The 70,170-nt window shown below is 37.4% G+C and overlaps 8 protein-coding genes across 9 annotated transcripts; 5 read left to right on the forward strand and 3 right to left on the reverse strand.

The window, feature by feature from the left end:
* Positions 1-5,429: 5,429 nt before the first annotated feature.
* LOC130711995 (protein ROH1) lies at positions 5,430-6,965 on the forward strand. The gene has a single exon (XM_057561812.1). The coding sequence runs from the start codon at positions 5,552-5,554 to the stop codon at positions 6,746-6,748; it is 1,197 nt and encodes a 398-aa protein (XP_057417795.1). The 5' UTR covers positions 5,430-5,551; the 3' UTR covers positions 6,749-6,965.
* Positions 6,966-8,807: 1,842 nt separating this feature from the next.
* On the forward strand, positions 8,808-14,011 carry LOC130711994 (monodehydroascorbate reductase, chloroplastic/mitochondrial). The gene is made up of 17 exons (XM_057561811.1): positions 8,808-9,032; positions 9,123-9,297; positions 9,382-9,481; positions 9,587-9,664; positions 9,778-9,849; positions 10,109-10,227; positions 10,309-10,393; positions 10,762-10,851; positions 11,390-11,491; positions 11,622-11,711; positions 11,894-11,974; positions 12,275-12,346; positions 12,427-12,521; positions 12,608-12,696; positions 12,806-12,868; positions 13,050-13,090; positions 13,628-14,011. The coding sequence occupies exons 1-17, from the start codon at positions 8,993-8,995 to the stop codon at positions 13,748-13,750; spliced, it is 1,515 nt and encodes a 504-aa protein (XP_057417794.1). The 5' UTR covers positions 8,808-8,992; the 3' UTR covers positions 13,751-14,011.
* Positions 14,012-16,246: 2,235 nt separating this feature from the next.
* Positions 16,247-18,831, forward strand: LOC130711996 (heavy metal-associated isoprenylated plant protein 39-like). Its single transcript, XM_057561813.1, has 3 exons — positions 16,247-16,452; positions 16,882-16,957; positions 18,197-18,831. Exons 1-3 carry the CDS (start codon positions 16,447-16,449, stop codon positions 18,535-18,537), a joined length of 423 nt encoding a protein of 140 aa, XP_057417796.1. The 5' UTR covers positions 16,247-16,446; the 3' UTR covers positions 18,538-18,831.
* A 3,633-nt stretch (positions 18,832-22,464) lies between these two features.
* Positions 22,465-25,990, reverse strand: LOC130711445 (1-aminocyclopropane-1-carboxylate synthase). The gene is made up of 4 exons (XM_057561066.1): positions 25,587-25,990; positions 25,351-25,482; positions 25,052-25,212; positions 22,465-23,845 (listed from the first exon to the last, which is right to left on the reverse strand). Exons 1-4 carry the CDS (start codon positions 25,758-25,760, stop codon positions 22,855-22,857), a joined length of 1,458 nt encoding a protein of 485 aa, XP_057417049.1. The 5' UTR covers positions 25,761-25,990; the 3' UTR covers positions 22,465-22,854.
* Positions 25,991-39,260: 13,270 nt separating this feature from the next.
* On the forward strand, positions 39,261-43,393 carry LOC130715094 (G-patch domain-containing protein 1). Its single transcript, XM_057565134.1, has 11 exons — positions 39,261-39,446; positions 39,534-39,618; positions 39,767-39,843; positions 39,943-39,967; positions 40,073-40,187; positions 40,277-40,343; positions 41,137-41,230; positions 41,888-42,072; positions 42,269-42,493; positions 42,569-42,685; positions 43,071-43,393. The coding sequence occupies exons 1-11, from the start codon at positions 39,369-39,371 to the stop codon at positions 43,134-43,136; spliced, it is 1,134 nt and encodes a 377-aa protein (XP_057421117.1). The 5' UTR covers positions 39,261-39,368; the 3' UTR covers positions 43,137-43,393.
* A 1,742-nt stretch (positions 43,394-45,135) lies between these two features.
* Positions 45,136-47,127, forward strand: LOC130715321 (probable WRKY transcription factor 29). The gene is made up of 2 exons (XM_057565403.1): positions 45,136-45,649; positions 46,232-47,127. Exons 1-2 carry the CDS (start codon positions 45,273-45,275, stop codon positions 46,818-46,820), a joined length of 966 nt encoding a protein of 321 aa, XP_057421386.1. The 5' UTR covers positions 45,136-45,272; the 3' UTR covers positions 46,821-47,127.
* Positions 47,128-49,618: 2,491 nt separating this feature from the next.
* LOC130710036 (uncharacterized) lies at positions 49,619-57,551 on the reverse strand. Of its 2 annotated transcripts, XM_057559190.1 has the most exons (9): positions 57,235-57,548; positions 54,562-57,138; positions 54,376-54,479; positions 53,905-53,974; positions 52,708-53,493; positions 52,218-52,420; positions 51,700-51,826; positions 50,690-50,896; positions 49,619-50,465 (listed from the first exon to the last, which is right to left on the reverse strand). In XM_057559190.1, the coding sequence occupies exons 1-9, from the start codon at positions 57,400-57,402 to the stop codon at positions 50,322-50,324; spliced, it is 4,386 nt and encodes a 1,461-aa protein (XP_057415173.1). In that variant the 5' UTR covers positions 57,403-57,548; the 3' UTR covers positions 49,619-50,321. The 2 variants fall into 2 exon arrangements, with proteins under 2 accessions (XP_057415173.1, XP_057415174.1); XM_057559191.1 differs by lacking the exons at positions 49,619-50,465; positions 50,690-50,896; positions 51,700-51,826 and having other exon boundaries at positions 52,234-52,436; positions 57,235-57,551.
* A 4,452-nt stretch (positions 57,552-62,003) lies between these two features.
* On the reverse strand, positions 62,004-66,130 carry LOC130711955 (serine/threonine-protein phosphatase PP1). The gene is made up of 4 exons (XM_057561759.1): positions 65,733-66,130; positions 63,918-64,477; positions 63,114-63,326; positions 62,004-62,334 (listed from the first exon to the last, which is right to left on the reverse strand). The coding sequence occupies exons 1-4, from the start codon at positions 65,908-65,910 to the stop codon at positions 62,320-62,322; spliced, it is 966 nt and encodes a 321-aa protein (XP_057417742.1). The 5' UTR covers positions 65,911-66,130; the 3' UTR covers positions 62,004-62,319.
* Positions 66,131-70,170: the final 4,040 nt, after the last annotated feature.

Here is a 70,170-nt window from a genome sequence, read left to right on the forward strand (position 1 = left end):
AAAATACTAAATAGTAACAATTCACTCCTAACACTTCATTTTATGACAGTTTTTTAGGGTACAATGTCAAAATTACAATATAAAAAAATAACTTATCGTAAAAAACCGCCACAGAGAAATCGGGGTTTGGAGCTGAAGCTACTGTACTCTAGTGAATCTTGTTTTGATATGATAATATCACCCTCAAGATGTTATATAAATTAGTGAAGTTGAAGATGGGTTTCTTAGTCTGAGAATGATTGAATAAGATGGTAAATCGCAATATATGCCTAATACTATATAAAATATATACGTACAACATTACTAGTAGCAGCTATGCAATTGTTTAATATAGCATTTCAAACGTTTTGTATCAGTGTATACAAAAGAGGGAGTAGTGAAAGGGAGAGGGGAGGAGGAAGAAGAAGAGGTGATTGATGCTAATGAATGAACTACCACAATTGATGGGAAAGAGGAGAAAGTGACATTTGCTTGTATGAATCGCAAGCTAAAACTTTGAGACTAATGTTTAAATGATTTATAAAAGAGACCTTTCGATGGGAAGGATTAATGAAAAAATGATTATACTTAACTTTAAGGAGGAGCAATGGAGTGGTGTTTGGCCCTACCACTTCAATTCTATTTCTAATTAACAAGTGATTATTGCGTTCAGAAGCATTGTTGGTTAAGTCTTTGATGAAATGTCTCTACCATTGCCTGTTCGTATGTACACAGATGTGATCCACTTGTTAATTTCTGTCTCCAATTCTTAGCTAAAATAATTTATAAAATGATTAAACATGATTTTTATGTATAAAATAAATCATGTTTAACCATTCTGATTGTTCAAATATATATGGCAATTGTGTGACTATAGTAATCCCAGTGCAGATTCCAACTATAAATGAGGAGAACTTGGATCCTTAGTCTAACAAAAAAACTCATCTTCATTGAACGCCACCGGAATTTAACCACCAAACGTCTCAAAACTTATAGGAAGTGCTCAGATAGCATATTCGAATCATGTGATTCCCATAATGCGACATTGAGACTCAAGAAATGTTTGATGTCCTCCACAACTTTAAAATTTCTAATGATCTCATTCATATTCATATTATGACAAGATAAAATTTTAATAATTTATAATTTATAAGTTGTTAATTAGGTGTGTGCACACTTTAACATGTACGTCCTCCTACATCGGGTGATCCACATATAAGAGATTTCCAACAAACTATTTGATGACTCTACTATCATCTTAAAAGTCGGATTATATATAATTCTAACAAAAAAAGTAACTCAAACTTTTTTGATGATTCTACTATCATTTTATAAACACTTATTTGATAATAACAGCTTAAAATATTTGCATAATTAAAGCAACACAAGTTATGAAAGAACATATATTTAATAAGCATCATATGATCAAAATTCTTGCATCTTCTTTTGAAAAGCATGATTTTGGACTCGCCTTTCTTTGGGCCAGTTGTGCAACAATTATGTAGTGGACTTTAGCTTAATTTTTGGTCAACTTCTTGAAGCTAAGTGGGTTTGTTCTTTTTTTGGGGTCAGTAGGTTTGTTCACATTGTTGTTCCAAGTACCAAATGGGCGTGTTTAATAGACTGTGGCTTTTAACCCATTATAGTTTCTTACTAATGTGTTCTTCGTTTTTGTCCAACACTCCAACTCATACTAAACTGTGTTGGTATGTGTTAGTGTGTGTTTGGATTTCAGTTTGCAAAACATAGTTTGAGTCAATGTGGGTTTGCAAAACAGAGTTTGGATGAATATGAGTTTGTTGTAATGTGATTTATGTTTGGATACTTTTATTTTAAAAGTAAGTTTGATAAATTAATTTTGTTTGGATAATATTAACCAAAAGCACTTTCATAGTGTATAATTACTATAAAAGTTCAATATCAATGTACCAACCAACTTTTATCCAAAGTAGAAGTGAGGATTGAGTGGAGTTGAGTGAAAGTGGGTTTTGGACACAAAGTCGATTAAGGTGAATGTAGGTTGGAGCCATCCAAACATAGTGGCACATTGTTCAATACAACCCAAACCCACATTGAGGTGTCCAAACTGAAAAACAAACATAGCCTTAGTCTTTTAGTGAACCTTTACCTATCCATTTACTTTGGCGCCAATATTCACGTAGTGAGCTTGAGTGAGCTTTAGGTACACATACTCAGCCTTAGAATACAAATAATTAACATGTCATTGTAACGATTGAGGACTCATTATATAATGGTGCTTGCTAGGATACCACAACACTTAGTTGAGGTATGATACAAGACGTGATGTGAACCAATAACATTTAAGTGAGTTTTTCTTTTTTTTCCCCATATATGTTTTAAAATGAAACAAAAATTCAAATACAGTGTCAAATGTCGGTTTCTTATTGGTACACGTCAAATCACGTCAGTAGTGTATTATACAATAAGGGTACGGTAGAATTCACCTTATATAATTGTCTGATCTTGCTACATATTACATTATGCTCATAATTGTTCTTTGCTTAAATAATTCATAATGACATTTATATACTTTTTTTTTTAAAAGATAGACCACCCAATGAAGAGGGAATCACTCCGAGTAAATCTCTGTTTTTATAGCTCTTAAACAACTAACATCATGCTCGATATTTTAAAGGCTTGTTCCCCAAATTGGGCATTTGTATTGCCATGACCTCATAGGCCCAAACCGATGTAAGAGGCCTGATCAGTCCAAAGAGCTCATCCAACTCAATACTGGAACTCATGCCTCCGAGCCACCAAGCTGAATATGCAAGACATGTCTTAATTAGAAACATTCAATTCACATCATCATCTTCGTAGCTCGACGGACCTAATATCATAACATTTCCAATTTGACTTTTTACTTGTCTCGTATGAAGCAACTTAGGGCTCGTTACTGGTCACGTGGTAATCGAATATTTTGATATTTGGTCATTTGCTACTTACAACTTTATAGCTAGGGAAGACAACGACATCTGAAATGGTTTGGACGTATTCTCATAACCCAAACAGGGTGTATTGTCAGTTTGTCCTTTCCAACCTAGCTAACTTAATACATACGAATTAAGCTAGCTATAATTAACCAATCAAATCTATCCAATATTCAACATTATATTATTTGTCAGATCGATGAACACATATATCATAACGAATCTGATCATAATCATAATACAATACTTAGTCCTTTCTTTTTCTCCTCATTCATGTAACTACTTTTTCCTCAAAACCGCGTCAATTTAGTCCTGACTTGGTCCCCTTTTTGTGACACCAATCGTTTTCTTCTATCATCTATTTCATTTAATTTTATTTGAATAGTTAATTAGTTATGTTAACAAATTGTTCAATAGACTACTTTATGATTATGGAGGATTGGTTGTGAGTGCAAAGTATTTGCTCCATTTTCAGATTATTATTTTCCTCATTTAGCCGATCAATATACTCATACTACGGGTGACACATGGCAAATTATTAGCCAAGTTCCTTCCAAGAGCTGTATCTTTTTATTTTATATATTAAGTTTATTTATGAATTTGAATATTCAAATTTGTCAAAATTTTCCTTCTTCATTTCTTGTTAGTGGCCTGTGAGCTTGATGGTATACCACCAATTATTTCATTGCAAACACTAACGTAGCGCGTACAGAGTAAAAACTCAACCCTCTGGTTGGGATAATGAGAAAAGGACAATCTACCTAACTTTATATAAGTAATAAATCTAGGATTTTATTTAAATAATCTGATTTCGTCATAAATATTGTTTTTTCAATTGTAACATTTGCTTTTAAAGTTTTCATGTAAAATTGGAAATATCTTTAATGAAATTTTTCATTAATTTATATTGATTGTGATGCAAAATTTTACTTAACAATCAGTATGATACAAAAGAGAAACAATTAATTTCATTTTAAATTTGAATTAAAAATATATATTTTTTAATTTGACAAAAATTCAGTTGGATATATGTATAAATAATTAAATTTACATTAGTAATGGACAGACCTTTTTTTTGGTACAAGTGAACAGGCCTTTAATTCTTTTGTAAATTGAATTCATTTTCAAATTTTCAAAATTAATTAACTTGTTAAAAAAAACATATTTTAGTATTAAGTTATTTGTTGACAAAAATATTATTATGGAAATAGAGATCTGATTGTATTCTATTGGGAAAATAGATATAAACATATATTATTTTATTTGGGATCTGATTGTATTATACTAGGAAAAAAATTCCCAATTTATTCTGATTATCAAGGACTTATATATCATCCTCATTGCAATTGTTTTTCTATCAATCAATAAATTAAATATTGCTGTGTTTTGTTTCACAATTCATTTAAATATATCTAGATTCACATTTTTTATATTTAAAAATACTCAACTACTATTTTGCAAGTATTTGCTATTGTATTGTAATTAAAAGCCGCGTATGAGTGTGATTTGATGATGTCCATTGGACATAAAAGGCTTACGTGAGAGCATGAGACCCCCTCCACTCAACCAAATGGCTGCTTCACAATCTCAATAATTTAGGATAATCCTCCAGATATTATTTTTGTGTGGAATGTCAAAAGTAGGATTTTCATTTTTAGATTTTTTCCCCATTCGTGGGAAGAGGAAAACTCATGTTAATATTTTCTTATTAACACTCTTTAATTTGATTGATTGATTGAAATTCATATGGATTCCAATTAGTAAAAAGTGAGACGCATATTTTTAGTAGGTATCACGTGAATTTTAAACGATTAATGAGTGAGTTTTCATAAAATAGTATTTTACTGTAATGGGAATAACACTCCAAATCTTTCAAAAAAAATAGAAATTCAAGGATTTATGACCTTTACATTATAAGTTCAGGCTGAACGCTCTAGTAGTAATAATGTCTGCGACAATGCTTGGCGTAGTATGACGGGGTTTAGGTGAAAAAAACACTCTAACCCTAGTACTACCATAATGACCAACTATTGTTGAATTATATTTGGATGTTAAAATTTCTGAAATTCTTTCATATTTTAAATTTGGTAAATCCGAGTAATTAAAATCCTAAAAGATTCTAAGATTTTATTACTAGTTCAGTTTGAAACATGGGATAGTTAACCTATTCAAACATAGAAGTAAAAGATCGAGTAGTACCTTTATTCATTTCAAAGACAAATCTAATGTTTCTAGATTTTAATATTTTTTGTGATTTCTATCAATTTGTTTATTTGTTATGTACTATTTTTTGAGTAATATTCCAAGATGAATACTATTTTTGAGTAATTGTGAGACAAGGAGGGACATGATTGGAAAATGGGGAGAAAATACCGAATCAACACCAAAAATGGAAAACGAATAAAATAAGAAAAAAGAGAGAAACGGTCTGGTCCTAGACATAGACAGACAACCCCTGACTGACCTTAAAACTCGCTCATATATATAAAACTTCCAAAACTGACGCTTATCTTTTATTACACCTTCCATTCCTCAATCTTCTCCTTTTTCTCTTCTCCTTTCTCTCTGTTTTCCCTTTTTCTTTTCTCTTCTCTTCTCTGAGAAAACAATAATTCAAAAACATGCCTGCAACAACAGAGAATAATCAAGGCTCATTCCTGGGCCGAATAAGCATTCGAAGAAACCAAGTCATGTCCATGGACGGAAGCCACGACCAGGAGCAAGAAGACCTTGAGCTTTTCCAAAAGCACGTCAGCGACCGCTTCGCTGATCTCCTCTCCTCCACCACCGACGACCCTTCTGGCGCCGGTTATTCCCTTCTATCCATCGGCTGGCTCCGCAAGCTCCTGGACGAGCTCCTCTGCTGCGAGGCTGAATTCAAAGCCGTTGTCATGATGGGCCGCGACCCTTCCCAGATCTCTAAGCCACCGCTCGACCGCCTCCTCCCGGAGTTTCTCGACCGTGTCGTCAAGTCCCTTGACGTCTGCAATGCCGTCGCCCTCGGTATCGACTCGCTTCGCAACCTCCAGCGTCTTGCGGAGATTGCCGTGGCCGCGCTTGAGCCGAGGCCTATGGGCGACGGCCAGGTCCGCCGCGCTAAGAAGGCGCTCAACGCCCTCATCGCCGCGATGATGCACGAGGACAAGGACAGCGGCAACACAAAAGGAACCGAGAGGACCAGGTCCTTCGGAAGAAGAGGCGGCGGTGGAGGAGGGAACAAGGACCAGCGCGCCGGCGGGCCATTCCGGTCACTTTCATGGAGCATGGCGAGGAATTGGTCCTCAGCGAAACAAATCCATGCCATGACCTCTAACCTGGTCGCGCCACGTGGTGCGGAATCAACCGGGCTGGCCGCACCGGTCTACATCATGAGCACTATTCTGGTGTTCGTGATGTGGACTTTGGTTGCGGCCATTCCGTGTCAAGAGAGGAATGGGCTCGGGACCCATTTTCCTCTCCCGAGGCAATTGGGCTGGGCCCAGCCCATGATTGGGTTGCAGGAGAAGATTGCGGAGGAGTGGAAGAAGAAGGAGAAGAAAGGATTTGTTGGGTTGCTTGAGGAGATGCAGAGGATGGAGAAGCTGGGGCAGTTGCTGATTGAATTTGCTGACTCGTTTCAGTTCCCAGCTGAAACGGAGCGTTTGGAGGAGGTGAAGGGACACGTGGAGGAGCTAGGGGACATTTGCAGGAAGATGGAGGAAGGGTTGGAACCATTGCAGCAGCAGATTAGAGAGGTGTTTCACAGGCTTGTCAGGAGCAGAACTGAGTTTCTTCTTGTGTTGGATCAAGGAGGGAAATCTTCAGCACCCACTGTGTAAAATTGCAGAAACACCCCTCTTCTTTTTCTTTTTACTATTTCTTACCCCATTTTGGTTTAGGCCTGTTTGGGGCTTGTTTTATATTTTTTCTTTTTTTGAGGTATGGAAAGCCTAGTGACCTGTGCTTAATTTGATTATGGTTTTTTACATTTTACTAAATATACTACTGCATGGCTACTCTGCCTTAGCCTACAATGTACATCAGGTTTTGTTTTCATTTTTTATTTACTTATTTACTTATGGGGGATGGAGGATTGCTGCACTCACTATTTTGTTGTGGTGACGGGCCAAGTAATGGTTCTGTTTAATATATGAACTCCAGATTTCTGCATTTCTATTTCTTCCCTCTCAGTTTTAACCAGCTATTTCTGTGTGATTTCTACAATCCATCCAATACAATAGTGAAGTGATATATATCCAACACTGATTTTAACTATATAAGAGACTTCTTAGTTCTTATTACCTCCATAAGACATGTACACTTAGGATTTCAGAGGCAGAATAAGATGACCACCAACCAAGCTCTGCCTTTGAGATTATTTGTGAACAAACAAGATTCAATATTCTATAAATGTCTTGCTTACAAAAAGTACACAATCTACATTACTATCTTGGCCCAATTTACACTTAAAACATTACAAGGCATGGATGTTTGGCTTTGATATTTTTATGGTTAAGGAAATTAAATAATGCTTTATACTCACATTATTGTTGATGTCATGTTTCACATATCTATAGGCTATAGCTCTATCAAATCATTATTATTTTACTCTAATGGCTGGCCATGTCATTATCCTTACGTAAGTTGTGGGATAAGAGTGGACTTAATTTTAAAAAAATTATTTACAGATTCGCAGGGATTTAGCTCTACGAAGATTTGACCATAGAGGTCTATATAGGAGCCATATTGAATTGATAGAATGAATTAAGATTTGTTTGCTAGCTCTAGTTACTGGTTTCCCATTCCAACAACTCTTACAAGGATACCATGTTTCTGAAGTTGGATGTTTTATTTATATCAGTAAGGCTAGACGTGCAAGTCATTACATTACATGTCGATTTTTTATTTTAATTTTGCTTCTGGAAATCCGATGATGAGACTGTTGGAGCATTTTCTGCGTCCTCTTTTGGTTTGCACCTTCATTCTCCTTGTTCGAATCACAAGTTTGTTCTTAGTTTTTCCCCAAGTCTAATCCGGAGGTGTTAGAGGGTTTTAGAAACTTATTTATGTTTTGTGAGAAGCTCGTAACATGGTCGTTTTTTGCGATGGTATACTTTCTCTGTGAAGTACATTCTAATGCGGGCTACGCCCCTTCATTCATTGTCGCATATTGATTCACCATCTTTGCACTCCTTTGGTGTTGGCATGGCATAGCTTGCGATTAGGATGGAGAGGTCTTGGCTTCAGTGGCATCTTTTCTCTTTCAGATTCAGTCTTAGGGAGGCTTTTGGCCTCAAATGGGCGATGTTAGTAGTGACTTACATTGACTTTTGATCTGTATGTTTTGAGATAAACTCTTTGGAGCTCTTTCAGTGGTGGATATCTGTGTCGTTCTACATGCTCTTTTTTAGATTTAATGAATGAGAATTGCCGTTTTTTTATTATTATTTTTTTTGATCGAGTTTAACTTATTTTTGAACATAAAACTATGTTGCTGACTTTTTGGCCAAGAATGTCTCTCTACCTACGCCAATTCAGTGTCGGTGGAAGAGTGTCCCCGAGTTTGCTTCCTTTTGTTCGCTCCAATGTTATGGCCTCCTTGCCATCTTAATATTTGAATGAAAAGAAGAAAAAGAATAAACTTTGTTATCCACAAGGAACCAAGAATAGTGAATACCAATGAAGGCCTCAGTATTTTTTTTGTCAAAGTAGGTTGGTAGGCCTCAGTATCTATGAGTAGTGAATACTAATGGATGACATATTTGGGTTGTGTCTTTTAAGCAAACTGAAAAGCTTCATAAATGGCCCAGCCCAGTCCAAGGCCCATAGGTAAACGTGAAAAACTTTGCAACCACCAACAGTAGTCTATAACGACGTCGTAGTACAACTCTTGTTGGGAAAAGAAAGGAACATGGCGTTGATCTGCATCTCCAATGGGGAGATTGCAACATGAATTGAAACTGCATTTGAGACTCAATGCCCCTTCAACCACCTCCAAGAGCCACCCTTACAGTGTCTCTTCAACAATTAAACTAGTATTATCATTTTGATTATAATAAAGTATTTAATCTATAAACTCATCCATGCCTTCTTCTTCTTCTTCTTCTTCTTCTTCTTCTTCAGGTTCGTTCAACTACGACTAGAGTAGTAGTCTCTGATTGCAGTGTCGTCATTTTCAAATTCAATAACCGTTTTCTGTTTCGTAACTGTCAGTTCGCAGATTCACAATGGCAGCGATATCCAACTCCTTATCACTCAAGCACACCCTCTCTCTCGGGTTTCCCCAAACAACCTCTCTCAGCCGAGCTCGTCCTTCTTCTTCTTCCACTTCCGTCGCTTTCAGACACTTCCGGCGATGTTACGCTTCTTTCGCCAACGAGAATCGCGAGTACTGCTTCACCTCCTCCATCAACACTGTTAATTTTTCTTTCTCAGCTTTACTTGTTAACTAATTTTCCATTCGCTTTCGCAGGTATGTGATTGTCGGTGGTGGAAACTCCGCCGGTTATGCAGCTCGCACTTTCGTCGAGCACGGCTTGGCTGATGGCCGCCTCTGTATCGTCACCAAAGAGGTGCTGCTTTTTATTTAGCTTGCTAGTTAGAGTATGAATCGTGATCTATATCTGCAGCTAGCATTTCTCTGTTCATAATTGTTCAATTGAATTCATTTGAAACAGGCATATGCACCTTACGAGCGTCCCGCTCTCACAAAAGCCTATTTGTTCCCGCCGGAAAAGAAACCCGCGCGTCTTCCTGTAAGAATGTACTCATTTCTCTGGTGCTGATAAATTGTTACTCAACCATATGAATCTACTGAACTCTTATGTGATCAATGATGTTGTTGTTCTGTATTATACATTGGCTTTAGGGATTTCACACTTGTGTTGGATCCGGTGGAGAAAGGCAGACTCCGGAGTGGTATAAACAGAATGGGGTAGAGGTATTCTCTTTTATGCTCTTCGAATCCGTTTTGTATCATATTTCATTTACATTTTGATACAATGCACATTGGATTGGATTGCTTGAAATAGATAGTAAAAACTAATGTTCATTTTCGAACGAATGCTCACTCATTTAGATCAAAAAGCTCATTCATATTCCTATCTAATATGAAAACAGCGACATCCTAGCTAGAAAGAGTTTTAGCACTTTTGGCATTATTGAGAATTTAAGATGTTACATTTGGTTTTCCTGTGCAGATGTTGTATGAAGATCCAGTAGAAAATATTGATATTGAAAAGCAAACTTTGGCAACAAATTCTGGGAAAATTCTCAAGTATGGGTCGCTTATTATTGCTACAGGATGTACAGCCTCAAGGTATCATCTGTCTATTTCACCTTTTTTTGTTTTAATAAAACTGATGCAGAAAATCTGATTTATCAACTATCTTGGCATTAGGTTTCCGGAGAAAATTGGAGGAAATCTACAGGGTGTTCACTATATCCGGGATGTTGCAGATGCTGACGTGTTGGTTTCATCGTTGGTAATGTCTTATTGTCTTACGCCCTTTAACACGGCTTATTGTTCTATGATTTGATTGAATTCTACATTTAAGATGGAGAATCTCATGCAGTCCTTACAATCATTTTATATGTGGCAATGCCATTTATAAAAAAAAAAATCAGTATTCAATGTGCAATGTGCAATGTTTTCCTTTCAAGTACATTATTATGTCATGATTTTACCCAAGCATACTTTCATGCAAATGGTTAAAAGTTGCAAATTATGTGTACCTGCTAAGGATACTCCCGAGAAGCATATTGCTGTATATGCTTACTTCCATTAACTTAATCAGACATGCTTTTTGTTCCTCATTATGTATATGATTTTCTGTTTTGATTTAATTTCCAGAAAAATGCAAAAAAGGTTGTAGTTGTGGGAGGTGGTTATATAGGAATGGAGATTGCTGCTGCAGCTGTTGGTTGGAATCTTGACACAACAGTATGTGTATTTCCTACATATTTTTCTCAATATCTAATTATCTGGTTAAAAATGCAAAGTTCCTGGTCTGACCTTCATTTTTACTGGCTATTATGTTCACTATTCAGCTATGATAAAAGAAGTTTTTCAATTTGGTCCTCTCGTAAAGCTTTGAAATGTATTGCATTAAAATAAAATTGTCGTCTGCTGAATAGTGAAATAATAAACACAAAGTCTTCCTAATCACTAATTTTGTTGAATTGCCTACACTACATCAGGGCATGACTGAATGACTCACTTTTATTGTTTATGCCCGTGCATGTCACTCTACCTAGGACCATGATTATATCATACTCTTAGCCTCATTTCCTCTAATTTATGGTTCAAAGTTCAAACCTAGATAAGCAAGTGATGTGGGAGTTGAGATTTATGTGTGGCTACTTTCAGGATCTGCCCATAAGATGTCATTGAACATACATATATAACAAAAAGATTAATGATACTTTTGTGAAGTTTTTATTACACTGACTCAGAAATATTGTGTTCCCGTAAAAAGTAGATCATATTTCCAGAAGATCACCTGTTACAAAGATTGTTCACTCCTTCTCTTGCCCGGAGATATGAAGAACTCTACCAAAAGAATGGAGTCAAAATCTTGAAGGTATTTCGTCCTTCCCTGTTCTTCTCTCTTTCTTCACTCTACTATAACCACTGCATATTGATGGGTATGCTTGATATTTTGTGCAAACATTCTATTCTCTAAAAACCTGGTCTCTATTTTTGTTCACTAGGGTGCCTCCATAAAAAATTTGGAAGCTGGTTCTGATGGACATGTAGCTTCTGTGAAACTCGGAGATGGATCTATTGTAGAAGCAGATACGGTGATTATACTTTTTTATATTCTTTGATATCTGGCTTAATCTTTCTTGTTAAAATTTCACTGTAGAAGACGTAGATGTTCAATACATGAATCATTTGATAAAGCATATAGGTATTATATCTACGTTTGAGAAGAAGTAGAAGTTCAATGATTTGAGAATTAGTTTTTTCTTCTGGTTTGCAGGTAATTATAGGCATTGGAGCAAAGCCTGCTGTTAGTCCCTTTGAGAAGGTGGGCCTGAATACAGATGTTGGTGGTATTCAGGTGAGGCCAATAGATAAGAATATTTGAACAGAATTCAAGATTAGAAAAAGCATTTGAGTCCTCCCCCCCCTAATATCACTAACTATTATGAGTTGTTTGTTAATGATTGCCCCCTCCCCTGCCCTTCACTCCTCACTCTACTTTTTTTTTATGAAGCATAGTGTTTGAACACGTTAGTTACCAATTTAAGAAACCATGTTCTCCATGTTAGATAAGCCCATATTTCCAGATGAGATTTTGAGAGGCCAAAATAATAGGTTGAATGGCTTGGTCTAAATGTATTAGTGTCATGTATTTCAGGTTGACGGTCAATTCCGAACGAGCATCCCAGGAATTTTTGCTATTGGTGACGTTGCAGCTTTCCCTTTAAAGGTATACTGATAACTTGCTTTTCAGTTGAGTTTCTCACTTTATTTTTTATCTGACATTTGTGATTCTGGAAAACTGGACAGATCTATAACCGTACTGCTCGAGTGGAACATGTAGATCATGCTCGTCGATCAGCACAGCACTGTGTGAAAGCATTACTCAGTGCTCAAACTGACACGTACATTGGATCATATGTTCCTGCAGATTAACTTCTTGGATTTATTTATTTATTTTTGTTGCTGAATTGCCTTGATTAATTTCCAGGTATGACTATCTTCCATACTTCTACTCAAGGGTTTTTGAATATGAAGGGAGCCAGAGAAAAGTATGGTGGCAGTTCTTTGGAGATAATGGTAAATTAATTCACAATAAATATCGTTGCCTCACCTTTTCTTTCTTTTCCTTTTTATTTTTATTTTATCTTCTGTTGCTCTCATTGTTTGTTAAATTTTCTTTTAACAGTTGGAGAAACAGTTGAAATTGGAAACTTTGATCCCAAAATAGCTACCTTTTGGATAGAATCTGGTAATGGATTCTTTTACTGTCTCTCCCTCCTTCGCTGTGTATAGATGTGTGCATTATCTCAGCATATGGGGGGATGCTTTACATGCATGCGTTAATGTGTAATTTAGTTCATGCACCATGCATATTCTTGTTTGAGCTTGATTTCCGGTTACTGAGCATGTGATTACTTGATGTCACACAGGTAAGCTGAAAGGAGTTCTTCTTGAAAGTGGGAGTCCTGAGGTACATGTCACTATTTTGATCTTTTAGCAGTGTAATAGATATTATAATCATACACTTGATGTTTTTCGCCGTAACATAAAGGCATATTAATGGAAAATTGGCGAAGTTCTTTTAGTTTTGAACCGTAACTTCAAAGTTCAAACACATGAAGATAGAAGTAGCACCTAAAAATGTATTTTTTCCCACACCAGTAGGGATATACACACCAAATGGTGGAGAGAAATAGAAGGAGAAATAGTGAGATGTGATGAGAAAGAAAAGAAAATAGAGATGTAAGATGACAATAAAAATTGGGGTGTAAAAAAAAGACTTGCAACACTCTTGGTCAGTATGTCAGCTGTCAATACCTGTCCACTTGGCTCTTTAAGTCCGAATTATATGGAAATACACTTACAATTACAAATCACAGTTTATAGTCATTATATATACTTTTGCTCGATAGAAAATCCTGTTCAATGAATCCGACTGTTTCTTTTCGCTCTCTTGCCTGGGTCTTCAAAACCAGATATCTGATGCTGAGCTTTTACCCTTGTTTAGGAATTTCAGCTCCTGCCTAAACTTGCCAGAAGTCAGCCTCCGGTTGACAAAGCCAAACTTCAAAACGCAACCTCAGTGGAGGAGGCCCTAGACATTGCTCAATCGGGGATCCTTGCAAGTTGAAGCCACTGTCTAGTACAGATTTTGGTGACATCATCCTGTAATGTATCTTCTTTTATGCCCAGATTACCAGTGAGTAGCGACAGACAGCATCTGAGTATGATTGCCCCTTAAAGAGAGAATAATATTAATGGTATTCTCGTCTTTGTCACACAGCATTAGGAACGGTTTTTAAGTGGAATGTCTAATTTGGACTTGAGGTACTGCCATATGGTGCCTGTGAAATTTCTTAATAATAATATACACTTTGTATTTACATCTTTACATTTTTGTCCATGCGATTTCTGTTCTTAGCTTTGGTTCAAAGGCATCTTTCGAAATTATGTTTGTGGCATAATCACTTCCTTGTCAGTTGTTTGTTGGAAGATGTTTGATTTCACCTTTCAACTCCTCTAACTGTGTGCTTTAGCCCAAGGAACTGGAATACTGGATCCTTACTTTCACTCTTTATTTCACATACTCTCTCCTTTATAATTAAGTTTAATTTCCTCCTTATCAAAATTGTGAATGGAACATAAAAGAAAATTATCATTAATTGTGAATGATATACAATAAATTTTACATCACAGTTTATATATAATAGAGAAGCTTGCTTGAGAAGTTAACTTTAAACAGAAAATAAACAAACTGACAGTATTGTTAATACTGTAACTAACCAACAATGAGTAACTAACTAGTGGAAGCAGTCCACTCGAGCAGAGTGTACATTACCTATCATGTACAACACACTAATACAACTCCACCATAGGACTTACACTGATTTGTCCCCTTACAAATTCAGGGGATACACAATTTGAAACTAAAGTAATTCTATCAAACACTCTAAGCTAGTGCCTGAGACACACAAATTTAGTTGTTGTGACTTTTTTTTTTTGAGAACAAAGTTGTTGTGACTTGTGAGAGACTTTGTAAGAATATGAGCAACCTGAGAGCTTTGAGTGATTTGTTCAGAACCTTTTCGCGGACAAAGAAGATATCAAGTTCCATGTGCTTAGTCCTTGAGTGTTAAACATGATTGTGTCAATAAAACAGTGCTGAAGTTGTCACAAAACACTTGAGGTGTTTGAAAAGAGACATTTACCTCAGTAAGAAGTGACTGAATCCACATAATTTCTGTTGTTGTGGGCGCTAAACTCAAATACTCTACTTTAGTTCTAGACCGAGCAACCAAATTCTATTTCTTAGACCCCAGAAAACTAGATTAGGTCTCAGAAAAACTCAGGATCCAGAAACTGATCTTCTATCATCCGGATCATTAGCCCAATCTGCATCACACATGGTTGTGATAGCTAAGGCCTGAAGACTAGCTTGTTTGATCAATAAACCATGACCAAATGTGCTTAGCATACCTTAGAATTCGTTTTACAGCAACCTAATGTTCCTCCAATGGTTGAGAGAGAGAAACTGACATACTCTATTCACTGAGTAGCAAACCTTTGGTCTTGTAATAATGAGGTACTTTAAAGCCCCAACAATTGATTGATAAAATGTAGGATCTGCCACATAACTAGCGCCAAACTTGGTGAGCTTGCTCTTACCAACCATATAAGTAGATAGTCTAGATGATCTAAGATCTTAACAACCCATATGGAAACTTTTGCTCTTGGGTTTCCTTCCCAACTCAAATGAGCTTCCCTTAGTTTCAAAAGGATTCAAGTCTCTCTCATAGCCCAATTACTAGCTTCATCATCAAATATTGGAGGATAATCCCCTCAAGACCAAGGCTTTAGTTATGAGGGCTATGTTTGCTACCATTTTCATACACAAATCATTCTACCAGAATATAGTTTTTTAACAGTAATTCTTTGCAAAAACAAAATCAGTTTTACCTCACTTTAAAATAAACGGATGTTACTCTCCTACAATCAAACAATAAGTTTATTTACGTCAGATAAAAACATTCACCAACAACTTTTACAACCAAATATACCATAAAGGCTATTAATAGTTAATACTAATAACATTCACCAACAAGAAAAAGATGTGAATCATTTTCTTTTTTTGGGGAAAGCGATGGGCTTCTTTTGATTTATGAAAAGTTCCCCTCATTAGAATTATAAATGCGATGCAAATTATACCTGACGTTCCTGCTATGGCTATGGCCCATGGTGAATAATGCACGTTGCATTACGCAATGGTCATCAGCAAATAGGAATGACTTTTTCTTTTCTTAAGTGAAGTATTTCTCTGCAAATACTAATTTCTCGCTTCACGACCAGCTCACAATGTGATAAAGAGTTAATTGACTAATAAATTATTTTCATTCATAAAAGTTGAGAAATAATTCCAAGATGAGAAATAATTCCAAGATGAAGTGTTGAACATTAAGTCAACCCATAAATCACTTTGTTAAGGCTTTGATTTGTTTGTTTGTTTGTTCCAATAATAATTAAAAGGAAAAGTATTTGCTTTGGCTTGGCCAATGGTAGATAGCTCTGACGTCAGGTTGATCGTTTCCTTGTTATGCACGCTCCGAAGGTACTCCTTTGACTTGTTTTGGTTGGAGTTACATTAAAAACATCCTTGTTACTCCATTCTCCACTCCACACCTTGTCCCAAGACAAACTTGCATTGCACCTTTCTCTTCTCTTTTCTACATAACAATTGCTCTTCATCTTCCTCTCTACTCTTCTCTTCATACCTCTCTCCCTCCTTAAATAAAATATATCAACACTCTTGTTGAAAGGTCACAAGTGAAAATGAAGGTGAGATTTCCTTGATTCCTTCCTCTTATTGAAAGGTCACAATTTCTTTGTAAAATACTACACCATGATGTTCTGTTTCCTCTGTTTTTATTTGCTTCTCTTTGAATTTATGCCCCTTTCTTCCTTTGAATTCTCTTTTTTCATATCACAAAAAAAAAAAAAAAACAAGCAAGACCAGTTCAAATGTTAAACATCTCTTTTCATTTCTGATCTTATAGGTTTCAATATTTATATTGAATTATTCATGACCCTACTCTGTTTTCCCCCTGTTTTATGAGTCTATGTCCCTCTCTCTGGCCCTCACTTCCTTTCTTGTTTCATACAAAATTATTCAATTAAACTATCATAGTTGGTTAGTAAAGAATTAAGATTATGTATCTCAGTTACATAATAACTTCATAACTGTCTTGTGTGGTCCTTTTGTTACAGAAAGTGGTGGTAAAGTTGGATTTGCACGATGACAAAGCAAAGCAGAAAGCCATGAAAACAGTTTCTAGTCTTTCAGGTACTCATCAAATCAGACTAGTATGGTCAAACATAAGCTTGAACATTATTACCTCTATTATCCTAACAAATAGCTAAATTTTAGTATAAGGTAGATAAAATTTGCATTGTGCTCAATTCAAGTTCAATGGACTCTTACATGAAGAAGTATGAAGAAGTGTGTTAGAAATATTAATTTACTATATGCGACACAAGCCTATTAGAAATGGGGCGGCCGCCCTTTAAAAGAAAAATAATTTTTTCTATTATAATATTGAAATGTTAAAGTTGTCATTGTATTTTTTTTTTTATATTCTTCGATAATTAGTCATTGTTTTTTTTTTTTTGAAAAGGATAATTAGTCATTGTTGATTTTACTTTAAGAGTAGCACGAAAATTTGTTGGGAGGAAAGGAAACACACAACCCACTTAATTAGCTGAAGAGTAATAGTGAGCAAAGCCAATTGGAACACATAATGCAACAAGATTAAGGGTTGTGATCTATTCATCGGCTGTCGTGCACAGCCCATCAGAGCTACTATTAATCATTGGAAAATGATTAAACATATGAAACGAAATTTCCATTTCTAATTGGTCAATAGAAGATACTTTGGTTTTTGAATGATAATTCATTCTGTCCTATAGTTAAACAAGTAATATTTCATCCACACCTCTCTTTTGAGGTGAAGATGTGGAATGGTGAGAGAGATAGGAAGAAAAGAAAAAGTAAGAGAGAGAAAATTTGAGATGTGATAGATGATAAGATGAGAGAGATAGAAATAAAAAGAGGTGGAAATTGAGTGTTTAAAAAATGAGGTGTGTATATATCATTACTCATAGTAAACAGCCATGTAAACATTCTTCTGTTTTGGGTGGCCATTGCTTCAGTCTAAATAGCACTTCTCTTAATTATTTCCTGTGTTTAATGTGTAAGAACTTCACCCTCCTTTCCATTTTTTCGGGTTCTGTCCTTGAGTATATGCTAAGTTTTGTGACCAAAGGAAGCATTGAAAAGTTAAAGGAACAAAATTGATTTGGAATGACCCTGCCTTTAAATTTTGTAAACAGAATCAAACATTTTAATGTCAAATAAACCAATTAGGCTTTCGTTTTCTTGGTTAACTATACAACCATATTAAACACAGGAATAATAGACGTTTTTGTCGCTATAGTACCTTATGGACGGCTGGTAGATATTTAAATGTTGGATGAATTCTCATCTAACTATTCTAAGAGAATAATTATTCACTAAAAAATGCAGGCATTGATTCCATCGCCATGGACATGAAAGAGAAGAAACTTACTGTAGTGGGTGACATTGACCCTGTCGATGTTGTGAGCAAATTGAGAAAGACTTGGCACACAGAAATTTTATCAGTTGGGCCGGCAAAAGAGCCAGAGAAGAAGAAAGAAGAAGCTAAAAAAGATGATGGGAAAAAAGATGACAATAAGAAGAAAGATGGTGGTGGTGATAAGAAGAAAGATGAAAGTGAACAAATTGCTGAGCTTGTCAAGCTCTACAAAGCACACAATCCCTACATGACTTCATACTATCATGTTCAGAGTGCAGAAGAGAATCCAAATGCTTGTGCTATTTGTTGACTGTGATGATTTATAAGACAATTAAGTGCATGTTTGAAAATCCTTGTAGAATTGATTCTAAGACTAAAATGAATTATGGGGAGAAGTTCAGTGAGTAGGTTCGGGGTGCCAGAGTTGATTTTAATGAAAAATAAGCTGATCAAGACGTGCTATAGTTGCTGTTGTTTGTTGGTGATGGTGAATTATACAGCACAAGAGATGAACAAATGTAAAAAAGGCTTCTTGTAAATTGATTAAGGGTGTATTAAAATTGGCTTTACCAGTTTTGAATGAAAATAATAAATTATGTGTGCAGTTAGATATCTGTTAATATCGGCCAGAAAATAGCACTCATTTTAAGATAAAATGTTCACAAAACTCTTTTATGAATTTAGATCAAAGTCTGTTCATATCTAAGTATATAAACACACTTACTCATTGTGTTATGTGCTTGCCTATGTTACCATTCAAAATTGTGTTATACCTGTTCAGCTGAGTATTTTGTAATCCATTCCTAATGAAAAACTGATGTGGATTCTGGATGACCCTATCTTATTTTCAAGGTATTCTTGGGATAGGAATGAATAATTGCGGCTAGGGTTATATCATCATGCATCAGGATATAATGACACTATGATAAGGATCTTATATATATTTAGATGATTAAAATATTAGCTGGTGGTATGAAATTTGTTTACAAAAGCCGGTGAGGGTGACCTATGAAAACCACTGGCTTAAAACTAGATTACTGTTTAATGTCAGGGTTATTGGAATCTCATTAAGTAAAGTATAATCAGGGCCGGCCCTGGGCCTGTGCAAGCAGGCACACAGCCCAGGGCCTCCAAAAAAGAAGGGCCCAAAAAAAAATTCGAATACTTTTTACAGCGCTTTTACTTTAAAAAGCGCTGTAAATAGTCAATTTTTTACAGCACTTCGTACCGCAGTATACTATTTAACAGTGGTGAGAGGTCCGAAGCGCTGTAAAAGACATTTTTTTAGCTTAGTTTTCCTATTAAACTTTCTCCAAAAAAAAATTTAGGGATCCATTTTTATTATTAACTCAGGACCTCCAAAATGTCGGGACTGGCCTGAGTATAATGTAATCCAATTCTGTCATAGTTTTTCTTGATACCACTTCCAGAGGGATATCCAAAACTAATCTTGTAGTATTAACACATTGAATATTGGACAACTTTGATTTACAACACACGGGGCCACCTCAAGGAAGGGTCACCAAACTAACAAAAAAGATTGTAATAACCAAACATGCGCTCAATACAAGGCAAAGTGTTTTTTCTTTCCTTTTAAATACAGGTAGGTTGATATCATTTTCGAGTACCTACTTAGTCGTCACTTACGTCTTGTTATTTTTTAGCACCTCAATGACTTATTGATTTCATCTTTTTATTTTCGAATCACAAAGGTTCATCGACTTTGCCCTGTTATTTTCAAGTATTCCAATTACTTGTTGACTCTGTCTGTTTTTTTTTTAACGTTAAAAAAGCTACTCATCCGAGTTTATATGGAGGTTCTTAGTGGTTTTGGTGCTTTGTCTTGGGTGCTTAGTTATTTGGTTAGAACTTGCTAGTAGGTTCGGGGGTTTTTGGCCTAGGTTTTTATTTAGGGCTTTGTTATTGTATAGGGTGGTTTTTGCCTGGGTGGACTGTTAGGGTCGTTTTCTTTATTTGTTGGGGCCTGCTTGATGATTTTCTATTTTTTCTGTAGTAGATCACCCATGTTTGGCTTTTCTATTCAAGAGACATGCTCTCTGACCGTGACTTATTAATATATATTTTTGTTTTCTAAAAAAAAATAAAAAATTTGTAAAAGTTTTTCTTCTATTTTAAAATGAAAGTTCAGCTAAAGAATGAATTACATTATTAGTCTTAGTCTGACTACCAATATGAAAGAAAAAAAAACATAAAATGAGCTATTTACATTAAGGATCGTATTTTTGTTTTCGAGTACCACAATGACTCATCGACTTCGTCTTGTTATTTTTTTAGTACTCCAAAGACTGTTTGACATTTACCTTATTATTTTCAAGTATCCCAATGACTCATTAGCTTCGCGTCTCATTACATAGAACCCTTCCAAGTTTTAACACTCAGTCGAGCGCTTCCTCATATTACACGGAACCCTTCCAAGATCTTATACTCCTATCCCTCAATCGACCTCTCCGTATATATCACATAACCCTTTGGAGGCCTCATCCCTCGGTTGAGGCCTTCCTCCGAGTTCCCTTCCTCATAATCTGTTCAGCATGAAGGTTACTCAAGCTAGTGACCCTTCCGATGCACAAGGAGCTCAGAGGATGAAGTTCCATAGCAATATTAATATTTGCATTTAGTTTGTGACCTTGAACACTCTTCATGTGTAACTTGTTAGAAATCTGGTTGTGATAATCCTGGATAAAGTCAAGAATCGTGAGCGTCCACTTTCCGAACAAATTATTTCGACCCTATAATTGCCTGGGTTCACGAAATCTTTGTTGGGATAATACTTGACAATCAGTCTGGTTCTTGGCACAAGAGAACAGATCAAGAAAGTAGAGAGTTCTGTTTTCGAATATTTGTTACTGTATTCGGTTTTCTGTTTTTCTGTGTAGATACCTTAGGCTGCAAGTCACCTTATATAGGATGCTGCACGAATGATCACAACTATTCGAAAATAAGTCACGATTTTTCAAACTAGGGTCACACCCGTTCGGGAAAATTTCTAACGGGGCGCTGCCAGGGGCTCCGCCCCTTGGACCCCGGTTCGTATTCGCGGTCAATTATGCGTTGGCTCACCGAGCGTGCACTCCGCACTAACCTGACTCGATTCCGAGCCTAACGCGTAATTGCATCAGCCTATAGTAGATCACATTACTACTAAAATACATTGATGATTCTAAAATCACCAACATAACTAAAGGTGAAAAGTTAATTACCATCTAATTTTTTGTCTGTCCTAATATACTTGATGGTGACAAACCACCGCCTCTTGGTAATATACATTAAACAAGAGTAATGATATTTGAATATATAGTTTTTACCGTACATTCAACACACATATACATTTCTTATGGTTTTTAGCTACGGTAAACATTCGGCGGTTACAAACCATTACTAAGTTGTATGTCTAAAGGATGTCCAGGAATAACATATGTCTAACAATCATTTCCGATTAAACAAATGAACCTGTTTTGGACTGAAAATATAAATATGCATGCCGATCAAATATTTAGTAAAGTACTTTCTGATCACTTTCTGTTAGAGTTTTAGGTGTGGATATGTACACAACAATGACATATTTCTGATCAACCAACACCTAACTAATATTTGGCTGTTTTAACTTTAAAAATCTGTCCTAAGTTCCAGTATCAAATCTTATCCTATGAGTTTATGTAAAAAATAAAAAAAGCTTACCAACCACCATAATGCCTCGAACATCTTTGATTTGGTAGAATCTGATTTTTGCTGTCCCAAAAGTGCAGGTATAAACAATTGTATAATTAACACATCCTTTACAAACAGATATGGCATCCCTCAGCAACAGAAACCAAACCACAACGTTTACGCTCATAAATGACTAAACAGCAATCATAAAAGTACATTTGTCTCTGAACTATTGTAATATGTCCTGTTTTTATCAGGTCCTGTGATGATCTTGATTTTATCATTTTGTTTTGGGTTACTATTTTCAATTTTCTAATGTAATACTGGATTAAGCTTTAGTGTATTTTATTCAGTGATACTTAGGCAATGTATATTGGAAGTTAGGATGTATTCTTCATTCATGCATTATAACATGTTAACTAAGCTCTCTTCTAATTTTATAGTAGTTTTTAACTATTACTCAATAAAAGATAGAGAACTCAAATGGCCTGATTTTGTGGATTAACTGTTATTAGGCACCAAATAATTCATCAGAAATGGGTGATAAATACTTTTTAAACCAATGAAATACTGGATAACAATACATGTGTTGAAGACCTTTATTAACAATTAACCATAATTGGCCTAACAATTTCAATAAACATAATACAGATATCTTCTAGACTCTTGAGGACTCTTACAAAACCAATAACCTTACAAATTCTATGAACTTCTTTCACCATGAACCCATTATTTGGCAAGTGAAAAAAGAAAAAATCCCCTAGTATTGAAGGTGCAACCATCCAGCACCACAAGTTCTTATGTGATGCTAGTTACAGAAACAATATCAGGAATTCCCTATTGTTCTCAAATGAACAAATCCAGCAGCAGCCATGTAATCTTGCCAAAATAACTAATCAAAGAACCAAAAAATCTTCCACCTTTATTTCTTCTAAATGTTGCAGAGAACTATGCCAATTCAAGTAGTGGCTTTAACTAGAGGTGACTGTGGCATAGGTGAGTGAGGTGACATCATGATATCATCAAACCTTCTAGTCTTGAAGCTCAGCCTCAAGTTACTCTGCCAGCAAGGCCTCTTCTCAGGCACCTTGACCTCCACGTTCTGAAGAACAAACGCGCGAATCCTCTGCAAAGAAACCTGCACAGCCCTGTCATCCATGTTGGCATAGCACACCCTGAACCACCCTGGCTCAGAGCAATGAAAAGAAGAGCCAGGTGAAACATTGATCTTCACTTCATGAATGATCATCCTCCAAAGCTCCATTTCCGAATCAAACGTCTTCTCCTTCAAAAGATGGCGCAAATCCATCCAAACAAACAGACCCCCACTGCTCTGCAAGCACTTAATGCCAACTTTAGACAACCCCCCAGTGAAAACTCTGTACCTTTGGCCCAACCTCTTTGCACTCTCTCCCAGAAACCTTTCCACAAAAGCCTCATCTGCAAGCATTGCTGCCAAAAGATACTGTGTCTGAGTTGAAACCAATCCAAAACTTGACATCTTACGAGCACAGTTAACAACAGCATCATTGTATGAGTATATAATTCCAACTCTGAAACCAGGGAACCCCATGTCCTTTGAAAGACTGTAAACAATGTGAACGAGGTCACGGTCACATTCAATGTCCGTGTCCTGTTCTATAATCTCAGCAATGCTTGTGAAAGTGGGGTGGCCGAAAACTGTGGCGGCGTAGATTTCGTCGCAGATGAGGTGGATGCGGTTCTCGTTGATGAAGGTTAATGCGGTTCTGAGTGTGGTTCGGTCCATGACAGTGCCTAGTGGGTTTGATGGGTTGGTGATGAGCAAGCCTTTGACTCTGATGTTGTCTTGTTTGGCTTTGTTCAATGCGGTTTCTAAGGCTTGCTTTGTGAGCTTGAAATTGTTGGAGCTTTCGCAGATAACTGGAAGAAGCTGAACTCCTGTTCTCCACCTCAAATCTCGATCGAAACTGCATTAGGAAACATAGATGATCATTAGAAAAACAATTCAGGTGTAGATGTTCATAAAGCTGTTATAATGATGCATGGATTAAATATCATTGTGTCGAGGGTAACTAACTCGCACAAACTTGCACTAAATGATAAATGACTAACTACTAAATGAGTTTGATTTTTATGATGATAACTCAACACACAACCTCAAGGTTAAAGACGATGTAAGACGATGTGAGCCGCCACCGCATCGTAACTCATGGTAATCATTAGCACTAGTTTTCTTAGACTCACATGTAAAAGGCATTGACGGCCGTTGATTTCTAAATATGACTGTTTACTACTAGTGCCAAATAAGAGATGAATGATAGAAGTTGAATACTTCAAAGTCATTCCTTTGAAAACAAGGGCCAAGGGGTAGTGGGGATTTGGGTTTGGCACCCCACCTATTGGGTTTGGCACCCCATGTATTCAATACGGAAATTTAATTTCCGTTTTCAAAACGGAATTTAAAATTCCGATTTGTTTTTTATATGCAATGAACGGTTGAAAATGTGCCACATATGCTAAAATACATAACGGTTTTTTAATTTCCGTTTTTTTCGTATTAAAATCGGAATTTAAATTCCCGTTTTTAATAAAGTGGGGTGCGAAACCCAATAGGTGGGGTGCCAAACCAAATTCCCGGGGTCAAATTTGACACCGTGGCTGTTCATGCTGACATGGCATCCACAAGAAATGGAATATTGACAAAAAGACTTACAATTATTGAAGTAGTATTTTAATAGAAAATATTTTATAGACATTGACCGAATGAGAAAGAAAAAGACAAGAAATAAATAATGAGTCAAAGTCTTTCGCATCTTGCATCAGAAATTTTGAGATACATGTAGCACTATAGTTTATGTTGATTTCTAACCATAAAAAATTGCAGATTTTAACTCTCTAGTTAATGGCGGTTAGAAACTGATAAAAATAGTTAGTGTTGCAAGTGTGGCAAAATTTATGGTGCACAAAAACTATTTTTGATAAATAATTGATGTAGTTTGTATACTATTTGATATGTGCGAGTATTATTATTGTATTTTAATTGAAGAACATCATGGCCCACTTAAGCTACCTTCATTAATTATGTGTAAAATTAATTAATTACTAATATTATAATTTTAAAAAATGGAAGTGGAAATTGAATTGAATTGATTTGAATTTGGATATATTATTACCCTGGATAATAGGGGGTGGGCACCAAAAATGCATCACCGGGATCTGCCAAACAAAAAGCAGTGACTTCGTGTGCTCCGGTTGCTCCACCACTCATGACAATACGATCAGGGTCGAATGTCACTCTGTTTCCTCTTGTTTTTCCCATGAATTTAGCCACAGCCTGCGCAAATTAACTTCAAGTTAGCTATGATAATACATGATTATTGTGTATCAAATATCACTAGTCAAATAATTGATGTGTGTGATCAAGCTAGCTAGCTAGTTTGATTCCAATTAAATATTGTATTATCACACTCACATTTCTGAACTCTGGAAGACCATGATAATCCTGGAAGTTAGATATGGCCTTGAAATCATATACTCCTTCTGGAGTACAAATGGAGGCTTCTGGGTTGCTCATTACCCAATCTTCAACCAAGTCGGAAGTAAGCTGCAACAATGAAAGATAATTGAATTAGAACTCATTAATGTGGAAAAATAATGTATGTATATATATATATGTATGTGAGCTCCATATTGTTATATGATGATTACCTGATTCTCTGCAAGACCCATTTGGATAACCCCATTGGGATTGTTGGTGGGGTGAAAGGGGTTTTCATCATAAGCCTTCCATCCATCAAAGTAAGGGGAATCTTCACCGTGTCCGTTGCCGGTGGCTATCTTAGACAACAATTGAGGTTTTTGTTGTTTGTTCATTAGTCCCATAGCGTCTATGTTGATGATATTTCAAAGCTTTTAGAGTTTGAAAATCTGGAGTTGTAAATGAATGAATTATGTATCAACAGAAGCAATAATGAAATGTTGTGTTGCTATGAAGTTGTGGTACTCACAGGAGATCTGCTTATTTATATAGAATGTGGTGGTGCACAAAGAGTTAGCTAGATTGATTTTCTTAGACAAGAATTATTGGTGGTGGTCCAAGACATAGAAAATAGGAAGGAAGGTGGGTGAGAAGGTGTTGAGGGAGTGTGATGCCCCAGGCTTCAGATATAGTATACGATGCCAGGTAAGCATTTATAGTTGAAAATTAGACAGGAGTTGGTATATACGCAGACAACACCGAAAAATATATATGTAAATTAATCGTCATCGTACAATTGGAATTGGGAGCTAGCTAGGAAGACGCCACTTGTTATTATTTGTCAACAAACTGGAGGAAAAGCATTGACTCTACTCTGTTATAAGCTTGCATAGAGTTGTGTTGTGATTAGTAGTTCAGTTGAGATTAAAGTTGCAAACTAAAGTTACGTATGCGTTTTTTTCACATAGATTACTTTGTATAAATGAGAGGGTTAATTAATTATTTTGACTATATTTTTTTTTGCTTCATCGGAAAATTACAAGACAAATAGAAAACTACGGCACCGCTTTCGGAACCCCCAAAGAGTCCTTTAGAAGAAAGGTCTCTAAATCATGGAAAGGGACATTTAACACATGGCTCCCCATACCATTATTCCTAGAAGCAAACCGAGCAATGCAGTTAGCTGCCTCATTGCATTCCCGAGGGATCCTTCTCATAATCACCTCCCAGTCGCGAGCTAACCACCACGCTATGTCTTTAGCCAAAGGAACAATACTGAAACTACTAGCCTCTCCAACCAGGTCAAGGGCAACTCTACAATCACTCTCACAGATGAGCTTCATGTATCCCTTATGCCACGCTAATTCGAGCCCCAAGCAGAGAGCTTTCAGTTCAGAATGGAGAGCGTCTCCACCATCTTCAGCCCACATGAAGCCTTGGAGCCAGCTTCCTTCACTATTCCTGAGTAGACCGCCTGCACCCATGCGTTGGCCATTCTCCAAAAAACTGTCATCCACATTCAATTTAACGTAGCCCCGTTCCGGGGGAATCCACCTCACTCTCAAGAGCCCCTCCATGTCGCCTGCCTCTCTATCTTGTTGGCCTCTCAGAAATTCATCATGGTCATGGCAGAGCCTCCTCCAGGCCTCCTGCAGGTTCCACGGCTGTTCCTCAAGACACATATTATTTCTCCATTTCCATACATTCCAAGCCCCTGCCAGGAAGGCCATAGCATGCGCACCTTTTGACAGAAATGAAACCCACTGATTCAAGTCCATACTAGTAAAGGCTTGCCATGAAAATGCTCCTAGTCGCTGCCACAACTCACGTGAATGAGGGCAATCACGTAAGCAATGGAGCGTTGTTTCTTCCAGCTCTGAACACCGGCTGCACGCCGGAGATTGAGCTAAGTGGCACCGGTACCTGGATGCATTAGTTTGGAGGGCTTCATGTAACGTAAACCAGATGAAGAAACGAATTTTCTCCGGGACCTTTAGCTTCCACACCCATTTCCAACAGTCGCTCCCTTGCTCCTGACGCCCTAACTCGTTCAACCATCGATAGGCTTCACCCACTGTATAACAACCTGCAGCACTGGGACCCCAAGTCCATACATCTGCTTGGTTCTGAATCAGGCGAGGATCCACACGGTGCAAGTGTTCCAAGATCTGGGGAGGTAACGATGTGTACAGCCGCTGCAAATTCCAAGTCCCATTAACAATGATATCCCCAAGGGTCATCTGGGTATCAGCTATGTTAACGTAGGGGAGGTGGTTGGCTACCATACCCATCCCACTCCAGTCCCCATACCAAAGTGGTGTGTGACCATTCCCAATCCTGTACTTGAAACCCATTCTCAATTGGTCCAGAGCTTTGATCAAACCCTTCCAAACTGGCGAAGCTTGTCGCTGGCTCGCTGCGTGGAGGATGGTTGAACCAGCAGCGCCTGCCAGATATTTGTTTCTCATCACTTGCACCCATAATTTCCTAGGCTTATGGATCATGCTCCAAATATTTTTCCCCAACAATGTTGTGTTTGTGTCCACCATATCCCGAATGCCCAAACCCCCATGTTCCTTGTCCTGGGTTAGCACATCCCATCTCACCTGATGCCATCCACGTTTGTTGCGCCCCTTGGACCAGATAAAACCTCGCATCGTTTGGTTTAGAATTGCCAAAAGCCGTCTAGGGAGCCAAAATACTTGCATAACATATGTGGGTATCGCCGCCATGACGGCCTTCACCAAGCATGTTTTCCCAGCCATGTTGAGCATACTGGTCTTCCAAGAAGCCAGTTTTTTCTGAATATTATCTAGCAAGTAGTTAAAAGTCCTACCTCCCATGCTTCCTCCCCGTAATGGAAATCCCAGGTATTTACCCAAATCACTCACAAAAGGTATTGGGGCAATGCTAGTGATTGCATCTCGAATCTCCGGCCTAACCCCTCTGGATGTTATGGCTTTGGACTTCACCATGTTCACCTGCAAACCAGAACTAGCACAAAAGTTTTTTAGAGCTGCAGCCACCAAGTTTACTTGCGTGGTAGATGCTTGACAGAAGAGAAGCACGTCATCTGCAAAGAAAAGGTGAGAAATAGGTGGGCCATTTGCCGACACTCTGACCGGTTTCCAGGCTCCACTGTCCACTAACCGCTGAATATGGACTGAAAGCCGCTCCATGCAAAGAACAAATAGGTAAGGGAATAATGGATCACCCTGCCTTAAGCCTCTGCCAGGTCTAAAGGGAGGGAGACGAGCTCCATTCCATAAAAGCGATATCTCCGAGGAAGTAACACAACACATGATGAGATCAATCATACCTTCAGGAAAGCCAAAGAGGGTAAGAGTTTCCCTCAGGAAGCTCCAAGAGACACTGTCATAGGCCTTCTCGAGATCAATTTTATACGCTAAGGTACCATGCCTGGTAGTGGATCGATGCATATGATGAATGACCTCCTGGGCCACCAAAGCATTATCCATAGTCCCTCTTCCCGGTAAGAAACTACTCTGCATAGGACCAATTAAGTTATCAAGAAAAGGCCGAATGCGTAGGACCAGAACCTTAGTAATCAGCTTGTAAGAGACATTACACAAACTTATCGGCCTAAACTCTTTGACCGTGGATGGTTGATCAATCTTGGGAATCAGGACAATCAAAATCTCCATTATTTTGTTGTCCACCTTTCCAGAAGCAAAGGCCTCTCTAACCACCTTCCAAAGGGAGTCTCCCACCTTCTCCCAATACTTCTTATAGAAGAATGGATGGAACCCATCAGGACCTGGGGCGGTAAAAGATTTCATGGACATTAGGGCCTGGCGTACCTCCTCTTTCCCCACATCATGAGCTAACACCTCCCGGGCAGCATCAGATAGCTTTGGAAAAATGTCGTGGTTGAAGGATATCCTTAGGGGACCATCCACCGCTGCAAATAGTGCTTTGAAGTACCTATTTACCTCCACGGCCAACCTACTCATATCCTCACACCAAGTGCCATCTGCCAAGCGAAGCCGCTGGATTTTGTTCCTCTTTCGACGAATGACACACTGAGTATGGAAGTAAGACGTGTTCCTGTCCCCCAATCTCACTCTATTGTCCCGAGCCTTTTGGTACCAAATCATTTCTTCTTGTTTGAGAACATTCATGTATTCCGCTTGGAGACTGGTTTCAAGTTGCATTAAGGACGAAGTGATTTTGCTGTCCAGTTCACGTTGAACCCCTCTTAAACGTGCCTCCGGTCTCCTCTTGCGCCTATGGATATTACCAAATACTTCTCTGTTGAATACCTGGGCATCGTTTCTCACTCTGTCCAGCTTTGTGCAAATATCTTCATCACCATCCCTCCATGCGTTCGCGACCAAGGTGGAGAACTCCGGATGATCCGCCCAGGCTGCCAAGAAGCGGAAAGGCCTATTCCGAGGTTCAGAGATTGGTCCCCCACAATGGAGTAGTAAGGGACAATGATCGGAATTAACTCTGTTCAGGGTTTCGACAAATGCATTAGGGAAAGCTATTCGCCAGTCCACGTCCCCAACTGCTCTATCCAGCCTTTTGGAAAGGATGATACGACCTTGCTGTCTCCGGACCCAAGTAAACTTTGATCCCTCAACACTCAAGTCTACAAGGCCACAGGTTTCCAAGACGCTCGCAAATCTATCAGCTCTACTACGCGTCACCATCCCTCCTCTGACTTCATTCTGCTGGATGATCTCATTAAAATCCCCCACTAGGAGCCAGGGATGAGGAATAGATGCTCTGATATTTTCCAAGTGCGTCCATAGCTGTTCCCTTTGTGCCGGGATGGGAGATGCATACACTGCACTACATGCCCAGGACATGTTCTCACGCCAAACTTCAAATGTGATAACCTAGCGGTGTTGGTTAATAAGTCTCATCGAAACGGTATTACTGGCATGTCGTAACACCCAAATTCCTCCGCTAAAACCCACTGCTTCCTCTATGAACACTGGGACGTAGTTTAGAGAATTCCAAAAGTGACTAACTCTTGCAAACTGGCACCTGGTTTCTAGTAACATGACCAAGTCTGGACGACGATGCTGAACAATTTCTTTCAGATACAGCTTGCCCTCTTTACTTAGGGCTCCTCTCACGTTCCAAGTTAAAATATTAAAATCTTCGAAACCTATCATAAAAACCATGTCAGTATGGGTTGGAGAGAGCTTCTCCAAGTTCCTAGCAATTGCTAGGTTACATACGATCCTTGGCATGGTCAACATCGACGTGCATGCTTGTGCACGAGTTCTCCAAATTCTGCTTGGAAGAGGGTGGTTTACCAATATTAGCCAGAAGAGCGTCAACTTCTGCCCTAAGCTTCTCATTACTTGTGCCAAACACAACTGAAGGTGATTGTTGACCTTGGTCGTGGGCTTTGGCTACCCCTTTCCCCATTGGATCCATTGAAGCAGACCCCAGCACAGTAAAGGGCCCCTCATCCCCACGTTTCCGCTTCTTCTTGATTTCCTCTGGATTCCTTGCACCGGTCCCACTGGGCTTGCCAATACTAAATGCCCCAACGCCCTTGGGTTCAAACACTGGCAACGGTTTTTTGTTTTCCCTATGTTGTCGCGCTCCATTTACTTTCTTATCAGCTTTTGATGCCACACTCCTAGGCGCACCTGGTTGGGTACCGGGTTTTGGTGCAACCGGTTTGACTAGCTGTTTTTTCTTTCTGCTAACAACCATCCAATCACCGTATGCCTCAATATTCTCTTGGGCCCCACCTGTCCCTTTCAATGATTGCGTATTCAACTCTACATTACTCAGCGAAACCTGATTTGCACTCCCGCCGCCAGGAGTTTCGGTGTGCACTTTAGGAATCTCCATGTCAACGCTAGGAGTCAATTGATTAGTGTCCTGATTATTCGCGGTTGCATTGATGATAGATTCCAGACCCTCCGGTTGCCCTAGGGCCGCTCCATGGTCCATTTCCGCCGCCGCCACCACCTGCGGAGTGTCCCTTCCCTCCGCCATGGGATGGTTTTCCACTGGAATTTGCCCCTGCGTTCCCTGTTCCGTCAAGGGCTCCAAGCATTCTCTGGAGCGATGGCCATAACAACCACATCGCGTGCAGATTACATGCAACCCTTCATATTCGATCTTATACCAATGGTCCTCAATCATGATTTTGCCATACACCGGTTTTGTGAGATCTAGTTCCACACATATACGTGCAAACCTTCCTCTATCTCCCCTCAGAGTATTTATATCTACCCGGATCGGCGTGCCAATGATCTGTGCCACGGACATGAGGAAACTCTCATCATAGAACCCCGGATTCAAGCCTGGGATTCGAATCCATGCCAGGGTTTTCAGGACCTTAGCCGCTGGGGCAATGAAATCTATGCTCCATGTCGACACTGCTAAGTAATGATCGAAAATCATCCATGGCCCTCCCCCGATCACCAACTCTCTGTCACTTGCAATGTCAAATTTCACCATAAAGAACCCATTGTCAATATCTAGCAGATCAAAGCCTCCAGATAGTCTCCACACACTTGCTAATTTAGTCTTCATGGTGCGGTATCCCAATTTCTTCCCCAGTAAACACACTACCAAGGCCTCTCTCCACGGTGCACACATGTCCTCTAGGACCGATTTCTCGACCCGAATCCTTGGAAGCCTTTCATTGCCATTCACATACTCGACTCTCATTTTATTCTCCTTGAATAGGTCCACACGCTGCTTAGGAGGTGGCACTCTTTGGCCACCCAGAAGTTTGTCACGAAAGGAAACTGGTATTACACCTTCGCCGTTAGGATCTGGTGGTTTTTGCCCGCTCCAGCCGTCCTCCCCATGCGAGTTCGCTCCTCCCCAATGCTTCTCCATCCTTTGTGAGAAGGCAATTAGTCGTTATTTTGACTATAGATGAGTTAGTTGTAATTTATAAGATTTGTTATGAAATAAATCATAACAAGTATCATTTTTACACTCGGAGGGTCATTTTTTTTTTTGTATACTTGATTATTCATAATTCTAATAACTTAACTAGAGCAATTAATCATTTTCTAATAATTAATTTTGTCACTAAGCTATAATTATGAGTACTTAATAAGTGGTTCACAGAGGTGGATGATGTTAGTTACTCCCCCCCCTAGTTTGAAGAAGATGTGTATCAGTATCAGCACTAAATAAATGAAACACAAGTGTCACTTTGCTTGATCCATTAATATTCTTGTGTCCCATTGAAATTTGAGAGAGCAGAGTGAGTAACCTCACCTAACAAAGTTGGCTTGAGCTATATACGCGGTCCTCCCACAAAACTAACTAATGCAGTTCACTGCCACGCATTTGCCGACGAATTAATTCAAGTACTGAAGAGTGAACAAGAGTGAGGAACAGCCCAACAATTATTATGGATTTTGTCCTTTTGATACAAAAAGGAAAAACAAGATGATCCCGGAAATAAAACACAAATAAATCAATACCCTTCTAGAAACCGAAGTAGTTGAACTGATTATTTTTTAATTTTTTCAGAATCAATTCAAAATCAATATTTTATGGTAGAAAAATAATTTATCCAATTTGAGCTATCAAAAGATTGGGAAATATAAGTTGTTAGCTCGCTTAACCCTTAGGTCAAGTAAGACGACCCTAACAATTCAAATCGTAAATTCGGCAATTCGATCCTCTAATTCAAAGAGCCAATCAGCCAAACTGCGAGTAAGTTTAACTAAAGCTAACTAGAACAATAAATGTTTAAGCTAAATGAATTTAAAGTTGTATGAAAGAAAAAAAAAACATTATTTATAAATAATCATATTAGTCGATATTAGTTAAAATGACTCATGTGAGTAATTTCAACGATCCTGGAAAATAAAAAAGCTGGGTTATAATGCGTGAAATTCAAACAACCCACCCGTAAAATATCCTATATTTATCATTTGTATTTGTTTCTTTTAATTTGTATCTGGTTTTTTCTTTATTCATTTGGTGTGCTGATCCTCTTGGTTTATTCCAAAAGTGCCATCTTCTCATTCAATAACTCTAGAATGTTCATTTGCAGCAACGTTTTTTTCTATAAAGAATATATTTTCAAAGATGCATTAGTATATAGGTTTGAATGAATATGATTCACATATAACAAATGCCCCATTTTATGTTTCATATATAAAATTAAATGAGTATTCTACGTATATTCACATAAAGTTTTATATATGTATAGTGACATAAAATTCTTTTCCAAAAAAAAAAATAGTGACATAAAATTGACACATATTAGCGATATTTTATAACGGTTGTTACAGCAGTTAAAATTTGCCGTTGATGTATGTGTCAGTTGTGAAATGTATTTATATGTAATATTTTCAATTAGCATATAATATATAGCAATAGGCACATGAGTATTTGAAACACTTACAATTCTCTCATGCTTACACACATATCCTATTTTGAAGTATTTTAAATTCAATTTTTTAAAAATTTCTTAAATTCATCCGAACAGACATTTACTTTGTGTTTAACTTTTTTTACTTTGAAAAGATTCAATAAAATTATTATTAGATACTTTATCACATCTATATATAGCATGCTTACCTATATTAAGGCCTACACAAGGATAAAACTATCCAAGTAAGGGTTTTAGGTCTCCCAAATTCTTTTTAATAAGTAAAAAAATATCCATAAAATTAAAGTTTGCTCTAGGCCTCATATTGGTGATAAGACATCACTTTAAAATTTGTTAGGCCTCATTTAGTGTTGAGTTGACCTGCCTATATTTAGAAGGTCTTGCAATCGCGCGTGGCTGATGCTGTTCAATATCCTCTCTACTAGATAAGAATGTATTTCGCTACCTTATTTTTTATTTTCTGTGGTGATCAAAAAACACAAATTGTGTTTGAGCTGAAACGACATCTATAAATTAAATCCAACAAATGTAGATTATTAAAATTTTAAAATATAGAGATAGAGAAAAATTTAAGTACATGTGAGTATCTGTACTATTTAGGTGTCACAATTCATAACTCCACGTATAATACCAGTTGATTCCGTGTAGTACACCTTACCAATTTAGTGTGCACGTGGATAGTAGATGAGGGGCCAATGACTTGGACAATTGTGAGAATTTGGTCAAGCATTCAATGTTTGTGTATTTTATTTCAATTTGGATTGCTTTTCCAAGCCAAGCAAGCTTAATTTTGCCATTTGCGAAATGACCAAGCTAATAGGGAGGCTTTCTTTAGGGTAATGATATATACACACCTCTTTTTTTATACACTTCATTTCCACCTATTTTTATTTCTATCTCTCTCCTCTTATCATCTATCACATCTTATACTTTCTCACTCTTATTTTTTCTTTTCTTCCTATCTCTCTTCTTCCACCTCATTCCACCTCATTTTGAGGTAATAAATAATTATTGCTTTCTTTAGTGTTTTGGTTTCAAATTTGGGGCTTTCTTCCTCCAGTACAAACGCATAAGAAGGATATTGGTCAAAAAGTCTGTTTTCTTGTTTATGGTCAAAAGTAAAAGTCAGATTTATTTGTCTGCCCACGTGGAGTTTATAGAGTCAAACATATTAATTTGTCTTCGAATTTGGTCTTTGAGGAAATTATTTCAGTTTGAAACATTTACGCCACCATGACTTAGATTTTTCATCGCATAAATAATTACAGTCGAATTCATCATTTTTTTTTTTAAGTTCAATTCCTGTTTCTCATTCAAGAAGCAGATGAAACTGCTGGTGTTACATCAAGTTTGATCAAATTGGAGGCCCCGGGGGGATCATCCTCAATCCAACATTGATCATGTACATTAAAAGCTAGGTGTGAGAGGTAGTCAGCAACTTTATTGCCTGACCTCTTGACATGTAAAACAGAGAAAGGGTTGAAGTTTTGAGCCAAGCTCTTACAATTTCTAATAACATCATGTAAATATGAATTGCTTTGTCTGGTGCTGTTCCATTGTTGAACCAGAATAAGGGAATCTGTCTCTAGTGTGATTTGTGTGAAACCCAAGTGCTTTGTCCATTCTAGGGCCCATTGTACACCCATTGCTTCTGCCGTTACAGGATCTTCCTGTGGTCTCCCCACACAAGTCGCTGCAGCCATTGTTTCTCCTATTTCATTTCTGATTATTGCTCCAAGTCCCACTTCCTTTGGCCTTACCACTGCATCAACATTGAGCTTGTATCTGTCTCTTCCTGGTGGGATCCAAGTAGTGGGGGATAAGTCCTTCTCTACGTGCACCTGGTTCTGGTTCTGGACTAAGCGGATTTGATCAGCCTTAGTCAAGGTTTTATCAATTTCCCACAGCTGCCCCTCAAAAACCCATGCATTGCGTCTTTTCCATATTGTCCACGCTAAATTGAAGACCTCTGCTCTTGTTTCAGGGCTCGGGTGAGCGAGAATCCCCTCCAGCCATCCTTTGAAATTTGTGGTAGGGTCTTGTGGAACTTGGATGCTCAGGTGTGAGGCGAACCAGATCCTATGCGTTCTGCTACACGACAGGATTGCGTGAGCCGTTGTTTCCTCCTCTTTTCCACAGCTTGGGCAAAGTGGGTCGAGATCAATCCCTCTCTTTTTCAGGTTGGCATAGACAGGGAGCACCTCTTTGCAAGCTCTCCAGATAAATTCTTTGCAACTTGGTAGAACCTCAGTGGCCCAGATCTTTTTCCACAAAAGTGAGCCTCTAGAGTTAGAGGGGCCAGCAGCTCCATCTCCTCCAGTGGATTTGTTGAGAATTTTGTATCCTCCTTTGACACTATATTGCCCATTGATGCTATCCTTCCATATTAATCTGTCACCCCCATGTTCCAGTGATAATGGGATCTGGAGAATCTTATCCACATCCATGGGCAGGAAGAGGGTTCGGAGTAGGTGTTCATCCCATGACCTGCCTGAGGGGGTCATCAACTGGCTTACCCATGTAGCCTCTTGTCCTTCGTTTCTGGCTGTTTGAATTTTCCCACTGTTGTAGCTAGGCACCCATTGATCAGACCAAATATTTATCTTGTTGCCAGTTCCCACCTTCCATATACAACCCCTCTGGATCATGTCTTTAGTTGCGTAGATGCTTTTCCACAGGAAACTCGAGTTTGTCCCTCTCTTTGCATCACCAATCCCACCTTTAGGGTAGCGGGCTTTGATGACCCTTGCCATTAGGGATTCTTCCCTGTTCAGCAACCGCCACCACTGTTTTCCCAGCATAGCTTTGTTGAAGTTGTGAAAAGATTTAAATCCAAGGCCTCCAAAGCTCTTAGGGGTAGCCAAATAGTCCCACTTAATCCAATTCAGTGACCTTTTATCTGAGCTCCCTCCCCAGTAGAAGCTATTTATCATCTTCTCAATTTGTGAGCATAGAGTAGAAGGGAGAAGGAAGAGCCCCATGACAAAGGATGGTATTGCTTGGGCTATGGATTTTATGAGGACACCTCTTCCCGCACGAGATAAGGCTTTTTCCTTCCAGCCTTTGAGCTTCTTCCAGATTCTTTCTCGCACAAAATTGAAGACTTGGGTCTTTGATCTACCTACAAGTGTTGGTAGTCCCAAGTACTTCTCATGACTCTCAACTGCCTTAACACCAAGGAGCTGTTCAAGCTCAATAATTCTGGGACTAGGCACGTTTCGGCTTAGAGAGAGCTCGGATTTGTCGAAATTGATTCTTTGGCCGGAAAAGGTCTCATAGTCTTTTAGGATACCTTTGATGATTGTTGCTTCCTCTAGGGTGGCTCTTGCGAGGAGAATACTATCATCCGCAAAGAGGAGATGGGACACGGTAGGAGAGGATGGTGTGATCTTGATCCCATGAAGGCAGCCCTCCGCTACCTTAGAATTGATCATAGCCGAGAGAACCTCCGAGCATAAGATGAAAAGGTACGGAGATAGGGGATCTCCTTGGCGGAGTCCTCTTTCCGGTTTGAAGCTTTTGCACGGTTGGCCATTTAGCATCACTTGGAAGGAGACAGTGGAGACACATCTCAATATCAGATCTGTCCATTTGGTGGGGAAGCCCATCTGCTCTAACGTGCTCTTGAGGAAGGCCCATTCCACTCTATCATAGGCCTTGGACATATCCGTTTTGAGTGCCATTACTCCTTTTACTCCCCTTGTTTTCCTCCTCATGTAATGGAAGCATTCATGAGCAACAATGGCATTATCCGTGATTAATCTTCCCGGTACAAAGGCACTTTGTGTCTCTTCCACAATTTCATTCAAAATTCCTTTCAAGCGGTTGGCAATTGTCTTTGTAACCAACTTGAAGACCACATTGCAAAGGCTAATGGGTCGGAAGTCTTTGGCATGTTCTGGCTTCTTGATCTTTGGAATGAGAGTGATGAGAGTTTGGTTGATGTGGCTTGGGTCAGCTCCATCATTTAGTATACTAAGGACTTGGCTGCATCAAAAATTCTGGCCCTATATACAAGATGAAGTGTGCAGTCGAATTCATCATTTCATCTCAAGTAGTAGTGTTATTATTAAAGTTTCAAAAAAGTGTTATTATTAAGCTCGAATCTATTATCGATTTATTCAAAAAAAAAAATGGTTGATAAACCAATAATTGCATTCAAAGATGGCATAAGGGGTGTCAAACCCAAATACAAACCGAAATGAAAAAGAAAAGAAAAAACTAGAAAAAACAAACAAAAAACTACCAAAACAAAACCCCAAAATATCACCCAGCCGAGAAATACAAACAGCCCACACAAACAAATACCCCTCCCCTGCCAAACACAAACCCATACCAGCTACTGTACTAATAAATACAAAATATTGAGTTAGTGTGTCATTGAGACATTGATTAAAATAGTGAGTCATTAATTGAATCACCACTATGTGTTAAATTATTATTACAAGACATTATTCACTAGGGACCTGCTTAATTGTAACTTGAGGATCAGTCTGGGTACATTAAGATGGAAATGAGTCTGCAGATTTTCTTGCCTAATATTATTAATAGGCTTGATTCTGAGCTTAAAACCTTCATATTGAGCGACTCTCTCATGATTCCTTTAGTGTTTTGGTTTATATTTGTTATTTTTCTAAAGGAAAAAAATATAGAAATTTGTTTTTCAATATTTCTTATATATATATATATTTTATTTGAAAAATTTTATTTTAGCTTTTTTTTTTTTGGTTACATGGAGGGGCAAGGCCCCGAAAAGCGAAAAAACGCTAAGAAACAGGAACACGGATACATATTTGACAATTCAACCACTTTAAACATAACTAATGCTGCACATTCATAGTTATTCTATATTTAGAAAATTCTCTCTCAATTTCTTCATTAAATTGAGTGTCGGAGTGTCTTTTGCAGATATATTTGCCACTTCGAACACTCATATTGTTGAAGTGACGTAGCAAAACGCTAGACTCTTCATAGTCTTATAGCTCATGAGGGGGTTAGGAGTTTACCATCCACATATTGAGGTAAGAGACTAAGAGCATAAGTGGTCTAAGACATCATCCACATACATTCAGCACAAAACCTTAAGGCAATGGGTGAGTGAGTCATTCCACTTTATATTCTCTTTAACTCTTGATTATTTGTCATATGTTAGACTACTTCATTCATAATTATTACTTCAACAATGGCAACACGATGCTCTTCGCCTCTTCACTCCACTCTGCCTTGCCACACGTTGTACACACCTCAGAATTGTTTCTGAAAGAACAAGTAATATCATTGTTTGGTGTGTTTAGAAGCTTTATCGGTTTTCATTCATGTTGAGTGAAGACATATATGATTGTAGAAGAAACTATTAGAAGTAGTAGGTTTTATGGAATGAAAATGATTCTTAGATTATACATCTCAATTCTCATCAATCCCCATTGTAACTTATTGGGCTGGGCTTAGCCCATTGTAACTGGACCGGGCAAATTTAACGGATTTCTTACCCGACCCGAATAAAAAGAGAAATCAAAATTCGAAAGCGAAAGCCCTAAACCCCTAACACGAGTAGGTAGAAGAAGAAGAAGAAGCAAAACACAAATCAGAACAGAAAGTAAGCTCTGGCTGTGCAGTGCATATAGGAATCAGCGGTGCAGTCGGCGGAGCCATGGCGGCGCCTGAAACCCCTCTCTGTTACGTCGGTGTCGCCAGGCGATCCGCTGCTTTTCGCCTCATGAAGCAAATGGTACTCCTCACAATCCTCTCTCTCTCTCTGTGTTCCATTTTTTCTGTAATTGCTTGCGAATTGAACTCGATTTGGTGATTGATTTAGGGTTGGGAAGAAGGAGAAGGTCTTGGCAAAGAGAAGCAGGGAATCAAAGGATATGTTCGAGTCCAGAACAAACAGGACACTATTGGTTTGATTTTCTTCCTTTACATCTATCATCACATGCTATTCTCTATTACCAGATTCATAATTCATAGTTAGTTTTCACTTTTCAGCTTGTTATGTGAGAATTGAGATAGGAAGTTAGTTTCAGTCAGTTACATTTTTCTGTTGATTAGGTATTGGCTTAGAGAAGCCTAACCAGTGGGCATTTGACACCACACAGTTTGATAGTATCCTCAAGAGATTGAAAGTTGTATGTCCCTCTTTCTCTACTTACTCACAATCTCATTTCTTTCAATTCCTGATATGTTTACTGAATTATTTCTTTTTTTTTTCCCTCTGAAATGTGTAGCAAGCGCCGGAATCCAAGGACAAAGGTATAATCATCTTACCTTCCTCTGTTTTCGCAATAGATTATCGTCATGTCTTTCATTTATGTCTTGAATGTGTTGTGAGGGTTGTGATTTTATGTGCTATGACAGACATAGATGATGATGATGATGATGATAATAGCCCTGCTAAGGTGGAAACTGAGGCGGCTAGTGTTGCTGCTGATCCAGAGGACTCTGTCTCCAAAGCTACTAGACCACAAGGAAGGTCTGTACATTGTGTATCCTTTCTATTCATTATGCTGTCTACTTTTTATTTAGCCACGGCGCATGAATTTTGCCATGCTTTGTTTTCAGATACAAGAGAAGAGAGAGGGGGAAGCTCGTCTCTGCATATTCCTTAAAGGATCTTGAAGGAATTCTTGTAAGTTTCATACACCATTCACTGAACATCTTTAGAACCTGAATAATATGTTTAATATTTCTAGTTTAAAAAAATTATAATGATGTTGACTGTAGAGTTTCATTTAGAGATGAAGAAAGTATCTAGATGCTGATACAGTTTAATGAATGGAATTCTCTTTTTTTACTTATTTTTGAAACCAGGTCCATGACATCACATGATTTGCCAAAATTTAATGGATTAATAGCTAAATTTGTGGGACTTGGTGTTGGTTTCTGATATTAGCTTTCATTTTCTGTTTTAATTTTTTCATTTTAACCATGGTTTATTAATTTATTGTGTTCAGTTCAATAAGTTTGCTGCAGTGTTTGATTTAATGAACCTGGAATACCTTTAACTTTTATGCGGTCATTATCTTCATTTTTGAAGCCTGGTTTGCACGTGACTGGATTTTTGTTATTATTTGCTTTGGTTGATCAGGACAGGACACACATGAAGATATCTGTGTTTCAAACTTGCATTTCATGTGGTTGAGATGTGTATTTTAATGCCTGAGAATGCACATCTTTGGTCGATTAGAATTGAATGGAACCTCCTCAAATTTATTTACATCAACAAATGATTGAAAATCAGCCTGCCCTTTTGTTTCTTTTATTTGAAAATAAGTAAATAAAAAGAAGATCATGTTACTTAAATGCAAGTATCTGTTTATACTATTAGGATTTCTATAAGCAAGCTTCTTAAATGTATATATTTTTATTTTATTTGATACAAGGTAGTCACTGGTTGTTTACTTCTGTGGTTTTGGTGATAGGTTAAAAAGACTGAACCATCTGAGGGTACGGACAATTCTGATGCTGAATTAAATTTGTTAGAGACATCTGAAACTCAAAATGTTGAAGATGAAGGTATAATCTAGAATTACAGAGATTTTGTGCTATCTATATGATTGTGACATTACACATGATATCTGAACTTCAGTACCATATTTTACTGTTTCTCTAGTCTCGAACCTTCTCTTTTCACCTCTTTTGTGATGTTTAGTTGTTTACTATGTGGTTGAATATGCATTGGAAATTCTGTAGCTCTTCTACTCATATAAAAGTTCACTGTGAGATGCCCCCAACCCACCGAAAGACCTTCCTATTCATATGGCCCCTCAGACCTCCTCCTGCCCCCCCATTCCTTCCCCCAAAACCAAACAAAGAGATACCCTTTCAGAGAATGATGTTTTTTGTATTTATTTATACTCGCTATACTAGTACAGCCAATTTCCCTTGGTATATCTCTATTGTGATTTCACTTGCATTGAAAATGAAAACTTTACTTCTGGGGATATTTTCCCTGATAACCAACTCATTTATGCAAGGAAAAAGCTGCCATATTTACCTCTTAGGTGCAACCAATTGTTTGTAACACATTCTTTCAATAGGGTTCTGTTTAGAAAGTAAGACACCTGAACTTTCATGTTCTGCACATAATTAATTGCTGACATTAATTATGTGTGTTTGTGTGAATTATTATAAGTCCAGTTTCCTCAATCAGTTAATATTGCACTGGTACAGGAAGCATATATCCTGTTATCCCTCCAGAGTGGTGGGGCTATAAGTTTGGTTTTATCTCTGGTGGATATCTTGGAGCAGAATTAAAGAAGAGAAAGTCACTGATATCTGAAAGTGCTAAAAAAAGTGGGACAGAGAGAACTGCATTTTTTGAAGAAGATCAAGAAAATCTCTACAAGCTAGTCCAAGTATGTGACCTCTTGCCTTGTGAAGTTGGTATATGCGATATATAATTCATCAAACATACATGTGATGTTCAATTACATGAAGGATGGTTGCTTGTAATGCTTGACTAATGATAAATGTCAGCATTATGTTTGATATTAATTTCATAGTCAAACCTTATGGCTATAATAGTTAATTGTTCTACAATTGTTATGCCAGGATAAATCCACAACAGGAAAGCAAGGGCTAGGCATCAAGGACAGGCCCAAGAAAGTAGCTGGATGCTATTTTGAGGGGAAAAAGACATCATTTGATAATAGTGATGAAGAAGATTCTGACACTGATTCCATGGAAAAACAAACACGTGATGACTTAATTAAAGTAGAAAAGGTTGTTGAATCCAAAGTGAAGCTGAAAAAGTTGTGTAAAAAGATTTTACAGCAGGTAAGACCTGTTTTTTTGTGTTGCAGTTTTCCTCCTTATTAGTTATTTCATGATTGATTATTCACTCAATTACAGGTGCCTGAAGAATCACTGAAACTAAAACAACTCAAGGTTCTTATTGAAGAGCGTTCATCAACAATCTTGTCCGACTTTTCTTCAAAAAGAGACGCTATTACTTACTTGAAGCAAAAGGTATGGCTGTCTTAATCACGTATCACTGTTAGACAATTTATTTTGAAATTTGGGTAGAATGGAACTACATTTCTTCCAGTTCTAGTTCAAATTTGAAGAGTCTTTTTCTTCAGAATACCTATTACTATGTATATTGCCTGTTTCTTTTGTAGTATTACTTAATAAATTTTGTGCATGGACTTAATAGGAATTGAGGAGAAATGGGCTAAATTCTTAAAAATATCTTTTGTTGATGGAACTACTTGAAGCCAGTATTGTTATACTTAATAGTGATACTTAATAGTGATCTGTGTTTGTCGGATTTGGGCATGTTGATTTATTTGTTATCATTTCACTTCCAAGTTTCGCCTACCAAATTGTGACATGGTTTGGTCTTTGGCTTCAGCTGTCAGGTAGTAGGAAATTTTGTATTGAAGGGAAAAGAGTACGATTGGCATCTACGAGAAGTTGAATTTTTGATACATTTTTTGCGGCTTTTCTCATTTGAAACCCTCCCGGGGGGTGTTGAGAGAACTGTGCAGATTGCACAGATTGCACAGCTTACCTTGAATGTTGTAGCAATCTGTCAAGTGTTGACAACATTTTATGAAAATTTAGTTTATATTTTTTGTTGTAAGTTTAAATTTTGTTTAAGTGAGTGTGTCCATGGATTGGATATTGATATTATCTCTTTGTAACTCATGAATAATGAAACGTGCTTAATCCAAATTCATTTTGTGTCGGTAAACAAAATATATGAAATTGAGTTAATTGATTACTATTAGAACATATGGTCTGAAGTTAAAAGCTAGCTGTAGAAAACCCTAATACTAGGTTACAATTAACTTCAATTTGGATAAAAACTGCAAATGATTTATTTTGATTTGTTCATTATATATTAAATTTCAAGTTCTTATCTTATTTTTCATTCAGACACGTCATATATTTATCATTTCAGTTAGCCTTTTTTGCAAGAAAAGAATAGCTGGATTTGCCACGACATTTCAGTCACGATTTCTGCAAACCAGCAATCTTTGAATAACCCTTTCTTCAGACATGTAACCAAACGTGGGTGCAAATGTTTCTTTTATCAACCAAACACACTACCCAATTGAACATTACTTTATCTGGAAAAGTTAAAAAGTCGAATAAAATAATAAAACGCTTCGAGTGCAAATAGTAGTGTAAGTGAATGGAATTCCTTTTATGAATGAGATTATGATACATGCACAGTCTTTTCCTACACCCTTGTGAAGAGGCACAAGTGGTGTGGTAAAAGTCATAAGATTGAGCTACGATGGTGAAATGTTAGATGGCACCGACCAAGTTGGTCCTAAAAGTCCACATTTGCATTTGCATCGCAACAGCTTCTTCCCTGCATTTACGAAACAAACAGCATATTCAACTTTAGATGCTTGTTGTTTTTTCTTTGTTTAACAGTGACTGGTCGCAAATCAAGACCATATACACGGGATAGATTAACATAAGTGCACGGAATTGAAGAGGCATATGGATAAAATCTTGCAAGTTGCAACAAATGTTTGCTTTCTAATTTGGCCTTATCATAGAAAAAATGGACATAGCATGCAACTAGGCATTTTGTAAAGTTAAGCATTTACATCCGTTAATTAATTCCGTTTAAAAAACTGTGACAGTCTCTCCTAACTAATGACTTCGTTGGTATTCAAACATATGTAATCATCTTATATATAAGAATTAAATTTATCTACCGCGCTAATGTTTTGTTGGTAAATGGTCAGACATGAGGATAAAAAGAAGTTAACTTGTGCAACATGTATCTAATATATCTCTTTCTGAACTCCCCCAGCAAAATCCCAATCCCAAAAAGTTAAAATGAATAAGCGAGTGATGATTTGGAGAAAAATCTTAACAAGCTCTCATATGCATGATGCAAGATGATCGTACTGTACGACTTTATTTTCTAGTTTCTCATCTCTATCTTCAACGTAAAAAAAACAGCTAGGCATAAATCCAATTCTGACTTACAAAAACTACTACTCATATAAACTTCTTAAAAACTACTAATATAAGCTTATATGATTTTTTTTTTTTTCTTTCGGTGACTAACTTGCGATGGTTAACTTAACTTCCATGGACGAAATTAATCATTTCCTCATATCAAATTGTCTATAAGTATTAATAATAATTGATTCCAAATTATTGGCCTCTTACGTATAAGATCCAACAACCAACCAATTGTATTGTACTGGCCCCAAAGACTGATTCAAAATGTCTTATTTTCTGTCTTGTAGTAGCCTACAATCCCCAAAAAACCGAAAAAATGGACACTATTTTCATGTATTCAGCACCGAATTGCTGAATAAATATCCGTTCCACACTTCCACTTGCACAGATTTTGACTTTTTTGTTAGTCAGCTCAATTGAAAATGCTATTGCCAGTTTGAAGCTTGAAACTTGAAGAAGCAAACAACACATATTCAAAAAAACCACCCAATAATGGTTACCATTCCATGTTATATAAATATATCCACACATAGGTTGACATTATTAATTCAAAACTCATCCTTGCAATAATATCTCACTTCCATTGTAATTTTATATAGCCATCTTTGTCTTAATTTTTCACATGATGAATGAGCTTGCTTGCTTAATGGATTGGGATTTGGAAGCAATTGTCAGAGGATGCAACAACGGTGAAGCCTCAGCAACCACCATGATGGACCATCAGGATCATAACTTTTCTCATCATTTCTTCTCTGAACAAGATGAGCTTCTTGGCTTTAATTTTCCTGAATTCTCAGAAGCAACGTGTGTCCTTGATGAATTGGAAGAGCTTTACAAACCTTTCTACCCAGTTTTGCACCCTCTGAATTCATTACAGAGTACCATAGTCACAAGTTCCCTACCTATCCCAAAAGAAGTCAAAGAACTTAAAGCATCATCATCAGAGAAAGCAGCTTCACAAGATTTGCAAGTTCCCTCAGTATCTAAATATAAAAGAGGGTAAGTTGATTGCTCATCCAATCAAATAAAAACCTTCATACTTCAACGAATTCAAGTTTTTTTTTTTACTTGGTTAAACGTGCAACAAGAATCAAACTAAACTCTCATACCATATTAAGAACAATTATTCAGAAAATTTTAGTTTTTGGATGAAAATACATTTACTATTTAATATTTGACATTATGTAATACTTATGATTTGCTGAACTGGACCTTGTGGTCTAGATTTACCCCGCAGTGTAGACATAGAAACTTCCTCGCCCTGCAACAAAGTGCTTTACCTTTTGAGGCCCGATCTCAAGATCTACAGGCTAAGTACCAAATATACCTAGTACTAACCCTTCAGGTCTTCGGATCGAGTCATGCAAGGAAAAGTATTTGCATACGTGTGGGGACGAGGAAGTTTCCTATGTGTAAACTGTAGGGAAAACCTTGATACTTGTGTGAGCTCAGTTAAAAAGGCAAATCTCAGATGTTACCTAAGTTGTTTCATATATTCCAAGTTATTTGAATTTATAAAATCTTTTCAAAGATGTGTAAGTCCTGCAAAGCTAATGATGTGTCTGTTGGTTTAATTCTCAGCAAGAAAAACCAGAACAAGAGTGTGGTGAAGAAACAAGTGAAGGGAGGTGATGGTCTTGCTGATGAGTGGGCTTGGCGTAAATATGGACAGAAACCAATAAAGGGTTCCCCTTATCCTCGAAGCTACTACAGGTGCAGCAGCACCAAAGGATGCTTGGCAAGGAAACAAGTTGAAAGGAGCCATTTGGATCCTGCAGTTTTTCTAGTTACCTACACAGCAGAACACAATCATTCCCAGCCAGCAAGGAAAAACTCATTAGCAGGAACCACAAGGAATAAGAACATTTCCCAAAACACATGTTCCTCAAATTCCTCATCATCAGCAGTAACTCACTCTCCAATAAGGACACCCAATTTGGTTGTTGTGGCCTCATCCAACATTAAAGATGAGGTTGGGACAAGAGTGCAACAAAGTGATAAGGGTTTGGAGAAAGAGGAAGATTTTCTTGAGTGGTTAGATGGTGATGCTGGAGGTGCTACATTTGGTGATGGTTGGATCCCAAGCTCAGAGCTTGAGGATCTCATAGGATTTAAGTACCAAGAACTTGTAGATGGCTGTGATTTCACTGATGGTTCTGATGATCGATGACATGTTTGAATCAACTTCTTTTTTATCCAAATCAGTTTTAAAATTAGCATAGGGGCCAGAAGCTTCTTCCCTGATTCTGACTTCAGAGTCAATTCTAAAATAATTTCCAAACATGTACTTAGTTCCTTGGCCACATGCATGTGGATTATATTTCATTTTCTTGGATTGTATAAAAGTAGAATAGAAAAACATGCATGACATGCATATAGCCATTATTGGTCCTGTGCAAACAATTGTATCAACAAAACCTGTGCTACACTGGTTTTTTAAGCATTGAAAAAGTTGAGTTAAGGATTTATTCTCACAATGGTTCTTTTGGTTTATACATTTTCAGTAATCATAAGTTCAACAAGTTTGCAATAAAACTGGATCCTAACATAATGACCATGTGATAACCAATTAAGCAGTGTACTTACAATTTATTTACCAAATGAGCTTCTATTTTATTGTTCCTTGTTGAGAACATGTTCAATTATGCTGAGTAATTGTGTCTGGGTACATAATGAAGCATCTTTCTCTATCCCATTACCTATGACATTTCTCACTTCTTTCTATTATTCCTATCTATATATGATATATCTTTCTGAGTTGGAATGAGTGTGTATATTGTTTTTCCAATTTTTAATGAGCATCAATTTTCTAATTTTTCAACTACCTCCGACGTGTAACATTCTGAGTTTTTTGTCTAGAATTTTGGACATGTAAGTGGGCCACCAATCCAACGAGTGTCCAGCTTAGCTGCCAACCTTTTCCCACGCTGTAAGGAAAATCACTATTTGACCCACACAAAAAAAAGATAATGTTTCATCCACACCTCTCTTTTGAGGTGGAGAGGTGGAATGGTGAGAGAGATAGGAAGAAAAGAAAAAGTAAGAGAGAGAAAATATGATATGTGATAGATTATAAGATGAGAGAGATAGAAATAAAAAGAGATGGAAATGAAGTGTTTAAAAAATGGGGTGTGTATATATCATTACTCCTTTACAAAAATAAAAATTCGATATTTTATTTTATGAGTGGAAGTTTAATTATTCAGTATAGTTACACTCAATCATTTTTATTTTTATTTTTACACTCAATAATTGTTAACGTACTATAAATACAAAAAAAATTATAAATGGATAGTCTCTTACAGTCTTACGATTGACACAGTTCTAATAATGAATAATTTTTTATAAACCATGGGGGGTTGTTTTAAAGGCAAGAAAACTGTTTAGAAACAATTTATTGAGAGAAATTGATTATTTGCGACGGAAAAAGGATCGGTCACAAAATACATGGCAGTGTGTCTACAGGGAGAATACGTTATGACTTTATGTGACGAAGACAAAATCCGTCACAAAGTCCAAGCCAACGTATCCCGGCAGAGAACAAATTCGTCACAGAAACTTGCGACAGAATGTTTATCCTTCACTGTGTTTGCGACGGAATGCATATCCGTCAGTCCGTCACTGTGTTTGCGACGGGATGTAAATCCTTCACTGAAGTTTCGACGGAAATTATATCCGTCACAAATCACTGTCGGGTTATTTGCGACGGAATTATATTCCGTCCCAAAATCCTTTAAAGCGAGGTGAATTTAGCGACGGAAACTTGTGAGGGACGTATTCCGTCGCAAGTTCGCTGGTCTGTTTTTTGGGTTATTTGTAAATTTGCGACGGAAATTCCCTCGCCAAGATTCCGTCGAATCCCACACCAAACCAATGATTTTGTGACGGATTAGTTCTCTGTCACGAAAACCTCATGTTAGAAAAATGATTTTAAAGTAGATTATTTTTGTAAATTGATTCAATTCTTAATTATTTATAAAAAAATCATGGAAATATCTAGACTTTAACTTTAAATAAAATTCTCCATCAGAGTTTTTGTCATTTTTGTTTGCGCCTATAATAGACGTAATTCTAGGAGTGTATGTATGTCTTCCTCTTAATTTCTTTTTAAACTCTCCTCTCTGTATCTGTCTTTGAATAATTTAATTGTGTTTAGATACTCATTAGCAATGGTGTAAAGGGACATTAACACTCATTTTTAAAGACACAAGTGTTAATGAAACTTTTATTATAAATTAAATTGAAAATCTATTTACATTGCAGTATTGCACTTGTATCGAAACCGAGTTTAATGGATATGCACTGACAGTGTAAAATAGTTTTACACAGACATCCAATTGAATTCCGCCAAATTAAAAAATATCTTATTTTTTTAATTAAAATTAAAGTCAAATGTAATTATCTCTCCTATGTGGCATGCTTTGATTGGATGATTGTGTAAAACTATTTTACACTGTCAGTGCATATCCATTAAACTCATCGAAACCTACGTAAAACCAACTAAATTAAAAAAATTAAATTAAATTTTGCGGAGTTGAACAATTTCCTATATACGATAAGAAATTAAGAATGAAGTCATCTCCCATTAGATAAAATCAACCATCATACTACCGCATCATATACCAAATTTTAAGATAAAATCAATCTTGATAATTTAACCTATGATTCAGCAATTCTCTTTTTTTTTTTTTGAAATTGATTCAGCAATTCTCTTACATACTATTTCAACATTTTTAAAGTAATTTAACTTGTCATCTGAAGAAGTAACATAAAAAATATACTTCTTATTTCAGCACAAAATGACCACAAGTAATAATGACCCTTGGATTGTTAAGTTGATTTCTTTTTGTTCGATCCTTATTACTTTTGGCAAGATCTCAATGCATTAAGGTCAACGAAATTATCTTAATATGGAATTAACTACTTAGAGATTCAACGAAAAGAGAAGGAAGAAAAGGCAGAGGCCTGTACAATTGTAACCACGATAAAATTATATAACTTTGGTAAAATTCAGAAAAGATCAACATAAATTTCTCCAATGATATATTTTCAAAAAACTGCACAAGCCGAGAACTAACTATTGAGACATGTATTTCCCCGTTATTCTTTGGGGACTTGAGAAACTAGTTAACTTATTTACAGATAGTGACCAAATAGTCCAAGAGTGGTTACTCATTTTGAATCACTCTGATTATTTGACCCCTAACCATAAATATGTTGCTAAAAGCTCCTATACTGTAAGCCAACCTTCTTCCTTTTCCCAGTATTCTAATCAAAAGCATAGCCAAATTTATTTCTAGATGCACTAAGACATCCAATTGGCTCTTGAAACCATGCAAAACATCTCTTTTTGTAAGACCTCCTGAGAGAATCACCAAAATCCTTCACCAATAGTGGAACTGAATCCATCTGCGCTGAATGCTGATCTCTTAATCAATCCTCACAAATGGGGTGTCTAATTTTAAGCAATCCAATGAATACCTCTTCAACTAGTATGCTAGTATGAGCTGACTAAAAATGAATCCTCTTTTGCTTGTTTGATCGGCTGCTACACACGCTAAAGGCTGCTACACACACTAAAGGCTCGTTTCATGATAAAGCCTCAACTAAAATTGTGAAATCACTGAGACTTTCCAGCAAGATGTTCAGAGAATCAGCCACTAGTTGATCCTTATAACTGAAAAGTGCCCAATTCATGACTATGCCTTGTAAGAAATACCTTCCGATCACTAACCCATTCTAATCGATAAGAAAGGTCCAGATTATGAAGCAATTGTTTCAAACTGTCGCCATGATTTGAATCCCTCGAATCATCCTACAAAAGGAAATATAATCTTAATCAAATGTTGATCGAAAGCATGCAAAAATACATTGAATTGCTGAAATTGCATGACTGAAAAAGATTCGAGGGTAAAAAAAAAATTCCAGCCAAAGACTAGTTTACACAACTTATTGCTTAAATCAGAAGCTGAAGAACAAGTTCAGAGTTTCACTCACTAGATATTTGTTTACACACAAAAAATGATGAAAGAAAATTACCTCAAAGTTCAACTGCTTATCTGTTTCTAAAATGTTGGCCATTATGCTTGACCTGGATGAATTAGGTGAGAATCCCTCCCAAGGAGGAACAAAGATTAGTTTGGTGCACTGGACAGGAACAAAGTTTCTGCTCAGTTTCTCCCACCAGATAGATCCCAGTGACCACCATCTAATCATAAGCCCATGTTCCGAAAAAGCAACCAGCCCCTATCAGCGAAGAATGTTTAAAGTGTAGAAGGGAATGAAATATCAGTTCAGCATACTTGTACAAAGCACCAATTCCAAGGCAAATAATTTTACAAAAGAGAAACAAAACATTTGTCATAAGATGGGGAGATGCACCGAATAAAGGGAGTACTGTTGATGCAATATTATGAGTCGCAACCAGAAAATAAAAACAAATTTAACAAGAAGTTTAAAATTAAATGGAAGATATGTTAGCTTTCTAAGAGAGGGAGAGATATACTGATTTTCACAAAACAACATGCTGAACCAATTTATTTGCAAATGAGAAATTTAAGAAAGAGGAGTCCATTTGGTTCACAGACCAGTAGAACTCAAAAAGATTTTGGACAAATTCAAAATATATGAAATGAAACTTTTCATCTGGTTTAAATTGGCCCAGTAAAGCATGATGAACAAATATGGAAAGCTCAGGTTAAATCATACAAAATATGGTGAATAAGAACAGGGGAAGCCATAAGGCTGTCAGGAAATGTTGTGAAGATTCCCTATTACTCTTACGTTCTGAGCAGTCAAGTATTTCTCAAAACTGATTCTATTACTCACAATATCATTGTCATTTGTCAATAATAGCATAGTAATCAGTAACATATGATCTGAAGCCAGCAACAGCCTATTCTGTTGGTCAAAATATCTCAGTATATAGTTCTTCTTATGTTATTGAGATTTTGAATAAGACAATTTTTATACATTACTCCAAGATATTATTTAATCAGCTTATCAAAAAGCACCAACAAGCCAAGATATTTTCATCAACTGGTCAGTACCTCTCCATCTGGCGAAAAGCTTAGTGCTGAAATTGCAGTAGCTAACACTGTTCCTGATGTTGCTGCTGTTAGCAAACTTGGTAGTCCAGGAGGCCCACTTGCATCCAAAACCTTTATCATCGTGACACTGCATAACAGAGACTCTCTCCATTTTAGGAAATTATTATTTCTCTAGCTATCACAGGTTTCAAAAATCTAAATCAGAGGTTTCAAAGAGGATGCACATAAAGGTGGTGGGGGGAAGGGGAGAGCAGAAACAAATTATGAGTGCCATAATCATATGAACTGGGAAAGTAGGTCAGGTCCACAACAAATTCTTCATTCATTTCATCTGATTATTAAGTTCTCAATAACATTGATCTGATCATCCATGGCCTAACAATGGTATTTAACTCGCACTTTAGTCTCAAATGATTTGAAAATGGATTTAAGAAAGATTTAGAAACCTGTGATAGCTAGTTGACCAAATTAAAAGTTCATTCTTAACTTCAAAATTATAAGTCTATCTCGTAACCAACCTTTGCATATCATAAACCCTAATGCTTGCATTGCTAACTTCTCCAATCACATCTCCAACTGCCAGTCTTGTCCATGACTCATTGACAGCAACCATAGGATATACACGTACAACTTCTTTGAGAGTTGTCATCGAACTCTGAAAACACGCCTTCCGCATAACTGAATTGCTAGGATCTAAAGTCTGTAAAATGTAGTTGACAACCTGCAGATCTGACCAACTGTCACGAAAATTCATGCTTTCATGTCTCAAAACAACTAAGTATGTAATTTAAAACAACTAAGAAATGCTAATATGTTTAATTTCGAGGATCCACATCTAACAAGTGGTAATTGAAAAAAAAAACCAACAAGAAAAGAAACATATAGAAGTGAACATCTTGAATTAGACTTTGGAAATGCATGAACTTTGGTGAAAAGCTCAGCCTAGAATTAGAAGCAACAATATGAATCTATCTGAAAATCAGTCCTACTAACAAGAGACTTACAAACCTTGTCAAGGTACTGTGCCAAATTTCTTGGAGAACCACGCATGATCCTTATAAGAGTCAACAAGGACACCAAGTGGACAGGTGAATCAGATGCAGTTGACCAAATTTGGCTTTCTATCACAGTCAAAAAACCTGGTATATCAGCCATAGCTAAACTTGGAAGAAGAACCTCCACTAATGTCTTCTTAATAGCAAAAGATGCCACTGGAACTTCTGTCATTGACTTGGATGATGGGCCACTCAACTCTACTTGGAAAAAAATATCCCCAATCAGATGAGGAATCTCAGAGGCAATGCATTCCTTCCATGTACCCTCCATGCCCTCTGAAAGGAGCTCAGCAGCAGTGGAGCTGTACTTCTCACTCATTGCCATAGCCAACTTCATTAATGGATGAACAACTAATGTAGAAAGACTTGGCTTTACAAGACTAGGGTACCAGATAGACAATGCAGAAGCAACAACAATATGAGATGTCATTGCATCTTGACTTGTTCCACCAACACAAGAAATCCAATCTTGCACTTCAAATGATTCAAGCCAAGCAAGTATTTTGGATTCCTCATCTTGGGAAATCCCTTGCTTTTCTTCCTTAGGAGATATGCTTTGTACTGTCATATCTCCCATGTGTTTGTTATCACTTCCCACTTGGGAGCTCATATTAGTAGACTCAATAGGTTTTGAATTTCGCAGAGGTAGTGGAATAGCATGAGAGGCAGCACAATGAAATATAGAGCGTGCGGCCATACGTACATGTTCACTTTCATCTTGCCAAAAAGCCACCAAGAGCTGTTTAAAGAGGATAGTCTTCAGCACTTGATATCAAGCAATTCACAAGTGTTTAGAATAACAAGCTATTCATAAACATCGTCAACCACCCATAATATAACAAATTACAACACTAATCCAGCATTGAAATTAATCGTTACAGTAATATCATTTTCTGGAACAAAAAAAAAATTGTTTTGATAAATATTTTATGCGGCAGCAAAGAGCACTAGACTGCCAGATTTTAAGTTATCTCAGACACTCAAACAGCTCCAATACCATGTAACAAGAAAATGGACGTCAAAATCAGTATGATGCATCCAAATGTATTATCATATATGCCCCACAAGCTCACGAATAACATAGAACATGTGTCAAATCAATTTAGATTAAAATAACCAAAGTATAACATTATTTTTACAGATTACAAACCTGCAATGAAGGTGGCTTCAGATCTGGAAAATTTTCAATGAAATTCCGGGTATAAAATGCTGCTAAAGCACTGCACATGATACTATCAATAATCAATAAACTGTTTTAACTGAGTTCTTTTTGTTAAAAGAAAATAGAAAGGAATTAACTCACAAGTTTGAGAATTCAGAATTAAAGGAAATAAGAAAAATACATATATAGAGAAACCACACAGAAACACCATTAAAAAGCAGTAAAACTCAAATTAGTAAGGGAGGAAATTCATAACATAACAACGAACAACAGGAGAGAATTTTAGCCAACATTATGAAAAGATAAGTTAAGTAAAAGAAGGTTTACTCCAGGGAAAAACTTAACGCAAGATGTGATCACAAGATTTTCATTTAAAAGAAAAGATAATATGGAAGTATACAAATACCCTGATATGTGCAGGTCCTTTTTTTCCCTTCTATTAATGTAGTGCCACTATACCTGCTGGCTGCTGAACCAGAGTGAGACAAGCTAATTAAACGTTGAGCAAGGGATACCATCGTCAATGATCTCATTGCACAAAACTCAGATGAAGATTTCCAGAGCTGCATGTGGTTTAAAATGTCTTAGGAACAACTGAAATGAGACATGATAAAAGAATAGGTTCTAACATACAATACAAATTACCTCAAGAGTAGCATCAGGAAATGCCAATGTCAGTGATCCTTTATCTCCTTGAATACCTGAAGCGACTATAAAATTTTCTGGTCTCCTCAGTTTCATATCATTTATCAGCAAATTATCAAGCTCACTATCTACACTCCACAAATGTAAAAATGACAAGCTGTATCGAAGTAAGTATTCTTCAAATAGGCTAACCCAGTCACGCCCCTCTATAGTTTCAGGATTATGGTGGCTGGGGTTTTGCTCCGGAATTCCCTGTTGCTCCAAGTTGATATTAACCGGCTTGCCATCACCATTCTGTGTGGACTCATTCATTTTAAAAGAGAACATCAATGATGCGAGATCAAAACTCAGAGACACAACACCAGGTAATGGGCAAGAGCATTTGATTGGAAGCTTGTTACTCAAGAGACCAAACAGGGAGGACGAATTTGGCTTTGATGAATTTTCTACACCTGCATTTGCTTTGGAAGATCTAAGCTCAGTCATGTTTGAAATACTTGGTGATGACCTTGATGAAGTAAGCAACTTCTCTGACGGACTTAAGGAGGAGTTGGAGAGCCTTGCATCATCAACGATTGGAAGAAGTAATGAAGAGACTGATGTATTTCCATTCAGCAGTGAGCCAGATATGGAATTCATGCTGATGCTTTTACAAAAATGATCAAACATTGAATGTGCAGCTGTCCCACGTAGAACTCGCTCGCGGGAACCTGTCTTTACATCCCAGATGTATAATACATCACCATCAGAAGTTCCATAATGTGTTTGACAGAGGCACGCAATATAACCTCTTGCTCCATCCCATAAAACTTTCGAAGGATAGTTCATGTGTCCAGGAAACATTCTCTCCACCCGCTGAGTCTCAAGAGAAACAAGAGTGACACATGCATCCTCTCCAACTGAAAGAAAGCAGTCATTCCAAGGATGTCCAGTCAAAGATGGGGGAAGAATAATTTGACGCACAGCAGCCACATGATGATGCATTACCGTAATAAGACTGCCAGTGTCAAGATTCCATATACGAACTGTGCAATCTGTACTTCCAGACACCAAAACCCGTTTAAAAGTACAACTTTTAGTACTGCCCAATATTTGATGTGCTGCCAAACAAAGTACAGCACCTTTATGTCCCAAGAATTGCTGTTTGTATGCAGCTGACTTTTCATCAGGATTGGAACCTGCACCATCCAAGAAAATCCCTTGAAATGGATCAAACCTCACAGCTTCTATGTCTCCACTTAAAAATCCAAATACAACAGCATAAGGAGTAAAGAGGTTCTCAGAGATAATCATGGAAGAAGAAACTATCTGCCCCTTGGAAGCATAATAACTAGTCATGCTATCCACATGTATATTGTCTATGTCATCAGAACTCGGACTTGCAGCAAAAGTTGATGTAGTCTCAATATCATCCAGACTCTTGAGTTGAGTTGATTTCTCAAACCAGTTGTTGAAAGATCCATCACTGATCATTCTGCACTGACGGTACAATTTACCTGGATTATCATCAAAGTGAAGCAGTGACCAGATTGTGACATGTGGTCTCCATAGTAAAGGTTCCTCATAATGAAAGCAAATTGACTTGATGCACACAAGATGTTGATTAACTTGTAGAAAACAAATAGATGACCTCATATCAGGCTGATCATGAGTAGCAGGAATCTCAGCATGAGGTTCACATTGAAAAACATCATTCTCATACAATATTTTATAGATAATTGCACAACCTCTACTATTCCACACAACAAAATGTACTGGAATCAAGTCACCAAACTCATGGGCATTGGCCACATTCCCTATATCATCAAGAAAAATGCCACCAACAGCATGTGATTGAGTAGAATCCCCATCACCTAAACACAAGAGACTGTCCGCAAAAGAAACCTCTCCAATTGTACTATCACTAGACAACGACTTAAAAATGCAACAATTATTCAAGACATAAGCAACAATATTCCCATAGGTTAAAACCGAAACAATTTGATCCGCACCACTGAATCCCTCATACCTAAAAGAACTTTCTAACTGAGATTTATCACGGCGCGAACTTGCCATGCTTTCCCCACCATCAAGAGGGTCCTCCGATATCGCAACCATCTGTTGATTCCCAGCTGAATCAGCCACTAACACTGAATTCCTCTTCTCATCATCAAACACCACTTCCATAAACTTGATAGGACCAATAGATAGATTCCCATGAAACACAGTTTGAGTAATGGAAAGTGAATATGTGTCCACAACAAGGATAGTACATTTAGTTGGCTTCCTATGCTGAGCTTCTCTATCCACTAAATCTTCATTTCCATCCACAAAAGAGCAAGCTATACACACATACCTTGGTGTTGAAGGCAGAGTTCGAATTATCAGAGGAGTGCCGACCCACGGCGGCAACTTTCTCCGGCAACGGCAATGCCCACTGCTTCTACTCCACACGCACAAAAACCCATCAGAACAAGCACTTATCAACGCAGTGAAACTGCTTCCACAACCGGTTTCTTCTGCATCTATGGGACTGCATAGCCCAAGATCAGTGATGGGTGCAGCGTGACCACACAACACACCCACAGCTTTAACTTGCTGCAAAAAGAGTGAACCCATGATTGAGAAATGAGAATTCATTGATTGAAGAAATTAACAGAATGAAAATGGAGATGAAATGGGGAAGGAGAATACCGGGGTGGGAGAGGAAAGGGAGAGGGTCCACCAGATGATGGAGCCATCGGATCCGGCGGTGTAAAAGGTGGGAGACGGTGGTTGGGTGAAGGCGGCGACGGCGGTGACACGGTGTTGGTAAGGGAATGGTGTGCGTGACCATATGCACGCTACGGATCTGCACTTCATTGATGATTGAATCGCATTGATTCGTTGAATTGAAGAACACTCACTCACTTTGCGATTGAATCCTTTCTCAAACTGGAACTGGATTCGGATTCAGTCCTCGGAAAAGAGAGCTACTCTTCATTGTTGCTCATCAACAAGTCTTTTTTTTTTGTAAAAATAAAATACAAGTCAGTAAAACATAAATTAAAAACAAACTTTCTTTTTTGAAAAAATTAAAAACAAACTAATAAAAAAAATAATAATAATAAATAATTACAAAAATGAATGAACTTTTTTTTATAAGTCCTTGTGTAACGTTGCACCACCCTAGATTTACCTGTTGTAGTAGGTTACTTTTCAGGTTAATATTTTTTTAATTTTTTTTAACTAATTATCTAACCCTGGTTTAACCCACCACCACTGTTCACCAGAAAAAAAAAAAAAAAAAACCCCACCACCACCACCTCAACCTCAACGCCATCTACCACCACCATATTTTCTCATCCTTCCTCAACAATCACCACCACCTTCCACCGAAATTCCACCCAACAGCACCGCCATAACCACTTCTTCCTCTGGTTGATCTAGGATGGTGAAAGATTCGAACTCAATTTTTTTAACTAATTATCTAATCTGGAAAGACAGAACAATCAGAATCATTCATCAACAGCAAAAACCTGGAATATGGAAGAGAGAAGAACAAAGAGAGAGAGAGAGACGGAGAAAGAATTGAACAAACCCAATGGAAGGGGAAGAAGTGAAAATCGAAACCCTAACCCCTAAATCATGAGACCTAAAACAAATCGTGACCCTCAAGTCTCGATTCAATCTCGTTCTGTTGATTGTGATATCTGAGAGCCACCAAAACCTAAGATTTGGAAGGAAATGAAGATGCAGAGATGTCGTCGTCGTCGCTGCTAGCATCGAGGAGCAGAAGGACCGCCATCGTCGAAGGAAGGGGAAGAATGTCTCATCCTCTTACTAGAACCTCGGTCCAACCGCCACCGCCACCTCTCGTCCCACTGCCGGCCTCGCCGCTTTCTTCTTCTCCTCCTCTCCACTCTCTTCAGCCATAAACGATAAGAAGGTGGTGGTGGAGATTTTTTTTGGTGAACAGTGGTGTGGGTTAAACCAGATTAGATAATTAGTTAAAAAAAATTAACCTAAAAAGTAAGTAAGTAACCTACTACAACAGGTAAATCTAGGGTGGTGCAACCTTACACAAGGATTTTCTTGTGTACACTAAATGAACCCCAAGATATTGCATTCAAACAACATAGGGAGTGCTAACCTGAATACAATGAGAAGATGATCGGTCAAAATACCGGAATCAAAAAATAGGGAATGCATGAAAAAGTAAGAAAACAAGAAAAGAATGAATCGGAAACAAAACATGCCAAAACAGTATAAAAGGCACCAAAAAATTGAATGAACCGCAGATTGTGTTTAGACTTCAGATTAAATCACATTTTGGATAATCTTCTGAAGCAATAAAAAAGGAATAAATCACATTTTAAATTTAATTTTAAAGTGTTTTTTCTTTACCAATGCAATCAAGACATATTAGGTAAAAAAACAAAATAATCTAATATGAACCAAATATTTATGAATATAACACATTATTCATAATTATATATTTACATCTTCGTATATTTATTATACAATTTGTACTTCTTCTTTTTATTATTAAAATTGGGTTTTATTAAAAAAAAACAAAAAAAAACTAGGAAGGTTGGTCTCCAGAGTTTGCAAGACAATTCAATTTTTGTCATAGGCAAATTATTTTATACTGTTGTCCTGCATTTTGAGAAATGTTGTGATTAGTCTCACTGAAGGGCTAGTCTCCAGTGACATTGCCTAATGGTGGGCCAAAACTGTGGTGACATTTGCATGTCACAAGTTGGATGACGTGGAGGGTTGTTCTCTAGAGTTTGCAAGACGATTTAATTTTTGTCCTCGACAATTTTTTTTTACTGTTGTCCTGCATTTAGAGAAATGTTGAGTGATTTGTGATAAGTTAATAGCTTCTAGCTTGTATTGGGCCCGAGACCATCTTTTTAATGAAAGTTAACATTTTGACCCAAAAAAAAGTTATTGCTTTTCATTTACTATTTTTTTTAACTCAAAACATTACTATAAACAAAGAAAGACATACAGATCCTCATCAAGCAATATACAAGTCCTCATCAACCTTGGTCTAAGATCATTTGAGCAGGTCCTCATCTAGCAATATACAAGTCCTTATCAACCTAGTTCTAAGCTCATTTGAGCAGTTCCTCATTAAGCAATATACAAGTCCTCATCAACATAGTTCTAAGCTCATTTGAGCTCATCAACCGAGTGTGCAAATTTGCACTCGTACCAAACATACAAGAACCTTGGAACACATACCAGCACATCTTTGTTTTCTTCCTGGCAGCAAGGGCAGCAAGAGTAGCAGGGGCAGCAGTGGGAGCACGGGCAGACATCCTGAGTGAATGAAGCTTAGTTTGAGCCCCACGACAATCACTAGAAAATAGGACTGCATCATGACTGATTTATAAACACTACAAAAGTGAACCTCATTTTGCTAGTGTTCATTTAAGGGTTTTATTGGGTGTTTCTAAAAAAATGAATATATCACATTATCCATACTTATATAATTTTTGTGTATACAATTTGTACTCCTTTTTATTATTATAACTAAGTTTTATTAAAAAAAAACTATGGAGGGTTGGTCTTAGAGTTTGTAAGACGATTCAATCTCTTCATCAAATATTTTTTAATTGTTGCCCGAAATGTTGCGATTAGTCCTCACCGTAGGGCTAGTCTCCGGTGACACTGCCTAGCAGCAAGCCAAAACCGACGTGACATTTGCATGTCATAAGTAGGATGATGTGACATCTGACACGAGTGTTGGCGTGTCAAATAAGAGACTTAAAACAAATCTTTCTAATATTTTAGGGACTTAAAAGAACAATTACAAAAAAGAAAGTCATTTCCCCCACTCAATCACTAAATCCTTGATAGAACCCAATACAATAATCATGCTTGATTGATCGAAAGGCTAGGTATATTGTTTTGCCTTAGAACCCATAAATGAACATATATCTGCCTCTTATGAAGTCGAGGTTCGCCTTTATTAAAATGAATGATCTAAAGGAGGGAATCGTGGTACTACTTGAGATGTGGGCAAAAGTTTGTATTTTACGTTTATGCTAGAGATAACATTGGAGGATCCTATTGACTACGTCTGGTTGGCTAAGCACGCCACAAGTAGCCTAGGAAGGAGTTTGGGCTGGGAAAGTCTCTAAGCATGATTGTGAGCATATCGGTCATAATTTCATCTACGGTCACATTCCCTCAAACCTCGAAGGTCAACTGGGTCTTGAAGTTGCGGTGAAGGCCTAGGCGGATGCATAGCCTATAACAGTCCACAAACACCCAAGGCAAGGTAAGGGTTGAAGATATGATTTCAAGCGACACTAGAAAAGGGTTGAGGAAAGAAAGCATTCAATTTTCTAAGAGTTGATTCGCAAATACTACCTCCGGTTCTATTTATAAGAACCAAAAAGAGAAAAAATCTTGATCATTTTTATAAGATTCAAATGAAAATTTGTGCTATATTAATTATTTTTTTCCAATGATGCTCTTATTAATTCTAACTAATAAATTGTGTCTCATTAATTATTTTCTCATTCCCACTCTTCAACACTAATAACAAAGGGTAATTTTGAAAGTTTATTTTAATTCAAGACAAATTTAATGCATTTTAACTAGTTAAACTACATTTCTTAAACTATGTTATTTTTTTTCTTCTTATAAATAGGAACCGGAGGTAGTAATAAATATTCATCATACAACGATCACAACCATTTTCAATAAAAATTAATAACTTATAAAGCAGGTTGAATTGGTTTTACCAAGGTGTACAAAATTTTATCAGATTTATGTTTAAGTATCATCCCAAAATAGTATGTTTTTTCCTCGTCCAAATTTTGTATAGATTTGCATGTCTAGCTACACAAATCTTCCTATTCTCCAATGAATAAATCAATTTAAAATCGTAAAAACTTAATGGCAAACTAGACAGTGAATTTCCTTAACGGTCACATTCCCTCAAAGCTCTTATTCCTAGTGTAAAAAAAAATACAAAATAATAGTAAAATGAGATAGAATAATATAAATTCCTCATCCATATAAGACTCACTAAATACACCAAATCATGGAACTCGGAAAAAATATTGTTAAACCCATACGTATCTTCCAACTACTATATTGATGCAAATCATATGTAAAACCTCATGATGAGGCTGTATTCATTCATAGTGCCCTCGTTTAAGTTGCCACTTAACCTAAAGGATTAGTTTAGGCCAAAAAAAAGAAAATAAGGACAGTTTAATGAATCAAAATAGAATCTCGCATCCAACAGGCTGCAAGTTCAAGTTCCTACTGTGGACTGGGACACTGCCCCTAGTACCCTAAAATTGTTTTTTCCAATAAAATAAAAGTAACTGCCTTCCTAAATGCTTCATATTATACTAACTCATTTTTAATGGTAATATTACTTTTTAATATCGTATTGTATCTGTAAGGCGAGAAAATGGGGAACCCGGACAAGCAGTAAGTTTAAATACCATCTCTTTAGCTTCTCTAAGCCAGTCACATTCGATATAAAATTGACGCAATTGTAAAAATAAATTTTAGCAACACAATGACAAGATATTCAGGATTTCCCCCAACGAAATTGGAATTTCCATTGTACATTAAGAGGGAAAAGGCAATTAGAAAAAAGAAAGAAACAAAGAAAAAGGGGATCAATCGAAGTCGCATAATAAAAAGTGCCCTGTGCCTTGCTACACTGTCTTTAGTCATGGTTGCCATTATATGTTGGACAACGGAGAATGAAAGCCTCCATCCACCTCACTGCCTTTGTAGTCATATAGCTCGGGATGTTAATTAAGCCTTCCCCCCCTGAAACAAAAGGGTAAGAGGGACCAGAAATAATTAAATTTCAGAAAATATATGTAGTGTATAATAACATGAAAAGAAAGCAGCAAGCAAGAGATGTTAAAGTAATCATACAAAATAAACAAACTCATTAAACATTTGGGTAATCCCTGGTACAAAAGGTGAGACCCCTTGCCCTTTTCTATTCAGGTGAGCTTTGAGAAAAAATTGGAATCAACAAACAGGCATTGTGCTTTCATGCCTCTAAGAATGCAGTCTTTGCACTTTAGGTCTCTGCTCAAACCTCTCCAAGTTGGATGGCCATGCGAGAAAATCGAATATTAGTTTTAAGAGTAAAAGATAATTGAATTGTGTCCGGGGCTAAAGGAGTAAAGCCCCGGGAAGTTTGAATGTCTTTTGGCAGTTAACTTGAATGGGAACACCATAAATGGGTTTTAACCACTACTTAAAAAAAAGCATTGACTTGGCTCCCTGATGATGTTGCCCTAAAGTGTTAACATTGGAATCGCCCCTAGCATGTCAATGCTACTTAAACAATACACATAAATTTACACAAGCTCATTCATTTTATGTGTGTAAACACCAACTTAAGGGATACACAGATCAAACTCCATATTTGTTAATACTAGTTAAAGTTATGATACTTTTACTCTCTTGATTGTAACTCAAGCTCGTGATATATTTTCATTTGAACATAGAATACATAGACCCACGTGGATACAGATAAATGCATGTGTATTAACAAACAGGTGCATGCATAATAATAATTCCTATATTTTTACCTTATGAGGTGGAGTTCCTGGTCTCGATGAGTTGTTACCAAATCCCATTTTCCCTTTCTTTTCAGAAGACTTGAGTATCTGGAAAGAGCATGTCAAGGTGTCATCAACACTCATCATAGCACCAGCATTATCAAATTCACCACAGTAATTGGGTGCGGAGAATACGGTCACCAGCTGACGTTTAGCAAAAAACTCATACCCATCTTCTACAACCTGACAAAGTGACACCCGAAAAGTTTATATGGAAAACATCATACCAGAATCATTAATTGATTAAATAGAATTTATATTTGTGAGCCAAGCAAAAGCCCAATGCATTCAGCATAGAGTCATAGACAGACGAAGACACCATACTAAACACAAGCACATTAGCAATGACAGGCAGCTAAAGAAAGGCTCATCAATCAAACAGGATTAGAAATGACCATATATTTAGAGGGGTCAACATAGGTGGTGATACAGAAAGGAAACAGAAAACCGTATTCAGTCATCATATGCATTAAACATAATAGAGCAGTCACAACTCAGCCTAATTTTATCCTATCCTTATCAATCCGATCTCTCTCTTTTTCCTTTGATTCTCAGTCATCATTATAAATCTACTTAAAGCATGAAATTATTTTTCATTTGAAAATTTGAGTAATAATCAATAAATTCCAAGCTTATCATGTATGGCCAATTCTAGTATGTATAGCAGTACAAACAAACTAGCAAACGATACTATCTACGAACAAAATAGCCATGGATGGGCAATCCAGAGGAAACTTTTAAATCATATAAACCACCAAATTCATATTTCATTACCTGGTGAGCTCTACAAATCAGATCGAGATCATGATGTTCAAGAAATTCAACAACCTTATCAGCCCCAAATGTAAAAGAAACACCTCGATCATTTTCTCCCCATCCGTCAATATCTTTATCAGGATCAGCCCATAAAAGGTCACAGAGAAGGCCATGATCTGGCACATCAATAGGACGAGCAATATTCCTTATCTGATCTAAGTTTTTTAGTTCAGGTGATAGTCCACCATGCATGCAAAGGATCTTCTCATCTATTAGAGCAGCAACAGGTAGACAATTAAAGCAATCAGTAAAAGTCTTCCAGAGGCGAACATTATACCTCCTCTTGCACTCATCATAGAAACCGTAGATACGATTGATGGAAGCACATTCATGGTTGCCCCTGAGAAGAAAGAAATTCTCCTTATATTTGATCTTGTATGATAGGAGTAAGCATATTGTCTCTATGCTCTGCTTACCACGATCAACATAATCTCCAAGAAATAAATAATTTGCTTCAGGTGGGTATCCCCCATATTCAAACAACCTTAAAAGATCTGAGAACTGGCCATGGACATCACCTGCAAATGAATTGTTTAAAACATAAGTCATCCCCTATTTAACAATTACAGATAACATGGTGGTAAAAAGCAAAATGAGACCTTATTAATGCATCAAAGCAAAAGGAACAAAAATCACAAACCTGACAGAAGCAAGGGATTAATATTAAAAGGGGGAAAGAAGATAACATTGAAGAGTTTAATAATTTTAACATGATTTTCCAAAAACCAACTACTTAAGCATAACATTCGTATCTAAATAAAACTGAAAAACATTCAAGCGAAAAAGCATGATAACAAGTTGAAGAAGCTCCAAAGTAATGAACTCTGAATTTTACAAACTATAAATGCCGCAGCCGCCACTGAAGCCCTAAAAACTAAATTCGATTTCAAAGTTACCAAGTTAGAAGTACAGGGTTTTGAGGATTCTACAATTATTAGCGACTAAGGCAAATGTCACCACAGCATGCAACTAGCATGAACCAGAACATGAAATCGCTAAGGGTGCTTGCCTAAAACACCAGAAAAGCTCTTAACCCCTTTCTTTTGTCAAGCCAGAAACAGGTTCCTGTTGAGTGTTGACAGTTCTAAATACAAACAACAAGCATGTTGGAAACAGTTTCCTGCATATAGTAGTATTGTGCCTATTAGAATACAAGCCATTACGTCTATGTCTATTGAACAACAACCCAAACAGTTAATCAATTCACATGACTTCTACACACACAATTCCACAAAAATGAAGAGCTCATAATCAAGCATTGGTCAATTATCTCAGAACCATCAGTATCCAGTATCATTATCACACATCCCTCTCCTCTCCCCCACCTGTCTGGTTAAACAAAAAGGTGACACAATCCAAACTATAAACCCAGAGCAAAGTCAAACAGTGTTATCAAATATCCACTTAGCAGTTTCCCGTGGCGGTTTTTTAGCTTTCTGCCATGGCCAATACCCCTCCATACGGCCGCCATATTCCACCATTATTTGTCACGTATGACGGGATTTTGGCTTTCCGCCATCAGTAATTAACAACAACACTGAAGTCAAGTCAAGGCACCAAACAAGTTTCAAAAGAGGCACACAATTTTCATACCAAGACCTAGTCATTCACTAAACAAACCAAAAATCCAGGATCCCTAATAAGTTTCTTTAAGTTTTTCCGTGTGAACAAGCATACAGAATTGCATGTGGATTTTCTCATCGATTTCCATTCAATTCAACATCGCAAATCAACAAATAATCAGAATTATTCAAAGAAGATGAAGAAATTTACCGCAAATCTTGATAGGAGCTTCAAGCTCGAGGAGATTGGGCTGGCTGAGGAAGATCTCCTTAGCGGAAACACAGAGCAGACGGATTTCCGCCTCCGTGAGGTTGACCTGCTTGGTGGTCCTCCCGTTCTTGGCCGCCACGAGCCTCCGGATGATTTCATCAAGCACGTTCTCGTCCATGTTCTCAAGATGAGAAGAAAATTTCAAAACACGAAACGCAGAAAAGAGACGAGAGAAACGGTGCCGTTTTTCCCGCTCGCAAAGCGCAAATGACAAAAACGCAGTTCAGAGAGGAAGGAACGAAGGAAGGAAGCAACAACACCACCACTTGTTCTTGTATTGTATTTTTCGTAGCGTTGTGTTCTTTCAACTAGGAACCCTAGCCTTGTGCCTGATAACGACAACAAATGCATAATCTTCTTCATATGCAAAATGCATAAACAATATTTATTTATTTTCTATAAACAAAATTTAATAAAATCCATACCTTACTTACTTTACTTCCTTTATATACCATTGCTGAATCCTCAACCCTATCTGAAAATTTGATGGGGAGAGAGGGACCCTCAACCTCGCACGTGCAGTGCGTGTTGTCTCATATATTCTTATCTCCTCTTTGCTTTGCTTCAGCGTAATGGGATCATGATCATTGTTTTGATGAGTGATGATTACCAGCAATGATTTGCATCCTCGATCAGCATTCGAATTTGAACAAGTGATCTTGTTGTTTTCACATGTTTTTTTATTTTAAAATTAAGGAATAAGTCAAGTCAAATAATACTTACAAATGAAAATTATTTAACCCTAAAAAAATTCTACCGCATTACAGAGCAAGTAAGTTAGTAAGCTCAAGTCCACTTGAAGCAGATTAAACCATTAAGTAAAAAATGTTCTCACTTATGTTTTACGTTACTAATGTTCTCACTTGAGTGGTAAAAGTATTAATTTTTTAATGGCTCCTTTTTAGGTCATGAGAGTGATCAAGTTATAAATTTGAGTCTCAAGTGTTTTGAATCACTCTTCAAACTTTGTCATGTGTTGAGTCATCAAGCTTTGCAGGCTAGGCCTCATTTTCTCTTGTCTCTGACCCTAATTTTGCATGTTAGACATTCCGTGGAAGAGCCTTTTGTTGACCACCTAACCAAGTACTGAACATCTTAACTAGCTCTCCCCAAACAACCTTTCACTCACTTAAGAGATAAACTTCGGGTGCTTTCTTACAACACGTACCATGCGTTTATGGGAGAATGTTAGAGTATATGTAAGTTACTTAGGATTATTTCAATTAATTAGCTAGAAAGTGATTATTAGCATTTTTTGTTGTAAGCACTTATTACTGTATCTCTATATAACAATGTACACAATATTATATATTCAATTCAATCTGGAATGATGTGACAGAATCATTTCTCTCTCACACACACACTCTCTCTCTCTCTTTCAATTTCTCTCACTATACTGGATTTTAAATAATTGTACACTACTAACACTAATTTTACTTGAGTTTGATTGATTTATTTTGAAAGGATAGTTTGACCAACGTAAGAGCAACTCCAACGCTGGTTTCTTAACCCAGCTGGAGTTGCTAAGATACAGTTTCTTATTTTTTTCAGCATTGGAGCTTGCTCAGTTGGCAGGTTCAGTTTCTTAGCTACAGTGCATGGTTGCTTCTGCAAGCAACTATGCTTTTTGGTTTCTTAGCATTAAAAATTATTATTTTCTCTCACTTCCCCAACAGATTTCAGAGGCAAACATAACAGAAAGGATGAAATTGAACAATGTAAATTAAACAGAGACATAATCAGAGGACGAAAATTGCAATTTTATTGAATGAATTGAAACTTTACAGGAAGAAATTGAAACTTAAAACACATAAATTGATATTTACAAACCCTAAAAAAAAAATCTTCTCTGGTGAGTTCTGGAAGCTCTGATCTGAGTAATGGCCCTTGCATGTGTGAAAAGGAAGGATTTTTGCAAGCTTCAAGGCTTTGAAGCTTGCAAACAGGGGTTGTGGGGGTCGGATTGAGGCTGTATGGTGGCGGTGGTGGTTGTTTGGTGGCCGATGGTGACTGCATGTGGTTGTTTAGTGGCGGCGGTTGATGTTTGGTGATCGGTTGGGGCTTTGGAGGAGTGGACCAGAGAGATCGAGGGAGAAGAAGTGAGGGAGAGAGGGAGGAGAAGAGGAGGCGTCGAGAGGAAGGAGAAAAGGAGAAGTGAGGCAGAGAGGAAGGATCTGCAGGGTTTAGGGTGAGAGGAAGGGGAAAAGGAGACGCTGCAGGTCAGGGAAAGAGGAAGGGGGAAAAAGGAAGGGGAAAAGAGGAAGGTGAGTGAGAGAGGTTGAAGAAGAAGCTGCGTGAGAGAAGAGAGGAAGAAGAAGCTGCGTGAGAGAAGAGAGGAAGAAGAGAGGAGCGGCTAGGGTTAGAATGGAGAGTGAGTGAGGAAAAATAGATTATATAGTGGGTGACCGGCTGAGCCGGTCATCCCACCGGCTGGTGCCGGTTTTCTGCCCGTTTGGGCTTTTTTTTTTTTGAATTTTTTTAATTTGACCGGTTTGACCGGTTTTTCTGCCCGTTTTCTGACCGTTTTTTCAATTCTCCGACCGTTTTTTCAATTCTCAGATTCTTTACCTTATATATAGTGCAGTAGACCATTTGAAACACCAACATTTACTCCCACAATTTCTCTCTTGTCCAAAAATTCTCAAATTTCTCACAATGTCTAATCCTTATGAGCAATATTATCCACTGCTCGACAATGAAACACCTCCTACAAGTGAAGGTTTGCAACCTTCGCCTATGTTTCCGCCACAAAACCAACCTCCGCAGATGATTCACCTGCAAAGCCAACCTATGATGGTGTTCCAACAACAAAACCAACATTCGCAGGTGATTCGCCCGCAAAGCCAACCTATGCCGATGTTCCAACAACAAAACCCACATCCGCAAATGTATCAACCACAAAGCCAACATCCGCAGATGTGTCACCCTCAAAACCAACCTCCTCACACCGGTGGTAATGTTCAAAATCCTTCGTATCAAATGTTTCCACAATCGTTCTACCATCAAAACCAACCTCAGGGTCAAATGGGATCATATCCATCACAAATGTCTTATCCAAACAATCCACAATATTGCATGTATCCACCACAATACCAAGCACCTCCTACTGGTAGCAGCAGTAGTTCAAAAGTCTCAAGTACACAATGTGAGGCTATGCCCGAGGAGCCTGAATTTTCTACTCAACGGGGTCTAGATGATATTGATCTTGAAGAATCCGGAAATAAACGCACCAAATGGAGTGGTAAAGATAATATACTTCTTCTTCAGTCATGGCTCAACGTTTCTACCGATCGGGTCGTGGGAAATGAGCAAAAGTCAGATTTGTTCTGGAATAAGATTCGAGCCCAATATGAGGAGTACCGCGACGATGCCTCTCCTTCGAGGACATGGTTATCCCTGAAATCTCATTTTAATAAATTGAATGCTGATCTTCAAAAATTTGTCGGTTGCCACACTAAAGCCGTCAATCATTGGAAAAGTGGACACTCAGATAAGGACATCATGGCTACGGCGCATCAATTATATCATGTAGATACGGGTAAAGATTTCAAACATGAGAATGAATGGCGGTTGGTGAAGGATGAACCAAAGTGGAAGGGAACATTTATGACAACCAGTTCAACGAGGCAGAAGAAGTCAGTAGATGGGGTGTATGCAACATCGTCTGACCGGAGTGCATCAATCGAGGGCGACGAATATGAGGCCACACAACCAGCAACCCGCCCGTTGGGAAAAAAGAACCAGAAAAGGAAGGCCAAAGTAGGAGACACAGCTTCAAGTGATCTCGATTATGTTCCTAACTCCGAGATGATAGCCATCGGGAAAGCTAAACTGGGATTCCTTGCGAGTTTTGAGAAGCTCAAGACTGAAGAACTGGAGGTGAGAAAGGAAAAAAACAAACTTCAAAAGGCGCGGTTATTGAAGGAATACAAAGATATCCTTATGGAGGACACATCTGAAATGAACGAGGTGCAGTTAGCAACGCATCAGCGCCTAGTTGAATTCGCCATGAAAGAACTAGGAATGTCTTAATTCTTGTTGTTGTCTTTCTTAGCGTGTGCCAATGTTGTGATTTTAGCATTTCTACTTATTGATTATGCATTAGTGTTGTAATTTTAGCATTTCTACTTATGTGTATTGCATCAGTGTTGTAATTTTAGCATTTCTACTTATGTATTCTGCATTAATGTTGTAATTTCAGTATTCGAATTTTTCTTAATGTGTACTGCGTTTCTACTTATGTGTTCTATATAGCCGTTGGGGAATATAGCCGTTGGGGAATATAGCCGTTGTGGAATATAGCCGTTGGAGAATATAGCCGTTGGGGAATATAGTCGTTGGGGAATATAGCCGTTGGGGAATATAGCCGTTGTGGAAT

Source organism: Lotus japonicus, chromosome 4, assembly GCF_012489685.1.
Source record: "Lotus japonicus ecotype B-129 chromosome 4, LjGifu_v1.2".
Taxonomy (NCBI): domain Eukaryota; kingdom Viridiplantae; phylum Streptophyta; class Magnoliopsida; order Fabales; family Fabaceae; genus Lotus; species Lotus japonicus.

What these genes read in the sequence shown, in the direction of transcription:
- LOC130710036 (XM_057559190.1), bottom strand. Translation starts at nt 57,402, where the DNA reads ATGAAGTGCAGATCCGTAGCGTGCATATGGTCACGCACACCATTCCCT. An exon ending in CCCTTTCCTCTCCCACCCCG is followed by an intron (nt 57,139 to 57,234) that starts GTATTCTCCTTC and finishes CTCTTTTTGCAG; the next exon opens with CAAGTTAAAGCTGTGGGTGT. An exon ending in TCTGGTTCAGCAGCCAGCAG is followed by an intron (nt 53,975 to 54,375) that starts GTATAGTGGCAC and finishes TATCATGTGCAG; the next exon opens with TGCTTTAGCAGCATTTTATA.
- LOC130711955 (XM_057561759.1), bottom strand. Translation starts at nt 65,910, where the DNA reads ATGGACGAGAACGTGCTTGATGAAATCATCCGGAGGCTCGTGGCGGCC. An exon ending in AGCTCCTATCAAGATTTGCG is followed by an intron (nt 64,478 to 65,732) that starts GTAAATTTCTTC and finishes ATTCATTTGCAG; the next exon opens with GTGATGTCCATGGCCAGTTC. An exon ending in TGATTTGTAGAGCTCACCAG is followed by an intron (nt 63,327 to 63,917) that starts GTAATGAAATAT and finishes TCACTTTGTCAG; the next exon opens with GTTGTAGAAGATGGGTATGA.
- LOC130715094 (XM_057565134.1), top strand. Translation starts at nt 39,369, where the DNA reads ATGGCGGCGCCTGAAACCCCTCTCTGTTACGTCGGTGTCGCCAGGCGA. An exon ending in TCCTCAAGAGATTGAAAGTT is followed by an intron (nt 39,844 to 39,942) that starts GTATGTCCCTCT and finishes TGAAATGTGTAG; the next exon opens with CAAGCGCCGGAATCCAAGGA. An exon ending in GTAAAAAGATTTTACAGCAG is followed by an intron (nt 42,494 to 42,568) that starts GTAAGACCTGTT and finishes ACTCAATTACAG; the next exon opens with GTGCCTGAAGAATCACTGAA.
- LOC130715321 (XM_057565403.1), top strand. Translation starts at nt 45,273, where the DNA reads ATGATGAATGAGCTTGCTTGCTTAATGGATTGGGATTTGGAAGCAATT. An exon ending in GTATCTAAATATAAAAGAGG is followed by an intron (nt 45,650 to 46,231) that starts GTAAGTTGATTG and finishes TTTAATTCTCAG; the next exon opens with CAAGAAAAACCAGAACAAGA.
- LOC130711995 (XM_057561812.1), top strand. Translation starts at nt 5,552, where the DNA reads ATGCCTGCAACAACAGAGAATAATCAAGGCTCATTCCTGGGCCGAATA.
- LOC130711445 (XM_057561066.1), bottom strand. Translation starts at nt 25,760, where the DNA reads ATGGGACTAATGAACAAACAACAAAAACCTCAATTGTTGTCTAAGATA. An exon ending in GTCTTCCAGAGTTCAGAAAT is followed by an intron (nt 25,213 to 25,350) that starts GTGAGTGTGATA and finishes TAATTTGCGCAG; the next exon opens with GCTGTGGCTAAATTCATGGG. An exon ending in CCCACCCCCTATTATCCAGG is followed by an intron (nt 23,846 to 25,051) that starts GTAATAATATAT and finishes TTCCTAATGCAG; the next exon opens with TTTCGATCGAGATTTGAGGT.
- LOC130711996 (XM_057561813.1), top strand. An exon ending in AACAGTTTCTAGTCTTTCAG is followed by an intron (nt 16,958 to 18,196) that starts GTACTCATCAAA and finishes TAAAAAATGCAG; the next exon opens with GCATTGATTCCATCGCCATG.
- LOC130711994 (XM_057561811.1), top strand. Translation starts at nt 8,993, where the DNA reads ATGCCTTCTTCTTCTTCTTCTTCTTCTTCTTCTTCTTCAG. An exon ending in TTCGCCAACGAGAATCGCGA is followed by an intron (nt 9,298 to 9,381) that starts GTACTGCTTCAC and finishes TCGCTTTCGCAG; the next exon opens with GTATGTGATTGTCGGTGGTG. An exon ending in TTGAAAGTGGGAGTCCTGAG is followed by an intron (nt 13,091 to 13,627) that starts GTACATGTCACT and finishes ACCCTTGTTTAG; the next exon opens with GAATTTCAGCTCCTGCCTAA.